This window comes from Oenanthe melanoleuca, chromosome 5, assembly GCF_029582105.1.
Source record: "Oenanthe melanoleuca isolate GR-GAL-2019-014 chromosome 5, OMel1.0, whole genome shotgun sequence".
NCBI classification, from domain to species: domain Eukaryota; kingdom Metazoa; phylum Chordata; class Aves; order Passeriformes; family Muscicapidae; genus Oenanthe; species Oenanthe melanoleuca.
Window position 1 is genome coordinate 41,484,741 of NC_079339.1, and position 72,089 is coordinate 41,556,829.

Here is a 72,089-nt window from a genome sequence, read left to right on the forward strand (position 1 = left end):
ATCAGTATTGAAAATGCAGTAGTAATTCTAAAGTTACTGGTCACTACTTTGACTCAGCAGTTCTGTGTCTACCAGACATGGTACAAATGCAATATACACCTGTCACACACATAGAGACAGAGGGTAAGTTTATAGAATAACTGAAGACAAAATAAATGATTCATTCCCCCTTTTTTTGCCATTTCTAAGGAATGGAAGTAAAAGTATGAGAATCCTTATAGGAAGGGATGCATTGAACAGTGGCATATACCAGTGCATATGACTAGCAATTCACATCTGTTATCATAACCACTGTGAACACTGAGGGTAACCACACAGGTGGTATCTTTATTTCACAAGATTAAAGATACAGTACAAAATGAATCTGTACATCTTTCTATTAACAGAATTTGTTTACACAATTATATTACATTTGACCAGCCTTTATACTGATTTTAAATACAAAATAAATTTACAAAACTCCTACAAGACCCTTTAAAGAACTGTAGCTGATAAAAACAAAGGGTTCCCCCCAATAGTCCCTATTTGCCATATGCATTTGCAGTAGTTCAAATCAAACTAAATCTTTTCAGTTTAATATTCTCTGAAACAAAAATAGAATTTCAGTTCATTGTTGCCTATCTAAAAGGAAAGCAACTTGCAAAGGTGAGTGTAATCCCCTTTTATAGGCCAAAACTAGCATATAATAGGTGGAAATTAGATAATGCATAGTCTTTAAAAGTCCTTTCACAAGCCATATCAATGTTCTTCACTCAAAACATTTGATAGATTTTTGTTTTTTTTAATAAGAGTAGCTGACTTATGGAAGATGATTAAAAAGTGAGTAAACCTATCTCACAAGAGTCTCACTAGGATGTTGGTATCAAAGGCCTTACCTGTCCCATCATGGACAATATAAAGCAAGGAAGTTATTTCAACAGATAGCTCTGGGACAATTTTCACCAGTGATGAACTAAAATCCTGTTTTCTCAACGGTTCAGTATTTCTTTGAACTAGCAAGAACAGCTAATGTCTTTGATTAATAATCTGAGATGCAGAATAATGCATTTCTCCATATTTTCCCACAGTTTTCCTACATATAGAAATCCCACCAATAACACTTACTGCTCTGTAGTTCCATTTTCTGTGCAGGGAAAGAAGAGCACGTGTCTATGAAGGTCAAACAGGCAGACTCTGGCCTATGTTACTACACACAAAGAATACAACTTTTTCATTCAAACCATGCTGAACACACCCAGAAAGGCTTCTCTTAAATCCAGGTTCCCTTCTAAAATACTCCTGCATATAAACTATAAGATAACCTGTGTACTACCAAAAGGGAAAAGTACTTCATAGCAGTAAACTAAACAACTCAGCTTCTTTCGGAAAAAGATGCTTGACTAACTGAGTGCACAACAAGGAACATATTGCTAATAAGAGTTAATTATACTTTCCTCAAAATGCAAGTTTCAGAAGAGAGTAGTAAGGGATTGTCAAAAAAACTTAAGTCATGGTGTAGTTAACTGATTTCGAAAACTTACTCATTTCTTTAATCCCTGAGTTAACTTGCCATTATTTATGGTAAGTACCTTTTTTTCTTCTACCACCACATTCAAATGAATGTCATCTGAAAAGTCAGTGGTAGTAATTTGGTGGAAGGGAAAAAAGCAGGAGAAAGACTTCCTTATTGCTCCTTCAAAAAGCATTTTTTTAAAAATGAAGTAACTTTCTGATCTTCAATTGTTTTCTTCTGCTGATTTCTTGGATGTTAAAAATGCATCAGATTCACTGAAAGTCATCTATAAGACTGTCACATAGCAGCAGTGATGAGAGATTCTCATGCAAGTAGAATAGAGCTTTTAGAATTTAGTTCTAACAGATCAACAAACAAAACATTTTAATAATGCAGTAACAAAATTGTTAAATTGCCTAGGAGGCCAATACCAATGAATCAATGGTATTTAACTGAAAAACATTTTCCATATAATCTTTAATTTACTCATGCCAAGCTAAAAAGAGATATTAAGTGACAGTAGCAAAATATTTCAGAGGGAGTGTTCAGAAATCACAGATATCTTAGAAATGCAGCTGGGGAATGCTGTACATATAAGACACTACATTTAAGTTCAATACTGTTTCATCTGCTAATGATGATTACAACTGAACCACATTCCTCTACCACACACTGCAACCCTCCACACTAAAATTAAAGATTTGTCTTTATACGACCAGCATGAGCATTGTGATGTACTGAGTTCTACCTGTAATACTAGTACCTTTAATACTAGTCATCTGTGACATTTCCATTTACAAAAGAATGGATTGCTAATCCTCTATCCCAAACTAGAGATCTATTGTGCAATGATCTCCTTGCAAATGTACCAAATATGAAACCATACCAAAATCTCAATTCTAAATAAAGGGTATTGATACATTGCTGCCAATACACTGGAAAAACATCTGCATGAAAAGAAGCCCTTAACCCTTTAAACACAACAGCTTTTGTCAGAAAGCAGATAAAGCCTCCTTATTTGCATTCATTCAACTTTATGATAGTATATTCAGAGGGTTTAATGCTAGGACAGAAACCAATATTTAACTACCATTGGTAAGTAAGAACAGATACTTCTGCATTTCCTGCTTCTAAACTATTCTGCCACTTCTTCCCACCCCCCAGCCCCGGAAATTATAGTTCAATGAAAATCATCACTAAGTGAAGATTCCTCTTGCAGTCTTAAGTCATCAGTCCACAGGTCACATTCTTTACTCATTAAAAGGCCTTTACACTGACCTGGTGGCATCAAGAAGCCACTAGTCTTCTTTCTCTTTGGATTTTCTTGTTACAAGGGGTCCTCGAGATGGAATGGCCAGAGACATTACTGTGACTTTCCTCTATGCCAGGTCCAAGAGAGGTTGGTTACAGCCAGAGCACCCCTGTAGCTTTGGAGTAGCATCACTGGCATAAGCCCATGCCCTTTTGTAGAGAGTATGCATTTCTGTGGCTCTTTTTTGTAGATGCATTAAGCAGATGCATGCATGAGATACACACATTTCTTTCTTGCAGTGCAAATCACTAACAGGATGGTTGAAAATTAAGCACAGAACTTCCAACTCTAAAAGCAAGTCAACTAATTCACTGAGATTTCTGGCTCTCTCCATTCTTCAGTGTGCGCAGTAATACTGGTGCTTTCTGAAATCTAGACTCAGCCTCTTTAATTAAGACAAATTTCAATTTAGGAACACTATCAATACGGTTTCATGTCATGAAGAACTGCAAAGTACACAGGTTCCTGAAAAGTTTTTGAAGTATGTAAGATCTGGGCGCTGTGTGGACAGTTTTCAACTGACGAGCTTTACAGAGCCAATCTGTCCCACTCCGCCTCATGGCTACATAATGACTGCTGAAAACTGTCTAAGGGGAATGGAGGAAAACATCCAAAATGAAAAAGCACAAATGGAGAGCAGCATGTTTGCTGGCTTAGTTTTTACAGGGTTTGTCAATAACCTATGTTAAACCATCCAACACAGCCTAAAAGACCAAAGTGTAAGAAATATTAAAAAAAAATATGAAATAAGGACTATAGAATACCTGGGATGCAGGTCAGAATTTAAGTTCCTAACAGCTCTAATCTTTTCAGAATTTGAACATAGTTCAGCTTCTTGGACTTAAATTGGCCATAAATTTATTATTATTACTTTTATAAAGGTCAACTGCTATCAAGCAGGAAAAAACATTTCACTGCTAGACTTCTGTCTCTCTGGGACATGAAAAGGACTCTGAAAAAAGAGGAACTAGATACAGCAGGCAACATTTTTGTAGTAGCACTCTTGTGTTTCCATGAAAAAAGCCATAGTGTTATTCCATTGGCACTGAAATAACATTCAAATCAGTTTCAAAATTATTTTCTTATCCCTGAAAAAAGGCATCATTCTAAGCAGCTTTCAAACATTTTTTTTTTTAAACTTCTTTGTGCCTCTTTTGGGGGAGGGACTGTTGATCCAAAGTCCTAATTCACAATGAAAATTGTTCCTCTTGGAAAAATCCAGTTCTTTCACTGAGGCTCTTGTTGCTATTGTGGTGGTTGATGCTCTGGGGGCGGTTCTTGTTGAGGCACAGCTGGCCGCAGTCCTGCTGGTCTGGGAATTGCTTGGTGTTGCCTTTGTCTGTAAGCTATAATTGTTCCCAGGAGCAAGGCGATGATAGTCATAAGGTAGAGGTCCCACTCAGGCCCCAGAAGCTGGTCCATATCAATATGTGAGAATACCTCTCTTATCTAAGAAAGAAAAAGTCCACATCACATCAAAGAACACAAATGGGAAATTAGCTTGATTTTGACTTGTAACACTTTGCATGTACAAGTACCAGTTTTAAAACTTAGTGGCTCTTTTCCTCTCGGAAAAAATAGTATCACATCAGTGATACTTAGCTTCCAGGAGTTAAAATACAATTAGGATTAAGAGCCATGCTATATAGAATGAGGTACTTATTTTTTTCTATTTTAGAGATGAAAGTTCTCACTGTGGAGTTTTGTGGCTTTCCCATGAATGACAGAGCATTAAGCCTCAGGACACTTATGTGGTATAATGCTGAGATTTGTGCAGGTAATGGATAGGGAAATTGAAGTGACTTAGTGTTAGTTTAGATTGAAGTGTCCTTTTGTAAGACTCCATTTGCATAAGGATTAACCAATACACACTTTGATGCTTCACTGCTGTATCTGATGATACTACACAGTCACTGCCAATTTAAATCTGCAGCAGCAGACTTAAAACTAGGAAAAGCTGTGTTCTGCATTCTAGTTTCTTGAGTGCTATGTGGGTATTTGCCCAACTAACTTACTGACTGTCCTCAGCCTCAAGACTACTATAATTTTTCAAACTTTGCCAAATTGCCTGAAACAGCATTTGCTCTAAGTGGTAATAACTTCCATACTATTTTAATTTATTAACTAATCCAAAAGGCAGTAAGATTTCAGAACACTGAGAAATATTGGAAATATGTCCCTTTAATTCCAGATAATTTTTTTTCCAAGACCATCTCCCAGTAGAAACACTACAAAATAGCTAAACTATCTAATACAAATATATTTTTCACCGAAAGAGATAAAACACAACTTTAATGGGGTTGTTACAGTTGAATATAAAACAGCATGAGAATCAGGGATATATTTTTTTTCTCCTAAGCAATTATGTCAGTTAAATCTGCTTCAATTTGATAGCAGATGGTCATGGATAAGAACAGTCAAGCAGTTTTGAGAAACTGTTTTCAAAGGAAGAGCAGCACAGAAGAGCACTGCCTGTGCACATTTTCAGTTTCAGAGTTGCACAAATAGGAATGAAAGCTTCAGTGACTTTCTTAATATGCAGCAGTAGAAAACAAATTTATCCTAAGTTTGCAGAAGGCTCAAGCAATACTTGTACTTAAGTAAGGTTACAAATTGAGCTTTATTTAAAAGTGAAAAACACATCTGCTGTTTTATTTTAATTCTGCATTACTTACATTGATTTCTCGTATGTACTGCAAGGAATAAATCACTCCAAGCTTGCAAAGTGCTAGGAAGACTGGAACCTGAGCATCTGGGCTTGCTTCAGCTGCCATGTCATAGAATCGTTTTGCAAGATGAATGTCCTAAAGTTAAGAAAATTCAAAGCTCAGTTTTGAAGAACTTGAAAGATTAACCATAGTTTTGTTTTTTTTTCCCCTGAGATATGTTCACCTTTGAATATACAAGTAAATGGAAACTTCAATTTGAGGATGAAACTATTTTACCTGATGCTAGAATTGAAGTTCACAAAAGGTTAGTAATAACATATTCAACCTATTCACTGTAAACCAAGACAAATATTTCAGTAACTCTAGTACTCTGATGTCTCCAACACCACAATAAACATAAGAGACTAAGAAAATCCAAGTTTCAGAGGAATATACAGCAGCATTTCTTCTCAGTTATACTACAGTATGCCTGCTGCGTAGTGCAGCTTCTAACCATTTCTGCATATATACACAAATTAGATTTTACTTCTTGTCCAAAATGCACATAACTGGCATTACTGAGAGCAGCCTGGCAAAAGTATGAGAAAAGCAGTCTACAGCTTACTCACCTGCTTGATGCCCAATCCTTTCTCATGCATGTAGCCCAGATTAAACATTGCTTGAGCACTGTGCTGCTGTTCTGATGCCAGTCGATAGTGAATAAATGCAGTTTCGTAATCAACGTCAGTACCAAACCCATAAAAATGGTAATCTCCAAGTTTAATTCTTGCAACAGTATATCCTATAAATCAAGAAACAACAAAAAGGGATAAAATAGCTAGGCAAAGAAACCATTTTGGCTTCCTATGAAGATGCAGTAGGAGCATTAGTGCTACTTTTCACAGTTTGTACAAACTGTTTATCTTTCACTGCTCCCTCATATAAACAGCTTTTATTTTTTAAATTTGGTTAAGCTAATCAAAACACAACCAAGTTATATTTGCAGGTAAGACCTTTTCCTAGTAATCCTACCAACATTTTTATTGCAATGAAGTGGTATAAACTGAAAACTAGTAACATGTTCATAATCAGTCACTTATTACAGAAAAAAAAAATTCATTTGCTATGTGGCCTTTAAAGGATTTAACTTTTTTTTAAAAGCAGTGACACTGGAAACTAGAAAAATAGTGTCTCATCATCCACATCATCATCTCAATTTCTTAACTTTCAACTAAAAGCCTTGAAAGTCTCAATTTGCATGGTACTGTTACTCTAAAGTCAAAAACTAGTGGATGTATTAGTGCAGATGCATCCATTTGGAAGTTAGATACCTCAAGATATTTAATCATTAAGTTAACTTTTGCTTATTTTAGGATCACAAGAACCAGAGTTTAAATCTGAGTTGTCTGGACATCAAGGCTGCATTCTTCATCACTGGACTTGCTTACTTTGAATAGGAAATTGCATTTCCTATAAATAATGAAAAGTAACAAATTACTAAATTACTCTTAAGGATTTTGGATCTGTTTTTCTAAGGAGACATATTTTTACAAAAGTCAGTGTAAACATTGCTAGTGTTGTTTAACACTGCTCTACAATTCCATATGGAACAGCAAAAGAAAAAATTATTTGTATTTAGTCCTTTTAGTCTTCAGAATCACAGAAAGGCTGAGACCTGCAAGGATATTGTAATGACACTACAGCTAACCATAGAACAAAGAATGCCAACTACCCTACCTGGGATACAACTTCTGTTGAACAGGAGGAGGTAAACTCAGACATTTAATGGCTCTACTAAATTTTAAGGAAATCTTCCTGTCTGACCATGTGGGAGGCACTCTGGCCATCACACTCCCACCACTACAGACTGTTACTGCAGGGACTGAAGCCCCTTCCCCCTTCTCCCAGGGTGGCTGCAAGGGCTGATGGGTGCTTGACTCCCTACTTGTATTCACACAGTCAGACAAGCTTTCCTTACTGTTTTGACCCTGGGTTTCCAAGATCAGAGTCTCAGATGCCCGAATCTTTTGAACAATTTAATATGGTATAGTAATACAAAAACCAGCTTGAGCTTGTATTTCCAAGGAGGAATCCCAAACAAAGGAATCCCTGGGCTTCTATACCCTCACAATCTGTTCATACTTAAGTCTGGGGTCCTTGGTTCCTGCTGTGTCTCCTCACCTGGCTGGGCCACAGGCCCCCTTGCCCTTTGTTATGCAAAACGTCGGCAATTCATGGCCCCCTGCCTCAGGCTCCTCCCACCTGCAGCTCAACCTGCAGCTCACACTGCAGCTGCAAACCTACACTGAATGTATTCCTCAACACAAAAACAGAGTGGAATTGGGAGGTACAGGCATACCTTGAGAAGCTGCTCTGTTCCAATGAAGCAAAGCTCGAGGATAGGTTTCATTTTCTCCTACTATGCTAGCTTCTTCTAAAGAAGAAAATAACCCAGTTAGATAGAACTATGGTATATGCACACATGACCACAAAAAAACCCCTGCTTATCTTCAGTCTGCTGAAATAAGTTAAAAACTTGAAGCAATCTCTGTTATAGAACAAACAAGATTCAACTCATCTGAAACTTATAAAAACCCCTTTCATTCATACGGCCTTTCCATCTATCTGCCCACATAAGAGAGCTAGGAACAAACTATATAATTTCACCCTGAACTATGGCTTACCAAGCATCTCTCCCATTCCAGCTGTAGGAGATTCTGTCATTCCTCAAGTATGCATCAGAAAATACAAGTCTTAGCACTTTGACAAATACAAGGTTGAAGTATAACCTGTTATAGTTGGGTCATCTGAAACCCAGGACTAGTCAGTTAAAACAAAAGCTTAAATTCCTTAACTAGCCAGAGACTGCAGACTCTCTTTTACATGGCCATGCTTCAGCTACTTCAAAAGTTGCTCATGTCACAACTTGAAGGTTCATGAACTATCAGAGTTCAGACAATTCAAAGGATTCATTACGTGAACTTCTACTGTAATTATAGTTTCTGCTGTGCTATCCCACAACTGACACAAAGACTTTCTGTATAAAACAAAGTAATTTTAAATCAATCTCCAGTGGAGATGCAGATAAGCAGGGTTTTAACATAGGGAAAAATGCTGTTTCTTTGCAAGCATGCACTTCCAGCCAAGACTGATTACTGTACCTTATCTAAAGGTTATTCACTCAGACACCTTTGAAAAACATTAACTGGAAATGAAGATGTTAGAATAACCCATCAGCCACCAATAGGTGCTTTCAATACTAAGATATGAAGGTGGCAATGAGACCTGGATATGGTACAGAGAAAAATTAAAATACTGAGTTTTGCAGTTTCTAGAAAGATTTGCCATTGTACTTCCATTGTCTCCCAATGACTTCAAACTCTAATAAATCCAAGTTCTAGCTATCTAGCTCTAGTAAGACATGTGGGACAAATTTTTTTTTCAAATATAAGAGAACCAGCTCCTTAGCCCTGCTTCAAGAGTAGCATCAGTAGAGCTACACAAAGAAGGAGGTGCTGAGAAAATGCATTACAAGAGAAAAAAACAACGGACACTGGGACTTCTATGCATAGTACAGGTCAAAGGTAAACCTAATGCAATTCCTACTTTTACAACTATGCTCATGAAATCCAGGGAAGAAAATTTTTAGCAAGTGTGCAAGTTTCTAAAGACTCTCTGCCTAGGCCATTTTAAAATCTGTAAGTCAGAAATTAAATGCATTTTAACTTTTCGTCTATGATGTCATCCTTAGAAGTGAAAATGAAAACTGATTACTTTCCAACGTGAAGACCAGGAAAGAGGACAAGAGCTTCTAACATGCCACTTCCACAAAAAACCTTTTCAGTACATATTTAGATTCTTACTCTGATCAAGTATGAAAGCAGCATTGCTTTGTGCAACTTCATAGCCTTGTTCTGCCAGAAGAAGATACTGAACCACAGCAGAATTTGAATCACCATCTTTATAGCTGTTGTAGGCAGTCATCAGTCTTTCAGACCAACGCCCCCGCTCACATACATTCTTAAACAACTGCAGAGGAAAAAGGAAGGGGGAGGACACTGGTTGTCAGGAATTTCAATAATTTAGGTTTTACTAGAAGTAACACTTTAACATTCTGATGCCTGTTCAAAATATTTATATTTCACATGAAAAACATGACAAGCAAACTCCACTGTGACAGGCCTACTTTAATACCCAAGTTGCTAAGCAGAGAGATGATTAGCAAGCAGTAAGATTCTTAGTAAGTAAAGATAGTAACTTGTAAGATTCAGATGCTTACTCAGAATTATTTAGTATCTTAGTTTTGTTACACTTAGAGGTATAAAGGAAGATTTTGGTACTTATAAGTTACTGTTGCTTGCTTTGTATTACATTACTTGAATTTCTTAGAAGTTAATAAAGGAAATACAAACCCGACATAACATAAAATCCAAAGATTTTTCTCATGAAATACAAGAAAGTTTGCTAACATATCACTTTTCCTTTTGAAAACAACTCTGCAGTTGCTGCTGGAAATGTCCTATACAAGCTGATGTGATTATAGCCAATCTCTTGCAAGTCAGTATTATTGATCTTTGTAAATGGGTGACCTTACCTCAACAGCAGTATGACAGGACCGCATCACTCCAGTGCCAGTAGCATGCATCTGAGCCAGATTATAAAAAGCGAGAATGTGGCCACCCTGGGAGGCCAAGTTAAAATATTTCAAAGCTTGTTTATAGTCCTTCTTGACTCCAATGCCATCTAAAAGAAAGATTAAATCATTGATATTCATTCCTCTTGAAAAGCAGCATTGTATTAATTACAGTACTCTTTAAAATTACTCTAGAAAAGCATTGTGAAAATGTTAGGAAAAACCAGAATGAAATACAAGTTCAATGTAGCAAGCCCATTCTACAGGCAGTGTGTGTACACTTCTAATGCCACCTAGTGAACAGTGACTGAAAGGGCAGGTGCTTAGACCTGCAAATGTTGATGCCACTTACTGTAATACATGGAACCTAGTTGAAGCTGTCCATCAACCCATCCCTGTTCTGCAGCCTTCTGGAAATACTTCAGTGCTAGCTCATAGTTCTGCAAGAAGATTTGGTCCAGTCATTAGAGCTTTGCAATACACCAAAGTTTAAGAGAGAAAATATGCACGTGCATATGTGAAAGGACAGATCTGTTTTACTGAAAAAAATTACAGCAACATTTTCCAATGAAAATATTCCCTTGTACAAAATCTGGAAGCAAAAAATGAAATAGACTACAATGATATTTAGTCTGTTGTAAACTCTACAGCCGTCTCAAAGCTGGCATCCACATACAGCATTGCTATGAACAGTTATGCTGAACAGAATGGAAGCTCTGTTCTGCTTCTAGAACACTTACTTATTTCCTCAACTTTGGGCTAATTGAACTTTAGAGTATCTCTTTGAACAGCTAAATATATAACATTTGACAAAAAACCTTCCTGTGGGAAAAGCAATATAACAAATGAACTAATTAAAAGTTTTAAAGTGTTCATCCACTCCCACAAGAGACACGAACGGGGACAGTTAGGATTTATTTCACAAGAAAATTGTAGACAAGCTCAAATCTCCTGCTAAAATGCACACTCCTATGCATTTCTAGTAGCTTAAACCACATTTTCAAAATTTTGAGAGCAAAACTAGCAGCTATGAAAGAAACATCCTAATTCCACAGCACATTTTTTTTACATTACAGATTTCCTCAAAGAATTTTCAGTGTAACAGAAATCTTCACAATTAAGCTTTCTACAGTACTTCCCTCCAGAGCAAAAAAAAAAAAATCGGTTGACAACAAAGTCACACAATCACCTATGATTAGAAAGACGACTGTCAAAAGCTTACCACTGGAACACCTCTTCCGTAGAGGTAAGCCATTCCTAATCCACTCTGCCCAACGGGATTACCCTGAAAACACAGAAAAACACTTCTGCAATGAAAGGCAAAACTTACATCTACATCTTTCAAATCTGGTATGCCTTTAACGTCATTAAAACATATAGTACTGAAGAGAGATTAATTTTGTGCCCCTAGTAATTTCCTCCCTCATTTAGGGAAGGAACAGCATTTACATTTATGAAAGTCTACTGTGCATTTTTACAGTGTCATACAAGATGTAGAACCCATAATTCTAGGAAGATGGGACATTAATAGCTTACTTATCTTCAGTTTCTCAACTTCAAAATGTTTTGGGTGCTACAGAAGCTCCCAAAACAACTCCAGGAACTCAAGAACCTGTGTTAAGGGTTGAATGGTGGCTGTCCTGTGGGCTACATGACTAAGCACTGCCCATGCAAAAGCAGGCACTGTGGTACTCCTTCAGTGCCAGGACAGGCAATGCGACAGTGTTTCAGTGAATGCAGGGAATGAGCACGTTGAGAAATCCTCACTTTAGCACAGAGATGTGCAACAGCATTCTGACTGTGGAATATAAGAACCATGTGGAATATAAGAACAAGACTCACAACAGTCCCTTCAGAACTTAATCCACTGTGTTTCACATGCTAAACACCATTCCTGGAGGACTACTCATGCTTTAACTGTACAAACACTACCATAAGGGATAGATCAAAGACAGATACGAGGGATTAACATAATCAAAAAACATCATCCCAAAAAGCACACAGTCTAATAAAATGAGAGGTATAAAACTATTATATATTCACAAAACAAAAGCACTGTAAATTTCTGTGACAACTTCAAATTAACAAACACTAGCAGTTCACAGAACTGCAGACTATTTAGGTGCACAGCATTTCATATTGATGAAATAGTTAGAATGAGAGTTAAGACTCCTTATACTGAACACAGCTTCATGATGCACCATGGCCAGAGCAGTTTTTAACATCTTAGGCAAGCAAGATTATGTGCTAATTAATTTGGAACAGAGAGTGGGAGTAGGTTTGTGCACATGGAAGAACACATGAAGCATTTGCAGCATTTCAGAGCTAATGAACTTCTTAGTGCCCATGCTGTAGTTCTACCTTACAGATAATCATACCATATCAGCAGCTTTCTTGAAATACTGAAGGGCTGTCTCATTGCTCTGAGGTACAACATCACTTCCTTCTGAGTACATCTGAAAGAGAAAGCCATTATTGAAGAACAGCTAAAGTAGCCAGTTTAGCATGAAGACCACGAAGCATCTTCAGTTTACATATTGAGAGGGAGTTATAGTACTTAGATTATTCTGACTATTGCATTACTGAATAATCTTTAAAACAGAAGCAGAAAATACATCTCTCTGCTGCCAAATTCAGAGAAATTTTAACTTTCTAATGGAATATGTACTGCCCATAGAATCAAAAGTTTTTCATGACAATACCTTTCATTTTTAATTTCTACCAGTGTGCAGTGAAAAACAAACAATCAGGGAAAAAATCTTGAGACCAGTAGAAATCAAACTGTATTGACAGTCAAAATACTTCACGAAAACAAAGTAAAAATTGGTTACTAAACACAGTTCACTTCAACAGAGACAGCAGGAACGGCAATTTCTTCTGCCAGGTGCCTTGAACAGCACTTTATGCTGTCTTTTTAGGCCTTAAGGACATGAATTTTGAATCCTCTACTACAATGACAGCCTGAAAAAGATGAGCTAGAGCTGGTGCTTATTGTAGCCTAACCTTAGAAGGTACTCAAATGGAGTAATAAGGATTTAGCTCCTCAGAGGCTGAAGGTAGCCCACAATCCAGATCTCACACAAGTGACCTAAATACTTTCTAAGCAGTAACACATTATCATCACCGCCAGCAGCCTGCCACCCATGTTTTAAATTAAAAATCATAGAACAGATTGAGTTAAAGATCATCTAGATCCAACTACCATGCCATGGGCAGGGATGCTAGCCACTAGACCAGGTAGCTCAGGGCCCAAACCAGCCTGGCCTTGAATACTTCCAGGGATGGAAAACCCACAACTTCTCTGGGCAACCTGTTCCACTGTCATTATCACCCTCTGACTGAAGAACTTTGGCCTAATATCTAATCTTAATCTCTCATCATTTAGTTTAAAACTATTCTCCCTTGTCCTATCACAATCTGTTGTGCAAAATGTTGTTCTGTCTCTTTTTTGTAAGACCCCTTTAGGTTTTGGAAGATTGCAATGAGGTCTCCCTGGCGCCTTCTCTTCTCCAGGCTGAAGAATCCCAGCTGTCTCAGCCTGTCTGCATTGGAAAAGTGCTCCACCCCTCTGACCATCTTGATGGCCCTCCTCTGTATTCACTCCAACAGGTCCATGTCTCTCCTGTGCTGAGGACTGCACACATGCACACAGTACTCCAGTAGGGTCTCATGAGGGCAGAGTAGAGGGGGAGAACTGTCTCCTTTAACCTGTTGGTTCACTCCTCTTTTGATGCAGACCAGGATGCTGTTTGCCTTTTGTGCTGCAAGTGTACACTGCTGGGTCACATCCAGCTTTTTACCCATGAGATCTCTGAAGTCCTTCTTCACAAAGCTGCTCTCAGTGAGTTCATCTCCCAGTCTGCACTGTATTTATACAGGTGCAGCCCTTGCACTTGGACTTACTGAGCTTCATATGAAGCTCTCACAGACCCACTTTCTCAGTTTTGTCCAGGTCCCTTTGGGTGGCATCCCATCCTTCTGTTGCGCCACTGAACTGCTCAGCTTGGTGTCATCTGCACACTTTCTGGGGCTGTGTTCAATCTCACTGTCTGTACCATTGGTAAAGATATCAGAGAGCACTGGTGCCAAGACAGAACCCTGAGGGAACCCATTTGGCACCAGCCTCCACCTGGACATAGAGCCATTAACTATAACTCTCTGGCAATATCCATCCAGCCAATTCCTTATCCCCCAGACATTCCACCCTTCAAATCCATGTCTCTTCAACTTGAAGACAAGGCTGTTGTATGGGACCAAGATTTGCCCCGAGACAAAATGGCCTTAAATCTGAGATAACTGAAACAACAGCCCACCCTGCAGGCAGAGTCAGGTTTTATTGCAAAGTAAGTACAGGCCTACTGGCAATTCTGACTCGGATGCCTCAATTCTCTACACAGAATGAAACTGGAAGAATTTCCTTCCCATTTCCTTTTCTGACTTACTATTTCCTGCTGGGCAAAGTTTTAGAAGCCTAGCTTTTCCCATACATTGTGTGGAAATGAATAGTTGCCTATTTAGAGTTATGAATTCCACCACAGAAAAAGGATATTTCGATATTTAATTATTTGATTTTAAAAAAACCCTCTAGCTCAAGCACTATTTAAAAAAAACCCCAAAAATTCCTGAAGTAAACTTAGACAAGACATAACAGACTACAACACTCAAATCTTGCAGAAAAATTCAAATCAGGAATTCTAGAATTCAAGTTTTAGAGTGCCTGATATCGGAAAGTAGGAGACATTTGCTATTTTTCATTGCAAATGAAAATTTTGAGAGTGTATATCTTACCTTTCCTAGAAAAGCCATAGCATGAGAATTGCCAGCATTAGCTGCTTGATTGAAGTATTCAAATGCTCGCTGTAGAAAAGAAATCAAGTGTTTCAACTACCATCATTAAGATTTGAATAACTTTTCTTGCAAATGGAGTAGAGGCTGGTAGATTTGTTTGCCAAGTTACCAGGGTCTTCTGGGGATAAAAGTTAACAATCTCACCTAATTTAATATATGTGACAGGGCCCTTCACTTATATAATTGCAGTATTAAGTTGCAATCCCTCTAACCAGTGTATTCCAAAAATGAGAAGGAGGAAAAACCAGCAAACTACAACTGTTACTATGCACTAGCTACACAGGTAAATTTTACCTTCTTATTGTACCATCAAACCCTGTTTATAATTGGTGAGATTTGCCAATTCCTATTCTACTTTTACACAGAATTTAACCACAAAGATTAAGCTTTATTGAACAAAGCTATTGAAATTTTTACATACCACAGAATGGTACTTATACACTTTTGCATCACTGTTTTCTCAGCTATACTTTCTCCCCCTCTGCCTAGTGTAACATGCATCAGAGATACAGAGAAAAGATACCTGATGATTTTGCTCTACTCCTCTTCCCCCGTGTAAGTGCAACTGTCCAAGGCCAACCTAAAAATAGATTTTACATTGCAAGTAAGTTACTTTTCCCTTGGAACTTAATTTTTCTAGCAATAGAGACACAGGCGAGTTAATTACATGCACAAAGACAGTCAGTATCAGAGTTAAAGACGCCACAAAGTTTGAAGGCACAGATTTGCTTCAATAACTACAGTACCCTCCTACTCTTTCACACTAGCCTAAATGGAAATCTATCCTAGATAGAAGAAACATACTGTCCTAGATGTAAAGTAACAACTGTTCATTTGAATACTGCCTAAGTCATGCATGACCAAGTTGGCTTGGGACAATTTGCCTCTTTCAGCATCTTCCTCTCCTGCACTATGTGTAGGAGAGGTCCAGCCTGCAGCATGCAGAAGTCATGCAAGAGCAGGAGCAGTTAGAAATTGAAATCTCTCATCAAGGCCAGTTTTTATATCTAGTCTTCCTCCACAACATCTGAAGTTATCCTTGAAATAGTCTGGCTAGTTTCTAGTGAAAGCCAACATCTCATCCCTAGGATTCTAAAGTTGTAACATTTTGGATTTAATTTAAAAAAAAAATAAATTGTATTTTCTGTCCAAGTTCTACCTTAAACACAAATATAAGTCAAAACCATAAAAACCAGTGGGGACATAGCAAACAGGGTGATTCTGGAGGAAGAGAACACTAAAGCTCCAAAGTCTTTCTGTATTTCATAAAGCCGTTCCTGTAATTCTTAAAAATATCTGAATGCCATCAGGTGAACGGAATCTTACCTGGGCTTGTACATCTCCTTTCTCTGCTAAAAACTGGTAATACTGGATCAAGTCTTCTTCTAGCATCCCACTTGCCATTCCTGGATTTTCTACTTCATCTGCTAAGCGAATTCGCTGAACCACTGTGCCACCAGTCAAGGAAATGTCACTAGCAACTGGAAAACAGATGAAATAAATTTTCAGACAGGTTTTTTCAAAGCAGAAGTTGCACTATAACTTAGTAAAACCAGATGTCTACAGAGCTTCAAGCTGTTACTCAAGAGAATTAATTATTTGATACCCTCTAAGACATTTCAATAAAGATAAAAATAGCATATCACAATGGAGAGCCAAATGACTAACTGGTTTAATAGCAGGAATTCTCTATTTATACTACTACTGTGGAATACTTCAGTACGTTCCAGTTGAATGATACAGAAGAACACAGAAAGTCAAGAATGTTACTCTAGTAAAAAGGTTTTACCGTGATTAGCTACAAGTCTGTAGTGAGTGAGAGCAGATTCACAACTCTGAAGGACTCCTATCCCAGCCCAGTACCGGTAACCCTAGAAAGGAAATGATATAAATATGGGACTATCAGTTACTTGAGAACATACTGCTTGCAATGTTACAAACTTTTTTCACATTACTTAATCAAGACTTGACGAGACAATAGGCTGGACAAAGGCCATGAGTGCTTTGTAGCTATATAAAAATTGAATTACTTGCGACAATATTAAAGGTTAAACATGGCCAGTACAGTTCAGATATTACTCAAGAAAAAGAAAATAAGCAGAATGATGCTTAAAGGTGAACATGTAAAGCCTTTTATTTACATATTGCACTTTGTCTTAAATCTCGCAATACTAATTGAAACAGCATTTTCTGTAAAGAGCTCTTTTACAGTTCTCATTAGATTACAAAAATTTTAAGTCTGACAATTCTGATTTAAGTCAAGAGATGCAAACATGGTCCATCTAAATTCATAGCAGCATATAGTTTAAAACGAGTAGACTCATCCTTGAATTAAAAATGACTAATGGGGAAGATACTACTGCCCACTCAATGCATGCAAAATGATCTAGTATTTGGACAGGGTATTCATATGAAAGGAAATCTTGACACTGAAAATGTAGGAGTAAAAAAATACTCTTGTGTGTTTAAAGTTATTAACCATCTTACTTACCAAGATCATATGAGCGATCAGATTTCCTCCTAGAGCTCCAAAAGTGTAATACACCAGGGCCTTAAAAAAAAAATCATTGGTTATTTAACATCAGCTCCCGTGAGAAAGTATAAGTCCACATACTGAAAATTTCTGAATTACCTTAGCTTGACTAGAATTGACTCCTAGGCCAGATGCATATAGAAATCCAAGAGCCTAGAAATAAAATAAAGTTTGTCAGCATACCTTTTAAAAAACGACAGATGAGTATTCCTAGAATACACAGGCATAAAGATTCAAAACTGCAAAGAGTATGCCAAGCTCTACCTTCAGTTTGGTGCTACCTGTATCTATGCTCTTCCCTGTTCCTCTCAAAGTATGAGGTTTCTAAATTGTTCAGTTCCTTAGAATGCTAACGTAAATTAGTGTTTCTCCAGAATTCAGACGAGCAACTAAAATGCAAGGAACAAACGACTACTTATTGAATATCAAGTGTAAATCCAAAGGTCCTAAACAGTGAAAGCATCCCAGTTTAAAGACCCTCAAGTGAAGCTAAGCAGTATCTGTCAGGTTATTCATGTACCCAGTTTCTCTCAGACACCAGCATAAACATCTGTGAACCACAGCCTTGCACAGAACACTTGTACTGTTTGATTCACAGACCCTATGAATTTAGTTTTGCATCTGTTCTGCCACTGGTTACTTGCAACTGGGACTATAAATATAAACAACCAGAATGCACTGAGCTATTTGGCTGAGGTTTTTCAGAACTTATTTTTGTACTTAAGATTTACATAGTTATTGCTGTACCTATCACACCTGTTACAGCTGGTAGCTCAGAATAGAAACTAGTAGCACAGAAGACAGTGTACATGTAAAGATGTCTATATTTCACAATGTTCTAAGACTATTCTAGGCAATCTGAAAGCATACACAAAAATTCTCATGCAGACTACTGAATTCTAGATCAATAAAAGTCAAGGTCATCACTGAGAAATAAAGTCTCTAGAGAAAACATGCTCCTGCTTTCTATGGTAAATCAGTACTCCACCATTAAACAGGGAACAGCTGGAGATTTGGTAGCCAAAGAGAAGAGAAAGTTAATAGCTCCTTAAGAAGCTGACACTTCCAAAACAAGTGAGAGCTAAGCAACTATATGCAGATATCGAGACATTAAAATCAACCCATATTTTATGACATTTTGTAACAGCAAGTATTAATAATTCTGTGTTCAAAGGCATAGGGACAAAGCAAGTCTCAATCCACTAAATATGTCAAGTTTCCTAGGAGTTTTTTATTTCCTATATTATCAATTGGTGTAATCTCAGATAAAATGGAAATGAAAAGCCACAACATTGCCACAACAAAAAAACACTTAAAAAGTACACAGTTTCAGAAAGTTTGTTGGGTGGAGTCATTTATATCTACCTGCTTTTTGACTTATACATCCAATGTTGTCAGTCATATAACAGGAAAGAAATTAAATTAGAAGACCACCACCATCCCGTACTACTGGTAGTTAAATATTTCTTAAAACTCAAACAGAAGATATGTTTGTGTTTACTTTGAGGGTGCAGGTGCCATCTATAAAAGCACCCTAGTGGAAGTACAATCTATAAAACATTTATAAACCTATAGAACCATCTGCAGAATCTAAGGATATACATACCATTTGTCCTTTAGGAGAACCTTCTTCTGTTAGTTTTTCAAATAGTTCTTTTGATGCTTGGATGTTCTGCTTCAGGTAATCTCCAAACAACAAAGCATAAGACACTTTCTCCATGGCCTTGGTATGATTCATGTCAGCTGCTTTCAGAAGATACTGATATGCTCTTAAGAGAAAACAATTTCTTTGTCAACTTAAAGCAAAGTAGCAAATTCCATTCATAAATGTGAAGATTCTGGAGAGGGGTTTTGTTTCTCTGTTTTAGCCTTTATTTTCTAAAAATGCATCTATCTACAGTCATTTGTTCAGGCTACAAATCATCAACATAAGCAATAACTCATGACTTTAGTTAATGGACAAGCGGTTTTTAATGTTTGCTCTACCCCATAAACAAAGGAGTATGCATTTTCTCTCCTCTAAGACATACAAGAAATTTAAGGTCAAATGATCCTATTTCTGTAGCAACAAGTTTTAGTTCTGTACTACATATCCAGTAGAACCACTCCCGTAATAATCTCATATATTGCGGTAAAAAGAAGCAGCCTGAAAAAAAGACTATGGAGTCTTTGAGTACACCATCACTCCAGTGAAAACACCAAGCCTTGGGCCCAAGACAACTGCATACCTGATAAATCTTGTGCTGAAAAAGCCATGCTAACAATCAGGGGAATCTGGAAACTCCTCTTTCTATTTCAGTCTCAGAACATAATTTCACAGCAGCTGGTTTCACAGCAATTAAAATCCCCTCACACATGGTTACACAGTATCAGCAAGCCTGCTTCAGCTTAGCCTCAGGGACCTTTGATAGCACTCCAAGCTTTTCATTTACCTCTCCTCCTTTCTATTCTCAGGCTTGTTCTTGTTCTTTAGGACAGTCTGAGGCATACCTGGCTCCTGACAGCACTTAAATCTTCTAAGAAAGTGTAAGGTGTACAAGAGAACTAACACCTAATATTGTCTTAGAATTCTTACACTACTAAGAACTTTTGAGTTTTATATACAGTTTTTTATACTAAAAAAATTCTGCACAGAATCCAACAGAATGTCTCCCTTTGTCTTTGCTAAGGTGCAGACAATTTTAGCTGTGCCTCACTTTCCCTGATAGTAGAAGTATGCTCTCTTATTTCTGCAAACGAATTTAAAATAGTAATAGTCCTCACATATTAATCAGCAGAAGTCACCACTTACTGAGGAAGTTGCCAACACGAATAGGAGGAAGATCTAAATTAACATAGCAATCCTAAATTATAGTGCTATTCAATCAGTAACTGGATGCACACAGAAGAGAAAGTAGAAACAAGAATGAACAGAACAGTGATTTCTTGTTTTTGGTTTTGTCTACAAGCTTTACCTGCTTCTTTCTAACAACATTCATTATTAGAATTTTAATGATTTGTTGAGCTGAAGTTTAATACTATTTTTATGGTGACCAAAACCATCAGAAAGCAGGAGAAAAAACAGAGTAGGACAAGAAATAACAATTTTTCCACTTCATCTTTGAAGCAGAATGCGAATGAGACTGTCAGAAACATCTGAAAAAGGAAAATTGTATCACATTCTCAGTTTTTTTCCTGGGCAGTTGCCAGGTATAAACTGGAACTAGAGAACTGCAGCATCATCCTGCATTAAGTCAATGTTTTGATGACACCCACTCTTCAGAAATTAATCTTACACAACTTTTACTGCATTCAAAGGAATGCAGGCCTAAATTTGTTTTTCTAAATACCCTGAATTTACTATATATCTTCTATCACTGCATAGTTTGATGTTGAGTCAAAGCTCAAACTCAGGTCAGGTCATTTGAGTTCTTTTTGAGTTAAGCAAAAGTGACCAGCCAAATCATCCTTTTCCTGTGGGGGTGGATGAGGTATACTTACACTTTCTTCTGAGCCTTTTTACTGCTTTCATTAAGGATTTTCATTCCAATCTGATAAACATCCTCAGCTTCTTGCATCTGCCTTCTCTTATTAGATTGCTCTTCAGCTAAAACAAACAAAAAAAGTGTACATTGAGAGTTCAAATTATACCACTCAAGACTATTCTCTCAAAATTCCTATTCATTCCAAAGGGTAAGTACAGCCAGAAACATGGTTCTGAGGACCAATAAACAAAGTGATCACAAAAAGCTGTCTAATGGATGTGTTTGATACATTAATATATGATTTCTTCTTATGTGATGTCTCTCATGTACAAGTTTGCTGATAAAATATTCTTTTCATTCATTGCTCAAAAGCAAGCTTGCAGGTTCCTCCTTCAGAAGGACCATTCTTAGAGAAGGGATGCCTTTGTGCAACAAATCAGTAAGTGCAACACTGTCAAATCCCTATCCTCTTACAGCCTCAGAAACAGTTTTATAAACGCCTTTACTGCAACATTTCCAAATCAGGTCTGGGAACTGGCAGCTTTTAAAATTTCTTTCATCATGAAAACTTTGCCTTTATAACTACTAGTTTATTGTGGTAGAACTGGCCAAGGACTTTTAGATCCTGAAATAAAGTGTTAAGAGGACTGAAAACACTAGCCTATAAAAGCATTCCCAGAACAAGACAAAAGGTTGCTTACATTCACAGAAGCCCCACTTTTGATCTTTCTTGTAATCATAGGTTGTTGCACACCAAAGCCTGCCATCTTCCCTCCCATCAGCAGTGCACTCTGCATATTCCTTCTCCATGAACAAAAATGGAAAGTGGCAGGGTTCACCATCTGCAGTGCCTCCAATAGCTGTCAAAACTGAAAATATACATCCAGCAATTAGATTACTCTCCTTCACTCCCAAATTAAAATCATCTATTACATACAGAAAAGTGCTCCTATCTTGGTTGTAATTTCTATGAACTACAATGAATCAAGTTTTCAGTAAAGCTTCTAATTTACAAGAGCTTGAAAAAGCAGTTTTTCTAAATAACATTTGAAAAATATAATTCTTAGTTTTAACTATGAAACGAAGCAGAAGGTACATAGTTTCTTATATTCTTAGTTCTAAGCAAAGAAAATACCATTTTGATTGGAAAAGGCAAATCTCAGTTACATTTTTATTGCCTAACAAAAGAAACAGTCTTGCACTTTGTCTTCTCTGCAAAAGACCTTGTAATGCATGATTGAAGTGCATTCCAGAGCACATTCATTTTAGCCCCAGGGTTAGACAAAATCATGACAGAACATCACATATCACAAAAAGCTATATTGAAAGTACTGGAGTACCAGCAGGGAGTACACTGGAACACACAACTATAAGAAAAAAATTAAGTGAAATCACAACGATGTAGATTAAATAATTCTCATCACTCTAAGTTCGGTAATCTTCTACTCTTGAAAATACTTAGTTTAAAATCATTATTTAATTTTGCCAATATATATAGTAGCATTCAAAATGGCTTTGAACAGCACAATTTATCATTTCTCATGCACTAAAACTTCAAAGGCTACTGATTCCAATATCACAATATTTTAAAATAAAATCTATCTTCTGCGAAGACTAAGAATTCTCTAGGTTTTGAAGATGGAATTATTTAAACTTCTTTTCAGTAACTGCACTCAAAAATAATGTGTTAATATGCTATCAGTAAGGAATAATTTCAGCCATTTGTTAACTACAGAGTAATATACAAACTCCTGCTAAGAGTTCATGCAACTACAACTTATGGGACATCTTATCATTGTCATTTGAACAAGCTCCAAGTCCAGGATATCAGCACAACTTGAGAACTCATGGTTTTACTTGCATTGCTTTGTAGCTGTCTCCCACGTGAAAGCAGTTTTGCAGAGCTCCTCTGCACGAGATTCAGCTCCATACTGAAGTTTTGAAATTACTCTGCCCCAATGCTCCCCTTTGCATTTTTTCAATTAGAAATTCAACCACAATGCTGTTTTTGCTATCAGATAATGACAAACACTAATCTCAAGAGCAATACAGCAACACAATCACAGGTTAAAATAGTCACGACTGTTATTTATTTACTTAGACATTGATAAATAATATGTGAGGCAAACAATTTACCCAGAGGATAAATCAGTTTTTGTCAAATCAAATGCTCCAGAAGCAATTTACCTCTTTATTACCTCTGAATAAAATACATGGTATTTCATTATATTTTGTCCTAATTTACTTATGTCTCTTTTCATACTTTATGCCACAAGGAAACCACATATAGATTACTTATAACTACTGGCAATACAAGAGTCTTCCAACTAGGAAAATAAATGCAATAGGAACTGCCAGCTCTGTATAAACTTGAGAGCAATTTTCAGCAAAAACTGTCAGTATGGAACTTCAGTGTCATAAAACCCTACAACACAAAATAGCAATACCTAAAAAATATCAATTTCTTTACACACAATCTCCTCACTCATCAGAAAAGAGCAGGACAACTTCATTAGAAAGTTAAAATCTTTACTAGCACTAATTCTAAATTACTGATTTTTTGTTCTATATCCTATAAAGTATATACAGAAATTTGCAGAATATATTTCTGTTCCACACAATGTCATGACCATACACAGTAGCTAACCTGCTTTCAGAAAAGCTTTTATGTCCTTTGATGCAGTCCTGTCACCAGTAGCTCATCTAGAGGTGTAACATCTGTACCTCAGCTAGATGCTCAGTTAAAATGTTTGTAAAGCTGTCCTTTAGCACTCTTTTCTCCTGACAGAAAACATGTACCTTTCATTGAGAATTGCTTTTTTAAAATGAAAAATCCTTCCATTCACACTGCTTGTTAAATTCTTAAGATGTTCCAAGAACTTAAACTTATGATTTTTTAAAGTCACTTGCAGTATGTTGATAGGTATAGTTAAAAACCTTAGCTCCCAAGGATCCAGTCAGCTGGATATATTTTTGTATGAGATTAAAAGTATCTTAAAGTTTACTTTTGAAATAGACTGCACTGACTAAATATGGGGCTTAGCTCACTGTTTTGTGGCAGGAAGATATTTAGTAGATTATATATACTTTTTTTCCTGTACAACACAGCATCAAAAGCAATGGTTAAGCCTATTACTGAGTTTTCACAAACTGATATTAGTTCTGCTCTAATAAGGAAACACTCAGTCATTACATGATAGAACTCATTTAATAACTCCTGCTTTCTTTTGACATTTCAATATGAATTGAGAAGACAAATATCATTAGTACTACATAACTGTATTTTTCAGTAATACTGAAGGCTTACTTTTCATGGACAAGTAAAAAGGAAAAGTCTGCTGCATAGGTTAAGGTACTCAACTGTGACATCCAGTTATCATTGACTACTTACTGCAAATTAAAAAAATCATAAAATTATGTCGTAAAAACCCCATATTAGAATTTCCTGGGAATTTAGGCCCAAGATATAAGGTTTCACCTATATTTAAAAACTTCATGAAGCTTACATGCAATTTAGATACTGCCCTAAGGATCTCAATGCTGTTCCAGGAAGCTTGTCTTTACACTACTATTTGTTCCTTTTCTGTCAATTGACTCACCAGGCAAACAGCCAGGGGATTGAAAAAGACTGATGCAAATTTCTCTTTGTATTGCTGGTGTACATCCACAGAGCACAGGACCTGTAATTGACTTCTATTTGAAGAAATCAGGGCCTTCTCTATTTGATAGTTAAAGCTTTCCAGCAAGATGGAAACAATAAGAAAAATGGAAAATTCTTTCAAATGCATCTGAAAATGCATTTCTCATCTGAAATTGTAACTACTCAAGAGTATTACAATACATTTCAAATAATTTAGATGTTATTTTCTAATGAAAAAGGCAGCAATTATCATTCCATTGCAGAAAGGCTAAGACACTAGTTATTTCATATGTTCAAAATTACTGTTTGTGTTCACCCACATGCTGGAGTTACTCAGACTCATATCTAGCCACTTGTTCAAAAGTCTGTGAGCAGTTACCTGGACTCTGTATTTCTGCTTCTTCCAAATCCTTATTTAATAGATTTGACATTTCTAGAGAGTTCAACTCTTCCAGTGAATTCTCTTTTTCCTCTTCTTGACTGTGAAAGTTCTCTTCATTCTCTGACTGAGAGTCCGATTTCCCAGATTCAAGGAAGATCTGACCTGCTACCACTCGAGTTCCTGTGGAATGATCCTTTACCTGGTCCTCTGCAGATAAAGTCTGAAGGAAAGCAGCCATAAAATTTAAAAGATTAGAAACTGAAAAGCAACAGCTGGCTTAAAATCCATTTAAAAACTTCTTAAAAGATATGGTTAATTAACTTAAACAGTCAAATCAAAAGTAAGCTGGGCTACCTCTTTCAGCTGTCATTGCCTCTATCCCTTTCAGGTCTTCGAAAAAAAAGTTTCAAACTTGTAACACAATATTAATTTCTCTGATGCACAGAAAAAAATAATGAGACAGCAAGAGCTACAGAACAGCTTAAAACCTAAAATCAAATTATTGTTCTCAATTTCAGACCTTTGCACCCACTCCACAGGTAAAGTAGAATGACTAGAAACTTATCTTCTCACCTTTGATTCCAGTGATTCATCTTGATTTCCTTCTTCATCTAGAAGAGACATTTTAAAGTCAGTAAAATGCATTTCCATGAGCAACTATCTCAAAAATAAAACCTTTAGTTACAATATTGTACGACAGTTCTGAAATATTCTAGTGTACTAAGTTGACTAATACACTTCAGAAAAACCTTACCACTTCGAGGAGGAGGAAACAAATGTTTCACAAGTGATCCTCTTCCTTAAATTATGCCAACACAACTTTGTGTTCCATAATGGAAAAAAGTGTGGTTTTTCTAAACTCAAATCACAGTCTGAATGGTTTGAGTAAAATTAAACTACTTTAAAAGTTGTCCTCTATAGAATGCCAATTCCTTCTGCCTGACCAGCACAATCAAACCTTTATATAGAGGTTTCTCTTCAAAACTGTGAGGAATTAGTTTGTCTTTAAGATATTCTTCAAGAGATGCAAGTCTTGTCTAAAAGCTATATGACATTTGATTAGAAAGACTGGAAGGAGAAAAAATGGTAAAGAAGAAAGGCTACTAGGCAGACACCTGAAGAATACAGGTGAAAAGGTGAAGATAATCAGAAAAGCTTATTTATGACAGCTTTACCTTTGTTTTTCAGAATTGCTTCTGCAACGATTGTTCTGTTCCTTTAACTAAATTGGGCTATTCATTGTGCTTCACACAACTTGTTTGTGCTATTGTTTTGAAGGGAAGCCTCTAAAATTAACATCACTGAGATGTGACTGGTTCAGAGTCATCTGTATTTGATACCACCTCATTTCAGCAAACAAACCCTCCTACATTTGAAAGAAGATGCTACAGGCCTCCCTCTCTCTGCCGTACAACTCACATTGAAATAAAAGCTCAAAACATAAACAGACCACTTAGCAAAACTATCACTAACTCCTCCTACATTTAGAAACCCCCCTTGCTGAGGCTCTGGGGTGCACAACACCCTGTAGCAGTGGCAAAGCACTGATGGTCTGGAGGACTGTGCACTGTGGCTGGAAAAGGTTTGTAACCTGATAGAAGTTAATGCCCTGTACATGAGATACATTTAGTATGTTATGGTTAGCCATGAAAGGCTACCTGCACAAACACTTCTAACAGTTTATAAAACTCTGCTGAGTCCTGTAAGCACTTAGCAGCAAACAAAACTTGCACAATTTTCATTCTCGTGCAAGTAACATGACTTACCAAAGATAAACCATCTCTGAAGCGACAAATTACAAACATGACACTTCACTGGGCCATGTTTTGAAGTCTACTACTATAACCCTTGCAATGAAAGGGTTAATCTTGAAAATTGCTTTCTGGAATTTAGATTGAAATACAACCTTTGATTGGAACAAGTAACAAGATGATGGACAATTCTAGTTAAAGCTGCAACAGCATAACAGAAATTAAGAAAAAAATTCAAAGTCTTCTTGTAAGTGAAGCTGCAGAACTACGGTGATGAGATGATTGAGAGTACAACTGAGACATATAAACAACAGCCTTTTGAGGATGGTGAAGAGGGTGTAAAGCTCCAACAGTCTGACTGCCAGCAGACATGGAATTAAAAAGGATCTAGAACAGTTGATGTGGGTAAGCAGCTGTACTCTACAGGTCTGACAATGAAAATCTTTAGAGAATTTCAGAAAAACTTGTGGAGACAGCAAAGAGCACTCCAGATGAAACAGACCCTGCAAGGAGCAACCAAGACAGCATAAGAACAACACCAATTTGGAACAAAACCCAACAACATTATGAAGGCATAAGTAAAAAACAAGGCGGCAGCCTTTTTGGCAGAGACCTCAGGGCTTAGCAGCTTGAGGAATCTAAGAAACAAGGGTGATTGTGATAAGTCATAAGAAGTTCTACCACTGAACTTTGAAACTTCAGATCATGATATGACAATTGGTCTTTAAACTCAGTAAAAATACAGCACATTTAGGATACTTGCTGGTGTTTCTATCCTGAAATTATGAAAGAAGTTGTCACTTACCATTTTCCCCACATATTACATTCTATTATCCTAAATATTTTTGACCTAAGACCAAATGTCGCCTTCAAACTGCAGAGCTTGTGAAGGCATCCAGACATGCTTCTGGAGAGCAGGAAAACTAAGATGGGTAACCCACCCAGTAGCTTCCATGCTCCTTATAATATATACAAAGCACTTAGAAAGCACCTGTTATTGCAGAAGGAAACATCATGTTTGGTTTTTTTTTTAAACAGCTATACCAGCTAGGGTAATTGTTTTTGTCTGCACAAAATCAGCCTATATGCCTGACAGCACTAGAGCTTTCCAACTTTTTGGAAAGGGCTTCACTGATTTCAATCTGTGGTGGTAGGTTCACCTTATGTCAAAAGACCACACAAAAAGAAATATAAAGAGGTTATACCGTCTATGCACATATATATGAATATATATATATGTGAAATATATATATGAAAGGACAACTTTATTGTAACTTCATAAGCAAAGCAAAAGGTTTACCAAACTGAAAGGCAAGAAACACCTGAGCAACGTAAGATAGAGCTCACTAAGTGTTTGCTCCTCTTCCTTGAAAGCAAATAAACCTATTTCCTTTCTATTGCATCATTTAAATTTTCTCTGAAGAAACCAGCTTTGTTACTGAGAAGTTGTACTTGAATGATTGTTTTCAAACAGTGGCTCCAAAAGGCACTAAAGCAAAACCAAAATATTGATTTAACTTTTCTTAGCTTTGAGACTTCTGATATAGGCAGATGAGGTTGTAGAGATAATGAATAGCATGACTAAAGGAGAGATCATTTACAGCACTTACAGCCTTGTTTCGTGGAAGTGCTGACTAATATGCACCCACTACTTATAGAAGTGTGTGTTTACTCCTATGAAAGAGTTAAGAAAACTATTCTGAAAGTGTTAACGAAAGGTCACAGTTGGACCTAGGAACAGATTATTAGTCAAGGCTGAGCTATTGAACAGTCACAGATGTTATGTTTATGCACCTGCTTCAGAGACAGATTAAAGCTGATAATTTAGCTTGCTTTTCCACACTCCAATTTAAAAAAGTAACTGCGGGTTTTTTTTTATTAATTTGGATCTGTTACCAAGGCTGTCCAATCCTATAAACGTCCTCTAAAAAGGCCAAGTGGAAATTAATCTCACAATTTATTAAACAAGCTAGGAAGCACAATGATTTATTGAAAGGAAAAGATAGGCAAAAATACCTGTGGCTCAAGTGGGCAGCTGACAATGTAGTACAGAATGCTTCATTACAAACGGTGCTGAGTTGTAGACTTTGCTGGGTGCTCTTATGCCCAGCTAGGGCTTCAAAGCACTTCACAGAACCAAAATCTTTTTTCAACCATCCACCAGTTCATATATAATTAAAAATCAGATTTAAAAAGTATTCATTTTTCCTCAATTAGAAAGGCCAGTGTTCAAGCATGATATGTAAATATAGCAAAAGTATTCTGGCAGCCTGTGCTAGCAAAAAAGATCCTACCATATGCTGAATAAAGGTCCTACCATTTTGTGAGAATCACTGTTTCCAAGAGAGCACTAAGGAGAGAAGGTAGAAATCAGAAGAGCTATGCAGTGTGATTCAGCAATAATGTCATTAGCTTGAGGGAGTTCAACAGTTTCAAAGTTTTGCTCTTTTAGAAGAACAGATCAACTGACATCCCATAAAGCTAAAGGGCTGCTACTATCAGACAAGAAATACCATTACTTTCAATATTGAAAAGGTCACACACATTCAGGAAGTAGCCAAAAATTGAGTAAGCAAAGCAGTCTCCCACAGCTCTGATGAATCCCTAACTGATTACTGTTGTCAGTTTCCTTCAAGTTTTTGCCAGGCTCTTCAAGCCTCAAACGCAACAAAGCAACTAGTGGGATTCTGCTAAGAGCAGGGATCTCCCATTTGGAGTGTGCACATCTCAGGGAGTATGCTAGGCAATCCATCAGGGCTGCAGGAATGACATACCTTTTGGACTCTTAATACATAAAACTTTTCTTAATACAGTGGTCATTCCACCTTTCTTTCATTCTTTTTTCATTTGTGTGTTTTTTGTGCATGTTTTCTGAAGTACATAATATGTTAGGACAAAAGTAAATCAATGTTTAACTTACAAAAAATACATGTAAAATGCATGCTCAAAAATCGTTCTGGCAGTGACTGCTTTAGAGCATCCATATTTTTGGCAATTTCTTTCAATGTGGTTTTTGTGCAAGTGACTAGATAGACACTGAAATAGAATGCAAACTCTGTTTATCCACTTCTTTCAGGAAAAAAGGAAATCTTAAAAAAATTACCTCAGACTACTTCTCATCAAATTTTCAACGGATATATTCAGCAAAGAAACAGATTCAATAGCATAGATGCTATTCTCATTATATGAAGCTTTAAAACACACAGTGAGCTAAATAAAATCCTTAAGTGGCACCTATTCAGCAAGAATAGTTCCAAAGTATCCTTGGCAGCAAGTGAATTGTTCCCAGCTACAATCTGTGCAACATATTCATTTTAGTTCAACTAGAAGACTGAGATATAGGTCAACCCTCACCCTGCATAAAAATCTTTTTTTCCAGTGTGCTTGCAATTGCTGGCTAACTAGTTACAGAACTTGCTCTAGAGCAGGTCCTCAGCAGGAACTGAGATTCCCAACCAGGCAACAAGGCAAATAGTTTAGGGAGTATTTTTCAATCAGGTAAGTAAAAACAGAAAGGCCAGGGAAAACCACTGAGGTCTTATGGAGGAATAGGCACTGAAGTTCTCTACAGGTACATAAGAGTACTCATTTGTCCCACCAGTCAGTGGGACAGTATAAAAACATCTGCCTATCACTGAAGTTAGCCATGAAACACACAGAAGAGTCAGAGGAAGCATCGCTTCCTCTCTTCAGGCAGAATGAGAACATTTTTACTTCTTAGTCTATGAACATGAGGAAAAAATCCCAGGAATCAAATAATACTGGCAATCACCAAAAAAAATAAGAAAAAAAAAAAGGATTTTTTTCAATATTCTTAATGAGTGATCAGCAGGAGAAGGCCATCACTGCTGCAATGACCAGACAGCCAGTTCTGTCTGGAGAACACACACACTTAGCATTTTTCAGCTGCTTTTGCCAATGCTTTGTAATACCTTTCCCCAGTTTGTTTCCTTCACAACCTGCAGCAATATCATATGTTTAAAAACATACAGTGCCCCTCTCCTTAGGCCTGAATTTTCCTGCATTCAACTCAATTTGATTTCAACAAAGTTTAGGACAAAAGATATTTAAAATGTTCACTACTAAAAAACAGTCCTCATTAAAAGCTCTTCCTAAAGTTAGGAAATATAAGACTTGTACCATTCTTACTCATTCTTCTGAAAATCCCTCCCAGATGACTTTTTCCAGTCCAGACATTAGAAACAAATAAGCATTCAAGGAAGCATTTAATACACAGTCCCAAGGCTCATACCAGTCTCTACTACAGAAAAGTCATACTGTTACTGTGGGAAATCAAAGCACAGCGAGGACAACTTTCAGAATGACTCCTGTCAAAAACTGGAGCAATTCCTCTCATACCTTTCTGCCAAAAGTTGGATTCTGAACTCCCTCTCCTAATTAACTGTGGTAATCAATGAACAGTTTGACCTCACAGTAACAATTTAAGTTTGGAAACAGCTCTTAAGCCTACATTAATATACTGTGCTTTCTTTGGCTTATTAATTGTATTAGTGCAATTGAATCTAAACATTTTGTTAACACAGACCGAATTAAACTTTCAGAACTTCATGCTCACAAACAACTCTGTGATAGTGGACAATGGTCAAGACAGAAGAGCTGCATGGTAGTACAGCCACTGGTGCACACTTGACCAGCCCTTACCACCTAACTTCAATGTACAAAACAGATGGTTCATGTGGCTTTCAGAGCCTCATCTCACCTTAGCTTTTCTCTTTATATACACTATAAATGAAAGCACATAGTTCAAAAGTCTGGCTACATCTCTCTGGTTTCACAGAACTTGTGTGTATCCTTTCTGTAATTTCCAAAGTGCCCTGCTGGCTTATCAAGTGACCTACAAAGCTCACATAATCCGAAGGCCAGTAATATTAAATTTCAACTTCATACTGCATACAGAAAAATGAACCCCAAACTCCTGAACTTACCTCTAGAGAAAACGTTAAGTTACTTTCCTGAAATAGTGTAAAAGCACTGCATATGGCTGTTGTTAATGTAGTGGCTTCTGGCTTTATAAATAAATGCACTGCACATCCCCCCCACCAGCCCGTGGTGGAAAGCAGGGTGTGGGAGGTAGAAACCCCAGAAAAGGAAGTAGATGACAACACATGAGAATCAGACAAAACCCGAGCTGCATAACAACAAAATAGGAATGAGGGAAAAAGTATTATGGGGACATAAAACAGGATGTATAAATATTCCCTACATATCGAGGTGAGGAAACCGTTCTGATAAGGCTGAAATCAGCATTATCAGCGGCTCGGGGGGAAATTGCGTTCCAGCGAGAAAAAACGCCTCATTTCGATTTTAAGCAGTGCAGGCACTAAAAAGTGGGCTCCTAATGAGCTGATTAAAGGCAGGCACCGCACTGAGCAAGGCGTCTACCCCTACCGGGCCTACGGAGCAGCGCCGGTGAAGCAAAGCTCAGGCCAGCCCGGTCCCGCCACCCGAGGCCACGCAGCTGACAGGAGCCCCGCTCCCGCAGCTCCGCGCCGCCGCCTCAGCGAGCTCGGTGCTGCCCGCAGACACCCCGAAGCCTCAGCTTTGACAGCACCGGGTCGCCTCCCCCGCTGTCACCGCCTCCGCGCCCGGTGCAGGCGTCAGGACCCGCACAGACACCTCTGCGCCCCCCTCCCCGGCCGCAGGCCTCGGGGGGCAATGCCGCCGCCGCAGCTCGGGCCCAGGGGGGCGTAAGGAGGCGGAGCCGCGGTACTCACCGGCCGCAGGAAGCGCTCCGACCGCGGGCAGCACGCCGGCCGAGAGCACGGCTAGGCACAGCACCGCGGCCACCCAGCACGCCCGCCGCCCCATCCCGCTGGGCACTGAGGGGCCGCGCCGAGCGCCCCCGACTCCGGCTCTCTCGCCCCGCCCACCGCCCCGCCGCCACCAATCAGCTGCCGCGCTGACAGCCGACTCCGGGCCGTGGCAGCAGCACACGCAACCCCGGGGAACGGCTGGCTCTACATGGCCCGCTCCGATTGGCTCGGCGGAGGCCCGGCTCGCCCGTCACGCCCTCCCGCTAGCGAATAGCGCCGCACTAATCTCAGCGAGGGCCCCTGCGCGAGCAGTTCCTTCCGAAACGGCCCCGTCCATTGGCTCGTGCGCCGTTCCTACAGCACCCACAGTTCCCTGCGAGGGCCGCGGCGCAGCCTGGGAGCGTGTGACCCCGTGGCCCGCGGCGGGGCAGGGACTACGTCACCCACAACTCCCCGCGCCGAACGGCGCAGGGCGCTGGCGTGACGTCATCGCCCGCAACCCCGCCCATTCCAGACCGCAGAATTCCAGGGAATGGGATGGGCTTCGTTGAATACGGAAGCAGCGGTTAATTAAGTGTATACCTAAACCAGCACAGATGGAGTATGTGAAACATAAAGAGTTTAGTGCAACTTTATCTTGAGAAAGGTATCAGTTCTAGAAAAGGGTTTAACGCTGTGAGACGCAACTTTTCAGTTCTCATAGGAATTGCATCTTCCTGTGGGTCAGTTAAAAGGCAAACGAGGAAGGGAACCAGCAACCCAACCTTTAATGGACTGAAACATAGCTGGGTGGTGAATGTCACCGCTTTACAGGTCTATACTGTTACACAGTGCTGTGCTGAATTACAAATTGGGTTTTTCCCACACTGTCTCAGTAGTGTCAAGCCACCCCAGCCTTACAGCCCTGCAGCTGGGATCTCTGCAGGACCAGAGTGGCCACCAGCGGCTGTTTCTGCCATGGGACACAGTGGCAGGAGCTGTGACAAGTGCAGTCCCACCCAGGGCTGGCTGAGGGATTTTCTGCCCGCTAGAGCAGGGTCTGTAGGCCATGGAATGCCTGCACTGCTTCAGACAGGAGGTGTCTAAAGAGCATGTAAGCGCCTTGGATGGAAATAACAGGTGGTTCTGTTTTTAAGTAGGAGAATACTGAAGTGGCAGCCAATTTTTTCTAGCTACAGCATACATGGCTAAACAGTTTGGCAGAACGAAGCTGCACAGGTGTGGGAGTGCCCTTTTGGAACGGGTCTGAAGGGGTTTCACCAGGGCGCTTCTCTGTGCTCAGATCAGCCCTAAGTTTAACCTATGTTTTGGTCAATGGAAAAGCATAAATCCACCTGCCTGTGAATGTCACCCCCTGGAGAGGAGGAGGAGAGCCCAGCCCGTCTGGGAGGTTTTGTGAGCCCCTGTGTGTGGCAGTGACAGCGCTCAGGGCAGCCACAAGGACCAGCCCTGGAGGCAGCAGAGGGCCCTGCGGTGACCTGAAGCCTCAGGACGTGACTCTGGCCTGCCCAGAGGGCATGAGGGCAGGGTGGGTAGGGCAGGTTGGGGTAGTGTATTGATTTGCCCTGATTTTTTTGGTAGCATTAAACAGGGCCAGCGCCACAGCAGCTGCCGCTGCCCTCTCGGTGGCGATGGGGCCGCGTGGCTGGCAGTGGAAACACGGTGAGTGACTCTCCAACGTGCAACCTAGATGAGATCGACCTCTCGGTGCTGCGGGATCCTGCAGGAGTCTTTTATTGTCGACAATGGTACCTACAAACAGTAGTTTTTCTTCTAGTTGGAGAAGAGGAAGAAGTGAGGATGTGAAGGAAAATAACATGGCAACACCAAGGGCACTGGAAAAAAAGAGGGAGAAGAGGTGCTTCAAGCATTGGAGCTGAGATTCCTCTGCAAGCCGTGGAGAGGACTATGGTGAATCAAACTGTTCATCTGTAATGCGTGAAGTCCGTGGAGGATGCAGATATCCACTCGCAGCCCATGGAAGAAGTAGTATCATGTCCAAAATGAGTGGATGTCAGAGAAAGCTCTGATCCAGTGGAAGACCAAAACAGGGAGAGAGGGCTTCTGCTTCCAGACATGGAGAGAGAGGGCTTCCAAACTAGAATAGCCTGTCCTTAGAGGACTGCACCCTGTGAATGAGTGACCCATGCCACAACAGTTTTGGGATGACTTTTGCCCGTGGGAGGCACCCCATGGCATAGCAGAGAAAAAGATTCCTCTCCCTGAGTGAACATAAGAACATCTTGAGTGATTAACTGATCAAAACCCCCATGCCCTGTGTCTCTGTACTGTTAATAAGAAAGAGGAAGGGACTGAGGAGGGAAAAAATGTTTTAAAGGCTTATTTTACTTCTCGTTATCATCCTCTGACTCTGTTAATAAAATAAATTTACCTTATACCTGTAAATTTTAATCTGTTTTGCCCTTTTTCTCCCAGTCCTTATTCAACTCATGAGCCTTTCATTATTTTTTTCCCTCTCCTCTGCTCAAGTATAGCAGAAGAGGGTGAACAAACAACATTTGTAAGTGCCTGGTGTTTGGCCAATATCAAACCATGACAGGTAGCCATGGTGGGGGCTACAGGGCTGTGAGAAGCTGCCAGAAGGTTCCCTAATGTCTGGCAGAGCCAATGCCAGCTGGCTCCAGGGCAGACCTGTCACTGGCCGAGGCCAAGCCTGAGCCCATCACCGATGGTGGCACCTCTTGGGAAGGGGGAAACCTTATTGCACAGTGGCAATGGCTATGAGACAGAATATGTGAGAGAAACAGCTCTGCAAACACCAAGGTCAACGGAGAAAGAAGGGAGGATGTGCGCCAGGTGTGGAAGGTGAGATTCTCCTGCAGTCTCCTGCATGAAGGATGGTGAAAACCATGACGAGGCAGCTATGTCCCTGCAGCCCATGGAGGTAGATGGAGGAGCAGAGAGCTGACTCAGAGCTGGAGTCTTTCCAGATACAGATCTTCTATTTCATTGCTACTCCATCTTAATATTGGCTAGCAAAGTATATGTATGTGTACATGTGGATGTGAATACACACAGCTGTATGCACAGCTAAATTCCCTAGGGAAATACAAACAGTCTGGTGTCTCCAGCTTGCTGGCACTTAAACATATGGGCCCTGTGAACCACAGTCCCTGCTCCAGTTGCTGACATTTAGACCCCACCAATACACACCCTATTCCCAGTGGCCAGTGATATCTTTCCCTGTTGCTTGCACTCGATCTCAGTTGTATTTTAGTCCCTCTGTTGTCACCCTGGATCTACAACCTGGTGACCCGTGGGGTGTTGTCCAGCTGCTGGGAATTGGACATTGTAGCACTCATGTAGGATAGACTGAGGTTACAAAGGTAAAGTCAGTAATAGAATTTATTAAGAAGAAAGGAAGGATAGGCTGTGTTGATCGTGTGTTGATCACATGTTGATCATGTGGCTCAGATGAGTATCCTGTGTTTGTTCCTCTGCTATCAATCCGTCCATCCATCCATCCATCCATCCATCCATCCATCCATCCATCCATCTCTCTATCTTTCCTTACATTTTTCACTTCCTATAAATAATCTATAATTTTTATGTAACCCCCACAAGTTCTTTTTACTTTTCCATGGTTTTAGTACACTCTCACAAAGACCTTCAAATATGCCGTCATGCTCACTGATTTCTTCTCTGTTCACTCCTCTGCTCCCCCTTCCCCCTTGCCCCTGCCTATGTCTAAAGTTCCTTCTAACAGCCCATCAATAAGTGACTGAAAGGTTCTGGTCTTTGTCTACCTTATTACCAGCTCATTAATGTTTGTGTATTCATTTCCTTTATTGCTTTATTGTTTTCCTTGTTACTTGTTACTTCTATTACACTGAATGATCCTTAACTAGGGAGCTTAATGAACCAGATGCTCTTACAGTCTGTGTACTCTTACAGCAGCATAGAGGAAAAACACTCTTGTTTATTTAAGGTCCTGGAATCATTCTGCTTTTTGTATTGGTTCTGGTTTTACCTCTGTTATTGAATTACTGCTATTGTTTGCTTTTTTTCTGTTCATTTTCTCAAGGGAAGAGCTCCAGTTATCTTCAATGAGATTTCCTATAGGAGTTAACAAAACCTGAGTATTACATGCTTGCCATAATTGTGATGTTAGAGTCCCAGAGGCATGACTGAGTTGCTTATATAGATTTCTTCTGTGTACAAATTGTGCTGAGAGCTTCAGCTTGGTGCCTAGTGTGGGAACCCTCCAGCAAGAACAGTTGGTGTACTTGCACTAAAAATGATGTTATCCAGTTGTCTGTGTGCTCAAGGTCCTGTCTTTAGATGACAATGAATAGCAAGCACAAATGAGTTTGCAGGTGTTACAGCAAAACAAATGCTAGCCTACTCTGGAGCTGAAGTATAATGACATCAGGCTGACCCACATTCAAGTCTGTGAAAACATAGTATTTCTAATTTAAAAAACATTTAGATTTTTGTTTTAAGGCTCTGTAAAATCTGTAGAATTGTATTCTAACCCCTAATTTTCAAAAACTGACAAAATGAAGAAAAGAAGAAACAGTCTAACTGTTAAGTGTCTATAATTGGAAATCACAAATGATGGTCTGTTTCCTTTCTGTACTACTGAGCAGAATCACAGAATTGTTCATTTTGGAAGGCACCTCTGGAGATCATCTAGCCCAACCCACCTGCCAAGGCAGGGTCACCTAGAACAGGTGACACAGGAACATGTCCAGGTGGGTTTGGGGTATCTCCAGAGAGAAAACTTGACAACCTCCCGGGCAGCCTGTACCATTGCTCTGTCACACTCATTGTAAAGTTCTTCCTCATGTTGAGGTGGAACTTCATGTGTGTTAGTTTATGGCCATTGCTCCTTTTCCTGTTGCTGGGCAGCACTAAAAAGAAAGTCTGGCACTATCCTCTTGACATCCATGTTTGAGATTTTAATATGCATTGATGAGATCTCTCCTCTCCTCTCCTCTCCTCTCCTCTCCTCTCCTCTCCTCTCCTCTCCTCTCCTCTCCTCTCCTCTCCTCTCCTCTCCTCTCCTCTCCTCTCCTCTCCTCTCCTCTCCTCTCCTCTCCTCTCCTCTCCTCTCCTCTCCTCTCCTCTCCTCTCCTCTCCTCTCCTCTCCTCTCCTCTCCTCTCCTCTCCTCTCCTCTCCTCTCCTCTCCTCTCCTCTCCTCTCCTCTCCTCTCCTCTCCCTCTCCCTCTCCCTCTCCCTCTCCCTCTCCCTCTCCTCTCATATATGTTGCACTTCAGTTGCAGTTATGGATTTAGCAGTGTCAGTTATTTTAGTGGCCATTTCTTGAGTAGCCTGAATTACTTAAAAGTAAGAAAACCTCAACGGGGCTGAAAGCTTTCAAAGGAAAATAGGACAAGATAACAAATATAGCACGGAAATGGTTCAAGGATAAGCGGGACCTAGTTTTGATGTTTTTCTTCCCAGCTTGTGAGCCCTTTTCTTGAAAGTTTTTGCGCAGAGTGCAGGCTCAAGACCAAAGCCAAAGATCTGCTCAGTGATCAGGCAAGGAGCAGGATATTTATTACAGTAATAGGGCTGGGTATTAATTAGTAAACATCTCCAGAGCTATAATTCTGGGAGGTACACAATGTCAGCTGACAAAAAGTGCATCTCTGAAAACATAATATTTTGCTATATTAACTATCTCCTATTTTCTATGAACTTTCAAGTATCTAATTTGTGTTTACAGTATGCCAACACTGTTACTTCTTGGGCTTTTTCAGAGCTAGCTCTTAAATATGGGTACTTAGTATTTGTAATGGTTTGCTTAAAAAATTTGAGTAATTCAGGTGGAATAACCAGTAAACAATCACAAGTTTTAAACTATCAATCATAAAGAAACAATCTTGGCATTAATGCAGAGTGTAATTTATTCAGAGAAATGATTCAACAAACACTTGTAAATAATGAACATGCTTTGGAAAATTTTTTTAGGTTATTTGGGAACAGAGAATGGTAAAAATTATTAATTGCATATATTTAGAAACATATATGTAGAAATAATTCACCTGTAAAATAACCTAATAGTTGATATTAGAATATTCAGAATAGATGTCAGCAAGAGAGAAAAAATGGAAAAGTATCATATTGCTTTGTTGAAAAAGCTTTTTCCACTAAAGCTTTAGCTGCTTCTGTTTATGGTTTATCTATTATTAAAAGTGTAAGCTACTAAGTGAGATGGCTGTATGAATGGAAGAAAATTCTGTAAGAATATCTGGGAAATAAATTGGAATTAATTTTTCTTATTGCTATGTGTCTCATAAATTTTTTACCTTGTTAAAGGACACAGGTGTCACCGACGGCTTCAGAATTACAGTGCTCAGGTTAAGGCATTGCCAGTCAGATGTGATTTAAGGCAGGTTATTCATCTACTGCATTAGGAGTCTGAGCTTCCCAGTGGATTGCTCAGGGCAAGCATCCATCAGTTCACGCAATGGAAGAATAGATGATTGTCACATTGGGAAGGAGTACAAACTGCACTTAAGATGTTTTTTTTTTTCTTCTGGTGTGATTGTGAGTTTTAAATGTTTGGCATATAAGTCTTTTTTGACTTCTTAACCTACCCTCAGGATACTGGTGACCAGTTTACTTCTGTTGTGATCTTGGATTTTGTCTGCTTAGCTGATCTGTAAGCCACTGCACACAAACAGTTTTGATGGAATTCAGTGTTCACGTTGCAAACTTCAGTATCCTCGGCTATAAACTGACTAGATTAGAGATCCAACTATCCATTTGCTGTGCAGGAGGAGTTCTGGCTTAAGAGTACTTTTGACTTGAGCAGAAAGCTGTCTGTACTAGTGCTGCTGCTATACATGTCACATTTGGTTTAGCAATTGGGCATTGTTCCCCAGCAGTGTCTGTCCTAAACACTGCTGGGTATTAACTCAGATACCTCCAAGCTTCTGAAAGCTGCGGCAGCTACAAGCACAAATACAAAATATTTATAAATACATAAACACAATACAAAGTATTTTAAGGTTGTTGTAATACCATATAGGTATATTAGATGTACGCATATCAATATTTTTCCATAGCTAGGTGTGCCTGCTATGCGTGTTTGTTTGGGTATGTTTGTTTGTGTGTGTTTGTTTGGGTATGTTTGTTTGGTATGTTTGTTGGGTGTGTTTGTTTGGTATGTTTGTTTGGTATGTTTGTTTGGGTATGTTTGTTTGGTGTGTTTGTTGGGTATGTTTGTTTGGTATGTTTGTTTGGTATGTTTGTTTGGTATGTTTGTTTGGGTATGTTTGTTTGGTATGTTTGTTTGGGTATGTTTGTTTGGTGTGTTTGTTGGGTATGTTTGTTTGGTATGTTTGTTTGGTATGTTTGTTTGGGTATGTTTGTTTGGTATGTTTGTTTGGTATGTTTGTTTGGTATGTTTGTTTGGGTATGTTTGTTTGGTGTGTTTGTTGGGTATGTTTGTTTGGTATGTTTGTTTGGTATGTTTGTTTGGGTATGTTTGTTTGGTATGTTTGTTTGGTTTGTTTGTGTGACCGTGGCCCGTAGCGCGGGCTCCCCGCCCGCGGTGCCTGCCGGAGCCGCTAGGTGTCGCTGCGGCGCCAGGCTGGGGCCGTGTGAGGCTGCCCGGGGCCGGTGCGGAGTGCGCGGGATCGCGGGCAGTGGCAGAGAAAGCAAGGCTCTGCAGGTAATCTCAGGGGCTTCCCTGCCCTTACACTTACCAAGTGCGTCTCCTTTTGAGTGTCTGAAATCACCGTGATCACTGCTGCGGTTCCAAGGGGCGGAGCGCTGTGCGCTGCGGCGGGGCCGCTGCTGCTGCCTGTCCCAAGGGACGGGGTGCCCAGCGACAAGGGCAGCAAGCACCGCTGGAACAATGGAAGCTCCGTCCTACCTCGAGGAAAAGGTCCTTGGTGGGAGTGTGGCTGAGCTCTGGAAGAGGCTGGGGAGTCTCCTACTCAAAAGCCGCCTGGGTGCGATCCTGGCAGCCTGCTTTGGGTGAGCCTGCTTCAGCAAGGGGTTGTTGTCAAGTTCACTCTCTGGAGAAACCCCAAACCCACCTGGACAAGTTCCTGTGTCACCTGTTCCAGGTGACCCTGCCTTGGCTGGTGGGCTAGATGATCTCCAGAGGTCCCTTGCAAAACGAACAATTCTGCGATTCTGTTCAGTAGTACAGAAAGGAAACAGACCATCATTTGTGATTTCCAATTATGGCTTCCAAAGATCCCTTTCAACCCAATTCTGTCATTCTGTAAAAATAACAGGCAAAGCTTGTCGGGTTCAGAGTCCACTTTTTGAGAAGTCTTGCCTTAATCTCTCAAGACTTACATAGCTCAACTGTGAAATGGCATTAGTAATGCATCCCTTCTCTGCTGAGCAAGAACTTGCTTGTGGAGTGATATTCTGGTATTTTAATAAAAAAGCTTTTTAAATATCTGGGTAAACACTACAAAGAAAGCAAATGCAAGGCAAAATTGACTTCAGTACAGTAAATTACGCGTGGCATCATTGTTCGTAATCTGCGTCACCAAGTTGTAGAATAATAGCTGATTTCTTCATCATGGTAATAAGTGTTCAGAGACTATGACATTTTAATCTCTAATTGTATAAAGTATATATATCCAAAAACATGAGGAACAGTTTATGTTTATATCCTTTTCTTTTTACTTCTGCTTTTGCTTTGGTGTTTCTTAGCTTGTGAGGTATTTTTTTAGGGTTTTTTTTTTTTTGTTTCTATGTTTTCTCTAAATGGGACTGACTAGGTAAATTTGTTTTCACTTTTGAATTTTAAGCAGTTTATCACTCAAAATAATTTCATTTTGAAAAAGCACACTTTTCTGATTTGTGACGGAAAGATGAATGGTGTAATTTTTATATAACACATTCCACATAACTGTTGCTAACTATTGCTGTTTAATTTAAAACTGGTCTTTCAGTATTGCTGGAGATGTAGCTGAAGCTTGATATTACAAGTGCATCCAGTTCCAGTTTTGTAATGATTAATGTTTGTTTTTGTCCCAAATTTTATGTCTTTGTTTCTTTTTGTTTATTGACAGCTGAAATGAACCAGTGTATTGTGAGGGCAGAAATAGGTCAGCATTTAATGTATACTGTACTTGCTGATAAAGACTTGCTAGTGGAGAGGACTGGCAAAAGACACTGAGACTTTAAAGAGAACAAATAAAATTTTTATCAGGATAGCATTGTTATTTTATAAGTGTTTTCCTAGGATTTTTTATTGTGTGGAACAATAAGATAGAGATACTGGTATCTTCTTAATGACTCAGGAGGAGGAGCAGTTAGAAGGTCAGAGTTTCATTGTGCATAAATATTGCAATCATATATTTCAAATAAATTTCAATCATATATATCAAATGAGTATTTAATCATATATTTCAGTTGGAGACAGCCCTAGATATTTAAGGCTGTATGGTTAAGTGGCTGCAACTGCTGCTTTGCAAACATGTCCTACACCTTTCTGGAGGTAATAGACTAGAGCAATTTGAGTTTGTTTCCTCTACCATGCTGAAAATTTGTGACTGAAAAGCAGTGTAGCCTGTTGGTTCCTTGCTTTAAACTCAGATTTCCCCAAAGTTCATGGAGAAAAAATTAGGCTCCAGGATTTGTCAATGAACTGAGCCTTGACTCATGCTTGGATGGAGAGTGGCTTTTCTTCTGTGGTGTGGCTAACTACTCATATGCACAACAGCTATGTTCCAGGGCTCAGTATTATGAGCTAATGAGGAATTTCTTTAGATCAGAGCTCTCCTTTCAGTTGGACCTGCAGACCACCAATCTATTAACTTTATAATCAGACACTAATCAAACTACTGAACAGATACCCATTTCTTCCTAATGATATCTACAGTCTCATCATATTGACCACAATTCCCAGAAATTAACTCCTGCAATTCTTAGCTTAGTCAATGCATAGGTGCCTAAAAAATTGTCTTGACATTCAAAGATCCTGCATCCCTTCAGTTCTCAATGTAAATACAGTAATTTGAATATAGGAGATCTAGTTTGAAAATGTCAGTTATGTCAATTACCCCATCTGTAAAATTAGAAATATTAATTAGGTTAAGATTAGTGTATTTGAAAGATAATTGTAATCCTTGAGTAATCTCTCGGAAATATAATTATTCTAAAACCTCTCATGCATTAAAAATCTCATTATTGCTTTAGAAAAGTAGGTGTTGCAGTCAAACATTTTTCTCCCTTCTTGCTAGTATGTTTATTTGTACTTTTGAACAAGAAAGAAAGAAATAAATAACAGACATTTTGATTCTGTTTATGTGAATTACAAGTAATTCTATAATTAATATTTGGACTGCTAAAAATCTTAGTTTGAAATTAAATGAGACAGGTTTCCCAGGACAAAAAGCATCATGTTAGAAAGCACTTTGATGGTTATCACTGTGCCAGTGAAATCATGTGCCTTAGAGGTTTAGTAATGGGTTTAATCCTACAAAAACTTAATTATCTTGATGTTCTGAAGCAAACTTTGAACGCAGTGCATTCCTTTATGATGTGAATAGTGTCCTACAAATGCATGGTATCACTTGTACCTAAAACCAAAGTGCGGTGAATGCTTTACTGGGTCAGATTTTATGAAAAGAAGCTCATTATGAAGAAAAATTTATTAGAACAGAAGCAAGTGCACAGTACAGTGCTCTCTGATTTTTTTTCCCCCTAGGTCAGGGGTACATGGTGTCTAATGACTGATAACCTTCTAATGCTGAGATAGCACAATCCTTCTTGAACTCTTCCAGATGTCTTCTTTTAATCTTCTACTTGATGTACCTTTTATCTCATCTGTTCTCCTGTGACAGATTACAGATTTTTTTTCTGTTTCAGTACCTAGGATTTCAACAACATTTAAACCTTGTTTTGTATTTTGTACCTTCAGTTTTGTATGTCTTACAGAAAGCAGAGAAGTATAATATAATGAAGCAGTATGTCCAGTTTTATTAGGGAACACTGTGTCTAACACTGGCTTTTAATATATATAGAATCATACTATCCCAAGGAATCACAGTCTTCATGGAAAATGGATGTATTTCCATTGAGATTCATTGTGGGGAAAAACCCATTTATTTTCCATCAGTTTCTTAAAATCCCAGAGCACAATCCTAAATGGTTTTATTTTTTGAAATGTAAGTACTCCAACAGCTGCAGCTTATTACGAATAAAAAGAATATGCATGTGAACTACAGGGAATGTATATAAAGTTACCTGCCTGATATGTGATATCAGCATGCTGTAATTCTGGGAGCTCTATGAGGTCTGTAATCAACTTACATTTAGAAAAGTAGCTGTAAGATTCTCTTGCACTTACACCTGTCTTCTGAAAAGATAAATCTCAGATTTACAGAGAAATGTTTTATGTGTATCCTGGTTAAGCTTTTATGAGATGCTATATCAGCAAACAAGAAATTGAATTTCAAAGGATGGAGAAAAGGGACAGAGCAGATATAACAAAAAGGACTAATTCTACCTGTCTTGTCTCTCAGACTGTCTACTAAATTCTCGTTTTCTCTGTGTGCTTTAAAGCAGAGCTGCAGAAATAAGTAAAGAATTTACTAACCTTGCAATAAAATCCTATGGTGACATTTCTTCACATCCATTGTGAAGTGTATAGAAAGAGCAGGGGTTTTTTATGCTAAGCTTGGGACAAATAACCCTAGACATGTAGATGCTGAGATGCAACTTTGGGAAGTTTTAGTTCTGTATAAAGGAATTTGGCATATGCAGCTAAACTGGAGCAATGGAAATCCCAGCTGACTTTCCTGAGCAGTCACAGTGCTGTCGTGGTGAGTGTTGAATCCTTAAACCAGGACTTGCATTGGTATAGACTAGAAGGAAATACTTGTCTGAATAAGTACAAACAGCAAACATCTATAAAATAACTTGGTCTTTGTGGACAGTTTGAATAGTAAAAGAGCTACATTTAAATTAAATTTATTATGAGTTGCTCTCCCAGCTTCTCTAGTAAATGATCTCATACATCAGTGTTCAGTGCTTTCTCAAATAAAACAAACCAGTTTGGTGCTGTGCCACTGCCTCACTTCCATTCACATGCTCTTATGTTTACCAACAGCATGCATCTTTCTCTCCACAGAAAATAGAAAAACGGGCTCTGCTTGACATTCTTTTGCTTTCCTTTTCCTTCTCTTAGTTTGCGTCAAGCTACCCATGCACTACAGAGATTGTACTTTTTTCTTTTTAGTATAATTGAAAATGCCTTTTACCTTTCTGGAAGAGTTGCATCAAGAAAATCACTTTCTCTATGCTCATTTTTTCTTCAATAATCCTGGTCAAGGCAGTAGTTTATTTTATTTTTGCTTTTTATCTGAATAGACAGTTTAACAGACTAATCATGAGACTGTGGATAGAAATGTTTAAAGTAGCTTCTAGTTTCTGAAAATGTAAGTGACATTGCTGAGGTCACCTGAAGCAATCACACTTGCACTACCATTGTCAAATCGTGGAGTTATTATGGTTTTGCAGAGATGAAAAGCTGAACAGTCAGAAGAGAAGACTGTTCACAGATTGTGATCATATCATAGATCTAACATCCAAGCAAAGATTGTGATCGTGTCATGGATCCAATAGCCCCATGAGCTGCAGGGGAGTAAAGGTTTATGTAGACAGCAATGGCTACATGGACACTTACACTCCTCAGTTTGAACAGGTGACAGCAATCATGTAAAACTTGTATTAATTCTTCATGCTTAGTCTAGTCATCAGCAGATGTCTGAATGGTTTGGGCACATAGGTTGGGCTCATACTAGATTGAAATAGTTCAGCTATGTGTAGTAGTCTTATCTGTGTATTGAATGGAAAACATGAAACATTTTATTCATTGGGACTTTGGGGCATTTAGTTGGGGAAGAATGTGCTTGTAAGTGCTTTGCAAGGTAGGGGCCAATGAAAAGAATTAAGCAGCAATTGACAAAAATAGCTCTGTTAATTTAAATCTTTTCGTATATGCTTCTTTTTATAAGACCTTCTTATGCTCTTTCAAAATAGTAATACACTAGTGAAAGTCTCAGAAATTAGGTGGTTAACTTCTCAGAGAAGGATGCAGGAAAATTCGTTAAGGTTACATGGGCTGTAATTTGTCAGAAGAATTAGACACTTTTTCCTTAATCTGTTCAGAATTTGTGGTCTGTACTGTGGAGTACTGAATCCCAAGTGGATGGTGAAATGTATTAGGCTAGGGAATAGCCTCCCAAAGAGGGGAGAAGTTTGTCCATCAGGGTATTTACAACTGCATAGTGAAAACACTGAGGGGCTAAGCTTGTTATTGTTCTCAAAGGATGGATCAATCTGTGATTTAGACACAAGGAATCTGGCCCTAGGGGGTCACAGAAGGAGGTGGAGGGGAAATAATACAGATTTCTTTAATTTGATTGAAAATATAGTATTTATTTTGTTGAGTCATTTATAAAAGCCTTCCCATTCTCCACTGAAGAGTGGATTTCGTTGAGGCAATCTAATCTCGTTTTTAGTCAGGGTGGTTTACCACATTAATAAGGGAATCAATAAAGAGGTCTCTTGTGTGAGTTGTTTGCATGGTTATGAGAAAAATTACGTGGTAAAAGCCTGGCATGTTCATATCACCAGCTAGGGAACAGAAATGCTCTACCACTGGTTGTGGGGAAGAGAATGCTCAATGTGGAGCAGCAGTTTCCAAGTTTGAGACACTTAAGGGCAATTCTTCTGGGTTCTCTTGGGTCTTACTCTGTAAAATATTTTCATGAGGGATCACAAAGTGTGCTATTCTTTCCCTTCTAATTTGTGAGGATGTAGAAGTTTTAGGATGATACAGGTGTTGATCTTTATAACAAGAACTAAAGTAAAAAAATAGAAATTAAGTCGGTTTTGGGTATTCTTCTGCCTTTGAGCTCGCTGACTAGGAGCTAATTGCCTTTGATGCTTTGACTTTCTAGTTTTGTCCTGTGGTTTGGTATAGGGCATTGATATTGTGCAATAGCATTTTCTTCTCCCATCCAGCCATTATTCCACTCTCTGGTGTGTCCTCTACAAAGGGAAAAAGGAATAATTTCTATCAGGATTATTTTGTCGATCATCTTGATGGATGTGCCAAACACTGGAACCCCCACAGGGAAGGGATTGTCAAAGGCACAAACCCAAAGTGGAAATTAATTGTCCATAAAACAATTCAGGCAGAGTTTGTAAACAGCCCACAGGATTAAATGTTGTTCACTATTTGAATAATTTGGTAAATCCTTATAATGCCAACCTAGTAGATTAATTTACAGTGGATTTCCAAATTGCTACTTGCTCTCTTACTTTTTTATGTAAGCTGTGTGAGTCTTCCTCTTTACCTGCTGGCATGGCAGGCCTGCAAAAATTACAGGTGTATTCATCCGTAGCTGCTTTGGAGTAATGCCACAGAGGGAAGAGTGCTTGCCTTTGAAAATTGATTCCTGTCTCTGATTCCTTGGTCCAAAAAAGAAAAGCAGCATAACTACTTTAGGAAGATTTATGTCTTCCTGTGGCACCTGGTAGTCAGTTTGCAGTTAATCTATCTGGTAGGTGCAGACTTAATTTGAGAGAGTAGTAAAATCTTATTTTCTAGTTGCTGGAAATGAAAAGCTGTACAACTTCTCTAAAGGGGCTTAGTGGGATTTCAGTTAAGGTGAATAACTCTATCAGCTAGAGAGAGAGAATTGTCTGATAAAAAGCAGTCAACCAGTCCCCCAAAAGATTTTTATGGCAGAATGTATTGAAGACATCTGCTAAACGGGACAGTGCCAGCCCCCGGGCCATATGCTTCATGTCCCTGGCATATGCGCAACTGAGCACAACAGCACAGAACATATTGGGAGAGGTATGGATGCCTCTCTGCCATCTCCTCCCACTTCTCAGAGAAACAGAATGGAATAAACTTTTGCTGCATTAAAAAACTCTATTGGAAATTCACCAACCCTTAGGCAATGATCTGATCAAGAGAAGGACTCAGAACATCTCTGTGTCTGTCCAGCTCTGGTGGTCATTTTTTAACTACAGCTCAGAATCTGCTTTTGTTTTCGGATTGAGTTGGGAAAGATCAGGGTTGCAGAGTTTTCTGTCTCTCAACTCCCTGTGTAGTGCTTCAAAACCATGAGATGGAGAGTGTGTGTCAGGGCTGTTGGTATCCAAGGTGAAGTATTTTCTTACAAGTGATTTCTTTCAGCTGTGTTTCTCACAGGTGACAGTTCTATTTTTACATTGTACAACAATTAAGAGTCTTCTAGGTTATGTATTTTCCTGTATCTTGCAAAAATACTAAAAAGTAATTGCCAGCATTCAAAGTCAAGTGAAAAGCATTGAAGTATCAGTTATCTAAACTTTGCTTGCAGTTTTGTTTGATTATTTTCAATGTACATTGTATATTGTTCCATGTACATTGTTACTAAAACAAACTTATTGTACTGTTTTTCCCTCCAGTTATTTCAGTGTAAAACTGATATAAGGACATTTTTGTCTAACTTGATGTGTACTTTGTCCCTATGTTAAGGCAAGCCATGGGTGGGAAAGTGAATACCAAAATCTAACAGTAGTAAGATGGCACTTCTAAGGTATATTATGAAAGTATATTATAAATAAGATATATTATGAATCAGCCTCCAGTTGATAGCTGTACATTAGGTCGAGTTATCTGTTGCTAAATTGAAAGAAAAATTACAAATAGTGATGCAGAAGAGCTAGAAATACTTAGCAGCTGTTTCTGCTCTGTTTTTCAACCCTCCTAGGATAGATAGTATACGTTTATTCATTATAGTCAAAGTGCAGTATGGGGAGCACTGGGTAAAAGTAAGTATGTTATGGCCAGCAGTTCTGAAATCCTACTAGATAAATAAATGTAGCATTTGCGTTCTGAGCCATTTAATAAATACTAAAAAGTGTTGGAGAGTGGAGAAGCTCTGTAACGATGCAGGAATGCGATGGTAATACAAATACTTAGGAGAATTATAAGGGACTGTCCCCCCCTCAACAGAATAGCAACTTTCACAGAAGTCTTGGCAACAGAACAGAACAGTTTGGATGCCATCTAAAAAAGGTTAGAGACGAAGAGCATATTATTGTCAGTCAAGATGGTTTTATGGAAACGTGTTCTGTCAAACAAAACTGTCATCACTTGACAAGATCATAGATCTGTCTGATAAAGAAAGCAGAATGAATATAGTGTACTTGAATTTTTCAAAGGCATTTGTCTTATCACTCTAACATCTTGATGGGGGAAACCAATGAAACTTGGCTCTAAGAGGTTATATATTAGATGGATTAAAATCTGGCTTCATGGCAGATGTAAAAAGTTGCTATTGGCAAGAAAGCAGGATGTCTGTTTTCTAACATACCTCAGGAATCCTGTTTGCTTTATATTATTCAGCATTTTAGCAGTGTTCTGAAATGTTATTTAAATTATTTAATAGCGAATAATACTGTAGTTATAATACTGTGTTATTACAGTGTAATCTAAATTATTAAAATCTTCACATTCTTTGCAGATAAATAAAACATAGTATGTGTAGGAGTAGAGGATACTGGCCATACCTATTCAAAGAAACTCCTGAAAGGAAATAAATTAGAGCAGTAATTAGGAAATTGAGTACCTATTACGATACAGGTTTTTACTGAAGTGATATTCAAAAAGTTTTGGCTATGAACACCGTGACTCTACTGAAAGTTGGAATAGCAGGTATACAAACACATGTAGTTTTACCTCTGTGTGAAATACTGGTAAGAGTGCTACATTCTTACGTCCAATTTAGAACTTTCTTTCCAAAACTGGTGGAACTTCAGAGAAGGGCATAAAAATGAACCTTAGGTGGAGATGGATTTAAATACATAGATATATTTCTCTTCTTTCTCTGGAGTCTCAAAGTTGACTTAATATACACTGATAATCTCAGATGAGAACATGATGCTGTAGTACGGAAAATTTTCAGTCTTCATTGCAATAACACAATGAAATAGATGAGTTTACTCTAAAAAAGGTGCAGTATTTAAGTGAAGGTTGTTTCAAGCAGTTTACTAGGGAATGTGGTGGACTTCTCCTCGTTTCTGTTGTTTTAATATTTTAAGATTTTTCTTGTTAAAAAGCATACTTAGATATAATTCCCAGAAATCTGTATTAAAATTGAAAGAAGTCATGATGGAGTCTGCAGGCATTGAAATCTGTAAATATCTGTGGCTTGCTGGGGCATGCTGGTTTGACTGAGTTTGTCAAGATTTTGTCTAATGAACATCCTAAATATCTCTAAGGAAAAGTGTGAGGTAAAATGTAAAGCCATGATTTGGAGGGAGGAAGATGAAACTGAAGTAACAAGGAGAGAAGGATTAGTGAGGTAGGTGGAAAACACTAAACCCTCAAACTGGAGAAAAGGCAAAGAAGGAAAGAGATGTTAGAGAATGAACCACTCCAAACAGATGCCCCAGTCTTAGCATGTACATATTTCATGCCTATTAGTTATACCTTACTTATTAGTTTCACCTGGTTCTTTTCATTATAGGGAAGAATAAAATGCTTCATTTGGGAGCAAGACCTCACTATGATTGCTGGATATGATCTGTTGGTCATTTCAGTAACTCGCCTTTTAATTTGGTTCATGTGGGCTAAAACAGTTCTTTTCAATTTTGCAGCCGATCATAAGAATTCAGGACTGAATTTTAGCCCACTCCATTTCTGGACTACAGAATAAATATTTTGGAGATTTATGAATTTCTGAATGCTCATTATACAATATCTGACAGCTAGCTTGATTAAAAGATTTTCCACATTTTTAGTCACAGCAAGAGGTGTATTTATCACTAATTTTCTCTTCTACTGCTGAAATGGGAAGGATATCAGGTGTTAAAAATTGAGCAAAAGTTTGCTATTGAAGGCAGCCCCCTGCATACCACCCACACTTTTTTTCTCTCTCCCCCCCCCCCCAAGATTTTTTTTTTTGTCCTGGAAACTGCACCCGCAGTTTAAAACTGTGCTTATCCTGCAGAGCAAATCATAGCAGTCACTACAAGAAAGCTTGAGATGCAAGTATGTTTACTGGCATATACAAGAGTGTCCATTGCATACTTTTACAGTGATGTGAAAAATGATGTTTTGTACCAGTGGGGGTGAAAGGTGCAACCAGACACAAGAAAGATTTGTCAGTTTGTATATTTCATTTACCCTCAGTCCTTCCAATTACTATTTTTTCCTAACAAGTCTTTGTAACAGTGAAGTTGAGAGACAAGCTGAAAATCACATTCATATATGCATTAAAGGCTTTTGAAGCAGAGAATTTTTTTCAAAGTTAAACCATGAAGACTGTAAAAGAAAAAGAAGAGAGCATTTTTCCTCTACTGAACTCCCATTGCTATGCTAAGGTTCTTCATGCATTTGTAACCAGCTACATGCCAGCACCAGCTGCTCTGAAGGGAACCTGGTATGCCAAACTTCCCCTGTAACTTGAACATGTGGAACATCTTCGTGTTTCAGCAAAGGCATGTCTGATAGGCAAAACAATGTGTCTCAGGGAAAAGATGAGGATGTGGCTGGTGTGCTTCAGTCATTCAGCTAAAATATTTTTTGATGGGTGCAAGGCAGTGTCAAAATCAGCGTCTTGAAAAAAACCGTAGTTGCTGACAAAAGCATCTGCACAAGATCTTCTGTGAGCATTTACCTGAGAGTTGTCCAGGTGTAAGGCCTTACTGCTGTACTAGGGCTCTTGCTGCCATTTCCTGCTGCAGTTAGGTTTTGGTATGGTTTGCATCTGCCTACCAGAGCACAGAATCTTGAAAAAGTTGTTTGGAAGGGGTCTCTGAGCATGTTCTTACCCAGCCTCCCTCTGAGAGTACGATTGTTCTTACTGATAGACCAGGTCAGCTGTAGTTTTGTCTGGAAGAAGATCTTTCTGGATTATGACTTCCAATGCTACATTACCCTCTGGTGAGGACACTTTTCTTCATGTTCTTCTCAAGCTACTAAAAGCTGTAACTTTTGTTCCTTGCCAGGTTTCTGAAGTTAATAAAATGTGCTAATTGGTGTCTTTTCTGCAGCAAAATTTCCTACCAGTGCAATATCAGGCAGGGCTTCACCTTTTAAGATGACTCTTTATGAGCATTAATGAGCAGTTTAAGTCTCCTTGATCCATTCCTTGTGCTGTCAAGACTTCTGAGAATGCAACAGTATGGCCACTTTTCATTGTTAAACAATTCTGTAGTATCTATGGGCAATTCTGTAGTATCAATTTGACAGGAGATTATGACTAAAATAAATGGCTGTAATACTCTTGCCATAATCAGAGCTCTTGCACTTCCACTGTAAATTTAGCTCACTTTGCATTAGATATTCACTGAGCTGGTTAAGATAACTTTAGACACTTAATCACTGTATGTTATTAAATAGTTGCATACTAATGTGTTCAGATGACTTGTAAGCTTGATGTGATCAGAGGCCAGTTGAGCCATCATAGCAGGTTAAAAGGAAAAGACAATTCTGTCTTGCTGGCTTTAGCTATTTCATATTAAAGTAAATGAAGCATTTTAATTGTGGTGTGGTATTACTAGATTGTCAGTTCTGGGACTGATGCCCTTTTTTTGGCCACAATATGAAATGAGCCCAAGTATGTTTCTGATGTTTCTGATGTGTTTATTTGCCTCTTTTTTTTTTTTTTTTTTTTTTTTGTTTTTTTTTGTTTTGTTTTGTTTTGTTTTGTTATGTTTTGTTTTGGGAACTTTTTGTTTTGTTTTGGGAATTTTTTGTTCATTTGTTTGTGTGGTTTCTAGTTGGTTTTTGTTTGTTTCTTTAAAAATCTCTTTGTGATGGGGGTTGTTTAGCTGTAAAATCTAGTTATGTCCAAGATGACAGGAGTTTCAAAGAGACAGCCTATGTAGGATTTCCAATCTAATGTTTCTGGTCTGCTGAGAACATAAGAATAATTTTAAAAGAAAAACAGGATTAAATTTCTGTTTTAATTCTGTTTACCTCCGATTTTATTTTTTTATTTACTTTGTGATACTTTCTGAGTGCAACACTTGATCTACACTTGAGAAATACCACACGCTTGGTGGCTTTCAGTGATGAGAGTGAATGATGGTGATGGAAAAGCCGAGCATAAGGAGTTAGAAGTGTTTGTATGTGCTACATCACGGGAGGTTCATATGTTACTTTGGGATAGGACTAACAGTATTCCATCTTGCTTTGTACGGTGGAAGCTTTGACTTACTGTGCATATTAATAAAGAAGTGAAATGCTCAGTCTCCTTCTTCACTGCTACTAATTAAGAAGCAGAATTGCTATAGGAAAGATACTTATCTTTGGGTTGCACACTATTGTCAAATGAGACTTATTTCCTTCAGAAATCTGTTGTATTGCTACAGTTTTTTTCATCATACTGCACCTTTGTCTTCAATACTGTGCTTAGACAGACTAATATGACATTATCAATCAGATGTATGGTCCATATGTCAGCCTGTGCTTGTATACATGCAACATGGAACAGAACTAGCAGGCTGCTTCATGCTCTCAATAAATCCATTTCCAGGGCAAGGAGTGCCTGTGCATTTTTCAAACCTTTTTAAGAGCTGCTCTTAAGAGCACTCCCATACAGTGTTTGGGCTTCTCCCTTTCAGTCACTATGAACTGCCTTCCCAGCTTGTTTCAGAGCAGTGCTGGCAGGGGTTAGGGGATGAAGTGATAATTTTTCCTTTTGACATGCAAGAAGTCTTGACCATTTCAGTTTGTTAGATATTCAATGGCACTTTTCCAGGGAGCGGTGTTTTCTCCAAATGTCTTGTGAAACTTCCCTTGTGTTTTCAAATTAATATAGTTTTTTATTTCCTTACATAATGAAATGTAATTTAATGCTTTCTTTTTCAGTTGTGCTCAGAGATGGCTGGATTTCAATATTAAGTGAACTGCACTCTGCTGCTTATATAAATTATAAAACATGCTGAGATCTCTAGGGAAGGAGAATCATTAAAAAGGGGGACTATTGTTGCTATTACTGAAGTAATTATTACCTATTTATTTTTGGAAATTCTATACAGCATTTTTTCTATAGGAGCTCTCGTTGTCTTGAGGCTTTTCTTGTGGTCTTTAAGCTTAATTTGCAGCCTTAGAAAACCTTTTACATACAGGCTGAGACAGATTTTGTTACCAAAGAAAGCCCTCCTGCTGATGGAGCTCTGTGTTTAATTCTTGGCAGAGCTGGGGAAGCACTTGGCTTGATTTGCCTGCTGTTGATCTTTTTCATGTAGCCTTATGTGAGATCTTGATAATTCTGAATTGCACTTCAAAGGAAAGAGGACCACAGTGTATTTAAAGAATACAGCAAAGAAATTACTCTATTTGATTTGAAAACTTGGTTTGATAAGCTTTTATAGGCACATATAAATGATGCAGTTCCTTTTAACAGCAGGACTAAAATGGTGATAATGTAGTTGGGCATTCAGTGAGGTCAGTGAGGTGCACATCCACACTGTTAAAAATGCATTTTGAAAGAAATGAAGGAAACATTATACCAACATATATAGCACTGACTTATCTCTGGGGTTTGTTTTTTTTTGCATTTGTGTGTTAAAGTTTTTAATTACTTACTGAGTATACCTTATTGTGATACTGCCTGCCTGTTTGTAACAGGAAGTAAATACAACAGCAAACTAGTTCACTAGTTTTGTGTGGTTTTTTCGACAGTTTGGAACTAGTGAGGCTCTACTGATACAAGTATATTTATGTTAACTTATAGATACAAGGATTTGCTCGCTTGTTTGAGTTTGGTGGATCCTTCTGTGCCCTATGCATTATAATCTTGCAAACAATTATTTAAATCAAGCCAGTCTGTTTCAAACACTGGACATCTAAATGTGGATATTTATCTTAGACTAGTTTCTCCAGGTTCCCTAGTGGTAAGGACAATGTTGCTTAAGCTGTAGCTATAAATCATATTTTGAATGCTTGTATTTCTGTCTCTGGATGATATGAGGTTATTAGCCTTCTAATTTAGGCACCCAAAATCAGATTATATGAAACCTGTTTGCTTGTGGTGTTTCTCCCCATATGCTGCAGTATCTGGATACATATCAGATGTTAATGATCCCATGTGCTGCCATCCAGAGATTATTTGCCTTTATGACAGAAATGCAATGTTGTCAAGCAACAATGACTCAGAAGTGTCCCTTTAAGATATTACAGCTTTGTGTGACAACATCAGTTGTAGTCTTCTGGCACAGTCACCAAGCAGGTTCTTGTGACATGATACAACCACACTATCAGATGCTTTTTTGCAGCAATCTCATGATAGGAGAATGGAGCTATGCAGCCACTGGCCAATAACAATGTAGTGTGATGCTAACTGATGAGGCTCTTTATATTGTGGGGCTTGTAATGTTACACTGCTTTGAATCCTTATTTATTCATCTTGTTTGCCTTGTGCAACAAGGTTATGATTCCCAAATGAAGTCTGTGTAATGAGGAGTAAGGATGAAATACAGCACCTGTTACTTATACCTTCCTTTCATTTGAAATAACTTAATTTCTGCAGAGAAGCATTTAATAGACTGCTAAAATAGCTCTGAGTTTGTGACATGACAACACAAGAATACTACAGCAAGCTCCCTGAAAATTAATTTGGTTCCATTTCTAAAGCACTGCCCAGGAGGGTGGGGGAGGAAGCTGGTATGTACAAACATGATAGGTTTGTAATAGGGGACAGCTTATAATGTCCAGAAGATGCATCCTGTATCAAATGGTGGGAAGAGAAAGTGCTTTCCTCTCTGTGTGCATTATTAAGGATAATAACTATCTGGTGGGTGGAAAACTGGAGGAAACTTTACTTAGCAACTCTTTGCTTTAGTACCTTCTCTTTATAACAAATCTAAAAGTTGAAATATTTGAAGTTAAATGAGTAGTATAAAATAGCTGGAAATGGTTTCAACTTGGTTGTAAGTGCACAGTTAATTTCACTGTGGAATTATGGATGGTTTTCCAGTACTTTTTATCACTAGCATACATTCCTATTTAAAAGTGAGGAACAGAAGAATTTACCTTGCTATTACCTTTGGTCCCTGACTGAAGGATCTCAGAGTATGAAGTCTGTCCAAAGGTCTAAGGGGGGAATGCTCTGCTGAAAGGATCACAGACGCCAGAGACTGCAAATGGCTTAGGGACAGGGGCACTTAAATCCAGAGAACCTGAAGGTTCGTCCATGTGTTAGTTCATTAATTTTGCTGCAGAGACAGAAGCAGCTTTAATTTACTGGTACAGTCTGTGGGCTGATCTGCTGGAAAGAAGCTCTGCAGAGAAGGATCTAGGGTTCCTTGTGGACAACAAGTTGTCCATGAGCCAGCAGTGTGCCCTGGGGGCCAGGAAGGCCAGTGGTGTCCTGGGGTGCATCAGGAAGAGCATTGCCAGCAGGTCCAGGGAGGTGATCCTGCCCTTCTACTCAGCCCTGGTGAGGCCACAGCTGGAGTGCTGTGTCCAGTTCTGGGCTCCTCAGGAGAAGAGAGGCATGGAACTCCTGGAGCGGGTCCAGGGGATGGCAACAAAGATGATTGAGGGACTGGAGCATCTCTCTCATGAGGAAAGGCTGAGGGAGGGAACGGGGCCTGCTCAGCCTTGAGAAGAAGTGACTGAGAGGGAACCTTATCAATGTCTGTCAGTATCTGACAGAAGGGTGCCAGAGGAAGGTTTCAGGCTCTTCTCAGTGGTGCACAGCAATAGGACAAGAGGCAACAGTCAGAAACACAGGAAATTGCCCCTGAATGTGAGGAATAGCTTTGCTGTGCGGGTAATGGAGCACTGGAACAGGAGACTGGAGTCTCCCACACTGGAGATATTCAAGAACAGTCTAAATGCAATCCTGAGTCTGAGTGCAGTGTGCTCTAGGACGACCCTACTTGAGCAGGCATGTTGCACCAGATGACCCAACTGTGGTCTCTTCCAACCTTACCCATTCTGTGGTTCTGTGAATTCTATTCAGTTGGAAATTATTGGAAGAAGAGGTGGTATGTCCAAGATTATGTCTCTGTGCTTTAGATCCAGATCTGGATTTTGGACTGGCTGCTCTCTAAACACAAAGTTTAAGTTTATTGGATTTAAGTTGTTAAACATAGAACCTTGCTGAGAAATTCAGAAGTGGGCTGCTTTGGTACAAGTCTGAATAGTAATATGACTGGATATTGGTTTACGCCTGGTATTTTTAATGTGGCCAGTTTATGTTTCCAAACGTATAAAGTTCCCAAGCAATGGACTATCACTGCTGTTTTGGGGTTTGTTCCATTGTCATGATTTCATTCCCATTAAATAATGGTGTCTGCCCTTTCCAAGCTTACCAAGCATTTGCAGTTAAGAGGCAAGACTCTTCCTTGTGTTTTTCTGGCACTGTGACTGGAAATACTTGAACATCCATCACACCCCCAGTGGAACTGCAGGGTAAAGTTATTTGTTGATTCATCTGCCTACCCTCCTTTCTGTGGGGGACTTTTAATGGAGCAATTACTTTTACCAAGAAAAGTAAATTTACTGGTTTTTTTTTTTTCCTTTTGGGACCAGCAATCTCCATGTTTGACTTCTGTAAACTCATTCTTTTTTCTGTCTCCCTCTAGTTTCTGAAGCATAATTTCATCATATTTTGGTCTTTTCTGTTCCAGTGATGCATCTGCTTCCATTTTTCCTTCCAATGCTTTTATGATTTTCCCTGAAATGTCTGTTGATGTTGCATTTGCTCAGTTACCTTTTTCACTGTTCTAGATGTAGGCATTTTAGCTGAGTCTAATTAAAGACAAAGGCAAACAGCAAAAGATGCTAACAATAAACAGCACTGTTATCTTGTCATCACTGGTCTGTTTCTACACCTCCCTCTTACTCAGGCAGTTCTTACAGGCCTTTTTCTTAGCTTATACATTGTTATCTGGTCAAGCAGATAGACTGCGATATTCCTGAGGAGTTAATTGCCATTTTCTGAAAATTCCCCATTTCCCTTACCTACAGTAATGTGAATTTTTGCCTGTCAGCCATCTCTCCTGTTAAAAGAAAAGACAGTCTTCTGGGAGAATCTTTGGATTTCAGCAACTGCAGAATCACATTTTTTTGGGGGAAAAAAAAATAAAAAAAATAAAAAAAGGTTTTATCTATGAGATACCTAGAACCAAAATCACAGTAAATTAACTTGGACTCTAAACTAATGCAATTTTTGGAACAAATAATTATATGGACAAATCCTGACTATGCATATAAGTTCACTGACTAATTTAATAGAAATCAGCCAAGCTAGGTTAGGGCTTACTGTTTGAAAGGCTGGAGATACTCTGTCAATGCAAGGATGTTACTCAAAATGTGTGGCATATCCTTGATTTTCTGTATAGTTTTTTTTTGTATTATCTTAAGTACTGAGCCTGAGAAGGTCATTCCTTTGTCCTCCAAATAGCAAAGGAGATGCACACTCCCTGGTCTGTCACTTGTTAGTTTTCTAGAATCGTGAAAAATGATTCAGGATAAAACCTCACAGTAACTCAGTGTGTTCTTGTACTCAAATCAAAGTGATGAAGATTGAATCAGTCTCTCGCTCTTTGAAATCTGCGGTCAAGCACTGCCCATAACCCACCCAGAGAACCGTGTTTGTCTGGTTATTACCATGGCAGTAGATCCTGAGATACCTGGATCTCAAATTCGTCATGACCCAGAGGATAAGAATGCTTTGATTACTATTGGCAGCTCTCTATGTGTAAAATGAATCATGCCCTTTTGCAATAGCAAATTTGTATTTATGAAAGCACTGACCTCTTAAACCTACCATGCCATCCTAGGACGTAGGCAGGGATTTGCTATCGAGTTAGTGCCTGTTGCTGAGAATGGCAGCCCTCAGCTGCACTACTCCCAGTTTCTGCTTTCACACAGTCTGCAGTCTGCTGCCAAATGCAAACATGTTCCTTTGTGCCTGAGAGTTAATGGAAGAACACTCAGTAACATACAAAACACATTCAGACTCATAAAACATAAATAATACCATTTGGTGGTGACATGCTGTGTTAATGGATAGGTCAGTCATATTTCCATGTCGTTATCTCAAGTCTCTGCCTGAAACTCATTGACTAAAGGCAACTGATGGAATACACTTTTCTTAAAACCCTGTCATAACCTCAAAAGACTTTCTTGTCATGTTTGAGAGTTGGATCTCACTGGAGCTAGAGGACTTCTTTTTCTACCCAGGAAAATCTCTTCTGCTTCCTCTTCAGAGCCAGACGCATTGAACTGTTTGCAGCATCTATATTAGGGTTGGACATTGCAGAGAAAAGAACTCAGCAGCACTTCCAGTTGGCCTTTGACTCTTCTAAAGAGGGACAGAGGATCCTTTCTGGACCTTACTGGATCAACCCTACAAAGGAAATATGGGGTAAATAGAAGCCTTTCACAGGTTCTAAGCTAGAATGGACAGGGCATTCCCAAGTTGATTAAAGCCAGTGGCACAAGGTAAGGCACTAATTTGTTTAGTTGCCTAGAACAGGCCATAGTTTGCCCTTTAGTTAAGTGCATTTGACAGTAAAACTAGACCAACTCAAAGACAGGATACATCCATAAAGTTACATGTGCCCTTTGAGGACTGTGCACTTCTGAATAATTTTAATAATAATTCCCAGTTAGTGATTTATTTTCTGAATGTAAATTTCTCTTTCTCCTAGAAAATGTTTCTGTTCGTGTGGGCTTTCAGATAATTCATATTACAATGTCAGTATCTATGTGGCTTAATTTGTGGTCTGGTCACAGTCTTTTGTGCCTGTGGCAGCTATCTTACTGATACTCAGCCCAAGTCTCCTGGTCTTGTTTCTTTATTATATAGAAACTATATAGCAGTTATCCGTGTAACTGCATGTTACTTTGGAATTGGATCCTAAAATGCTACTATAGGAATTGGGAATTCAGAATTCTTTTATTCTCACTCACTGCTGTGCCTCTGTTCATATACCTTCATGACTATCTTCCTATGAGTTTTCCCCACCAGATGGCAGTACAACAACACTTACAGAAACAGGGAGTGCAGAAAAGCTTGAAGACTTGGACCTCAGCAGTGGTGAAAATGCATCATTCATGGTAACTGCTTACTTAGACTACCATGTGGCTTGTTTAAACTGACTACATCTGTGTAAGTGCTCCGTACAAGGCCCCAGCTGTGAGATTTTAGTAATGTGTATGTCCTGCTTAACTTGGTCTTCCAGAAACTTAACTTTTTAGCTGCTTGTTTATAGTAATATTATTTTATATAACAGGCAAGAATTTTTAACAATAAGATGATGCCCCAGTGTTCTCTAATTTGTGAAAGCAGTGTATGTAAAACAGCACTCATAATTCAGGAAAAACTAGAACTTAATCTCCAAGAAGAAAATGTGGTAATTGAGACTAGACCCATATCAGTGACCAGACTGGCTCACGTCTGGCTCTGTGTGGCAAGCCTTCATGGTACAGACCCAGCTGTCAACTCAGTGCAGAAGAATCTGAGACACCTTGAGAACAGCCTTGTTCTGTTTCTGATGCTTTGATCTTTTGTGCTTAATTGATGCTGACAAGTGCTGGAGAATATCTGAGTGCACTGGCCTCTTTTTCCCATTTAATTTTCTCATTTTAGTTCAAAACTGGCCCTATATAGGATATAAATAGTGAGGCTATTTGCATACTGCGTTCTGCTCCAGAGAATCACCAGGCAATTTTCAACTTCATACGCTTGGCATTACTAAAAAAAAAAAAGCTACTTCTGGCATAGATGTTAGGGCTGCGGTTATAAACAGAAATCTGGACTCTCTAAAAAAGTGCCAGGGGTATTTTTTTATGTTTCAAGAAAGAAGACAAAACCTTTCTTCTAGAGGTTTTTTTTTTTTTTTTTTTTTTTTTTTCTTTCCCAGAAATGGTTCTTGCTGCAAACCATATTGTATAGTACTGGCTACAGCTGCCTTAGAAGAATGAAAGGTTGGGGCAGCCCTGGGAACATTTGACACTGGGTCTGGAAGTCTAATTATGCCAAGCCTGATGATGAGACTCTTAAATCATTCCTTCTAGCATTTTAATTAAAGCAATCAGGCATAAGACTGGCAGCAGAACCACTTACAGAGAGCATTTCCATCTAAGGCTGAAAATTAAAGGAAAAAAGATGGTGCTGAGCATGAGTAAACCAACCTTAACTTGCTTGAGCTCTTGGGATTGAAAGTATTAAAGTCTAAGAGTAATCTGCAAGAATGAGAGGTTGTCTTGCTTTTACTTCATTTTTTTCCCATTTACTGAAATAATACTAACTCTTTCTTTGTAGTACTTAGCAGGTAGGTGTTCAAACCCAAAGTTCAGTCCTGCATTTTTTGTTAGTTATCCTGCAGACATGGAAAGGTGGAGTTAAATGCATGAGTTGCACTCCTTAAAAACAAGAAAATCCAACTCTTTTTTGAGTGGAGTACCCTAGACTGGGTTTATACCCTGCCATGGTATGTATATTTGTACTGGTCCTGGCTGGGATGAAGTACTTGACTTCATAGCAGCTCACAAGGAGCTTTTGCTTAGTGGCTAAAACAGTGTTGGTAACACTGGTGTTTTGACTACTTCTGCATGTTGCTTGCACAGTGTCAAGGCTTCGCCCTGTGAATAGTCTATCAGTGGGCAAGAGATTGAGTGGGGACATAGTTGGGACAATGACCTGAATTACCAAAAGGATATTCCATACTGTATGATGTGCTCAACAGTAAAAGTTCAGGTAAAAGTGGCATTTTTCTTTCCAGGTAACTGTTACATGTGGGGATGCACTGTTTCGCAGAAAGCGGCTCAACATCTGCCTGCTTCCCAACAGCAAGGTGTGAATATCTTCTTTTTGCTTTGCTTACACAGCTTTTGGTTTTCTTATTAAATAGTCGGTATCTCTATCTATAAGCTATTTTCTTTCCTTTGATTTTTTAACATTATTGTCTCACATCACAGTTGAGTGAGCCAAGGAAGTATGAGTGTTCGGTTGCTGGCTGGGGTCAGAACCCCATGCTATTACATCCTTCTCAGGTTTTTTGTCCAGGATTTGTTGGGAATTGTAATCATACTGCCTTTTTCATTCACTTTGCCTAGCCTTTCCTGCTGTCCTTCACTCTCACATAGGTCTGCCTGCAAAACAGGATCAGTTGAAATTGATGAAGTAAAAAAAAGTTCCTTATGGGCAGGATGGTACAAAGGTGATATTCAATGGTTCAAAGGGAGAAGGTATGATGACACTCACTAAGGCCTTCTAAAGATTCCTAGGTATGAGGTATGTATTCTTAAACAGGTTTTGAAAAACATCTGACTAAAAAGCATCAGGATCTAGAGCTTTTTTTGTGGATACTCTGATTTCTGTAGCAGGCTCCACTGAAAAACTGGGTCTGAGCAATAGGGGGAAAAATGGACCTGAATTCAGACTTTACAGCTCATGTTAAAAATTCCCTCAACAGAATTTAGATTAAAAGATGCCAGTGAAATTAGAGTAGGTTACAGAGGTTACAGAAGTTTGTTTGTTATCTCCGTTACATAAAATCCGATTGAACTTGCTTTATGTTTTTGGACCAAGTCAAACCCAAAACCATTACTAGTTGCTTTAAGAATTTAAGAAAAGGATTCAGATTCTCGTAAAGGAAACTAATACCGAGAGCAAAAAAATTATGAAAGATTTGAGACTTTGATTTCTCCTCTTGTTTCCAGACATGTAATGTAACTGCTGCAAAGTCATCTCCTGCACTACTGTCTTTAGAAATATAACTTTTGAAATGCCCACCTTTTCATGGGAATCCGTAATTGGCCAACCTTATTAAAAAAAATAATAAAAACAATAAAGTAGGTAAGATAGGAGAGCAAGAGGACAGAAGTTGATATTACTGAAAATATTAGGCTCTAAGACCTTCTGCTACTGAAATAGCTGAGCCTTGCTCAACTGCATACTTGAGCATTCCAAAGTTATTAGGGGCATTGGCACTGCGAAATTTCTTCTGGGGAATCATTTGAACTTCTAGTTTTAGTAATTTCACATGGTGTTTCATTGCAACAGATAAAAGAAACTGTCCAACCACAAATAATGAATACATTTCTTTTTTATTATTATTTTTATTCTCACTGTAGTGAGGTTAATAGTACACTTTCATGTGGTTCTTTTTAGTAGCATCATTTTGGCTACTAAAAATGAAGCAGCATGCCTTGCAATTTTCCTTCCCTTGCTCTTCTGTTTGTTCTTTTAACATTTTGAATATTTTGAATAATATTTTGAATGTCTTCAGTTCATTAATAGCTGAGTATCTTAGGATCACATTATTAGGACTAGAGGTTTTTCCCTTCTTTATATTCACAGAATCACTTGCTTCCCTTCTTATTCCCAATATGGAGATCATCACTGGTCTGGGAAGGTCATGCAGAAAGTGCTCTCAAGGCTCAAAAGAGCAAGCAGCCCAAAGTTTTCATAGTATGGATTGGGTTGGAAGTCACTTTAAAGATCATCTGGTTTGAAGCCCCTTCTACAGGCAGAGGACCTTCCTCTAGACCAGGTTACCCAGAGCCAAATCCAGCCTGGCCTTGAATACCTCTGTATAGTAACCCTTTTGGTATCAACATAGGTAAGCCCTCTTTGTGGTATCTTGTTTCTTTCTGTCAGCATGCAGCCTTTTGCCTGCCCAAAATAGTACTGACCTCAAGAACAGAATAGGGGTTATTGAAGAACTTTGTATTTCTCAGTCCTTATAACTGCATCCTGGATATAGAATAGAGTCTTTTCAATTATAGGGAATTTGCCTTGATAGCAGGATTTGTGAAGCTAGATTCATTCAAATCTCAGGCAAATAGTTAGTTGATGTGAATTTTGTAGTTTCAGGATTAAGTAGTCTCAGATTGCCCAAGCAAAACATGTTCCAAATCAAAATTGCTTTGTTCTCTCAGCAGAGTGAAGTCACTACCTTTGCATGATAAACAAACTGCAGTTCTTTGGAAGCTGGTTCCAGGCTTGTGGCCCTCTTGATGAATGTGATCAGTCTTGACTTTGAATAAAAAACTCAAGGCATCAGTAAATTCTATGTAATATAGTGTTTTGGAATATATTACACGTGGCATCCGTGAGGCAAGACAGATAATTACTTCCAAGGAGCTATCTGAAGCAGATCTGCCAGTGCCTGTAAATTGTAACAGGTATTGCCCAGTCAACTGTGAATAGAGCTTTAGGTAAAATCCATCTCAGCTGTTAGGCCTGAAACATGATTAATCCACAAAGCTAATCAGGATTTGGTAATGTTAAAACTGTGGGATCAGGGAAAGTGTCAGCTCCTCTGGTGGAGGTTCATTGGCTGTAAAAGTCACAAAAATTGTCCACCTCAGGCAATACTGAATTCTTAAAATGTGTTACGATTAGTGTGGAATGCCAGAATAATGAGAGGTTTGTACAGGTGTTTTCCCATTTGCCAGGTTAGTTTTAATTGCCATATGTAGAAGCCTGCTTGTATTAAAAGGAAAAAGCAACAAGCCAAGTTCAGAAACATAAATAGCATGTAATTTACATACAACTACAGCAGTGTACATGCACAGCAGTCTTATGTGGGCCATGTGCTGGGGGGCACAATGGACAATCTGTAGGCTGGGGATTGTGCCAATAGCTTCTGCAGCCCAGTCCTGCCTTGTTCACAGTTTGAAATAATCCAGTCTGCAGCAATACACCTGAGTAATGCATTTTCACTGGCAATTTTTCCTTAGCTCTGAATTCTCTCTGTCTCCTCCTTGCAGCTTAATTTTTGCCATGTGTATAGTGAAGTCCAAGAGCTGAAGGACAGTGCTGGAATCCCTTCATGATGGCTATGGTCTAGCTGCATCTAGAGACCTGTTTCATGGAAGGGACCTCTTTTTTTTATCTCTGCTGACTAACCTTTGTGATGGAGTAGGCAGAGTATTCTTTCTCCCTTTAAAACATGAGCCTCCAATTTCTAACTTTCACTTGCAAGCTTAATTTTCCAGAGTAGTGAAAATAATGCAAATGAAAGGGAAATCTTTCCTTGTGGGATAACTGGCAAACAGGTCAACATGAACAAGAGCTTATTTATGTTGAGGATGGCAGAGCACTGGCACAGGCTTCTCAGGAAGGTTGTGGAGTCTCCCTGTCTGGAGGCATTCAAAATCCACCTGGAACAGTTTCTGTATAACCTGTTCTAGGTGACCCTGCCTTGGCAGATTGGACTAGGTGATCTCCACAGGTCCCTTCCAATTCCTTCTGTGACTGTGATTTCTGCTCTGTTGTTTGACAGAGGGTCCTATATTCCCAGCTTGGTGGGAGTTGAAACCTTTCCCAGTGTCTTTTAGAAAGAGCTGTTACTTCTTTACAAGCTGATTAGCAAACAGTTTTGTTCCTGAATAATTTTAAGGAGACTCAGAAAAACCTTTTTTCTAGCAAATGAATGCTGTCTGCCAAAACAGAAATAATATATGCTTGAAAGCCACAAGGAAAAGGCCACAATTCTTTCATTGCCACTTGCCTGACAAGTTTAAATATAGGCAAACCTGCAGTTAGTGATGTAATGTCAATGCTCTACTCTGTTTGTGAGCAGTTATTAGTTAATAACCACATAAAACAGGCCTTCATGAATACATACAGCATGCCAAATAATGTTGCCAACTATCAAAGCTGCAGTAGATAACTTCCTACCCTACACTGTGTCTCCTTTTGGAAACACATCATTAAATAGAACAATACCGGCAGTGAGATTGTTTTTACCGTACTGTCCAGTTTTGTACTATCACTTACAAATGTTGAAAATTATGGCAGCGCATCATCAGAACAAAATACTTTGCTGATACTTCTCATAGTTTTTGATGTTTTTATTTTCCCCAGTTTAATCTTAGACATAAGTAGAGTTAGGTCTCAACAGCATCTCCCTAAGATCTTAGTACATCATCTTTCTTGTACTAAAACAACATGATGAACAGTGAAATAATAGTTCAGTGATTCCCCTGCTAATCCTGTGGATTTAATACAACCACAGGACAGTGAGGTAGATGATTTTATATCATGTTTACAAAAGCTGCTCTTACCTAACCATTTTGCTGGAAACCTTTATTCCTAGTGAGAAGAGATGAAAACAGCAGCTTGAATGGTCAAAATTGAGTCAGCAGAAGTTGAGTGACTTCTAATATTGACTTTTGGTCTTGAAATATTTAGAAGCCCCAAAATGTCTTGATAGTTGCTTTCCTGATTGGGGCCAGATTGAGTACTGGACTCGAGTATATTCTAGGTGCTGGCAACAGGGACCTGAGTGGGAAGGAATGGAGGGAGGATTCACTGAGGATCCATTTCCTATATTAATTAAAGATGCTCCACTTTTTCAACCATAAGGGGGAACAAGCACTGAGTGTGTATGTGAGGTGTGTCCTAAAATTTATAGCTGGGAATCTTTCTGTAGCTGACACTGGCATCTATTGGTGACCCCTTGGTTTTATATTTCCTCACCTAAAACTATTTAAGCAGAAAATTGCCTGTAAAACAGCAGCTTGCTCCTTGCTCCAGGCACAAGAGGGAATGGAGAGGGAAACAGGTTGATACTGGGTCAAAACTGATAGCTGGCAAGCCACTGTAAAAGTCACTTTTCCTGTGTCCTTGCTCTTTGCCTGTTTTAAATCACTGACTCTTGAGTTCTCACAGGATCTGTTAATATCTAGTTATAAGCGATGCCAGGGAAGAATTAGCAAATGTGTTGCTGAGGAAAAATGAGATGAAGAGCTTGCTGTGTATCAGCAGAAGTGGTATCACAGCCAGTTTTTGTAAGATCTACTGAGATTTGAGGGTGGACAGGAGAAGGAGGATGAAATTTTAGGAATAGAACACTTTCCACAAGCTCTAAGCAGGTGTTAGTGCCAGAGACATGAGCAGAATGCCAAGAAGCTCAACAAATACGTGCTGGCAACTTATGCCAAAGATTAAAAAACTCATCATAAAGAAAATTATCCCACTTCCTGAGCAACAAAAGGAGATTTTATCCTCCTCCCCTGACTACTTACAGAATGTCAGGTATGGCACTGTTTCACAAAATAAATAACAGAGAAACCCTTTATGCTTATATAATTTGAAAAAGCTGAATTATTTCAGCAGGAAAATCTCATTTGGATCATCCCCAGCAGGTACTGTTGCATGGGGTTGTTCCTTGCTGAGGTGCAGGACATTGTACTGCTCTTGTTGGGCTTCATGAATTGTTAGCCCATTCTTGATTAACTCACCAGCCTGTCAACCTGCCTTCTCTCCCAGCAAGTGGTGTGGCTGATCACACACACCCTTACTTACGCACACACACACACTTACTGGGTGCCCACATCTTATTTTTCAAAATCTTATTGCTAAACTTACCTTGTTTTCTCTAGCCTGTACTAAAATAGTAGTAAATCCTACCCACAGTGAGAAAATCTTGTAATGAGGATGATGGTTAAACACTAGATAATATAAACCTTTTTTTTTGACTGAGGGAGGGGAATGAGATTGGGAATTCTGGGATATGGGTAATACCAGAGGTATTTCTTAACTGGTGGAGCAAAAAACAAGCCCAGATCATTATTATGCAGGAAAGCACTTAGAAGTTTGTCTCTTGACTTTGCCTTTAGTTTCAAGGACTGGCTGCCTGGATTCAAATGTGCACCTGAGTGGGCACCAGAGATACACCAGATATCTGCAGGCGTCCCTGGCACAGGAGTGCTGCCAGAGCTGCTGTCCCTGCTGCCAGCAACACTTCACATCAGCATAGGGCACTGCAGCTTTTTGGCTGGCAGGGCTGCAGTGCCAGCTTAAATTTTTTTGCATTTCAGCAAATTTTGATGAGCACTTCTTTCTAACTTCCATTTAGCCTGACTCCTACTCTCCTCACATGAATGAGTTAATTTACTCACATCTGCAGTGAGGAAGGAATGCAATTTAAAACGGGAGCATTTTGAGTTGTGAGTATGTGTATCTGGTACAAGCAGTATTGCACTTAACCTAAAAGAAAAAGGCAATTAAATAGGGCTAAGGCGGTCAAGTTTTGTCAGAAAAAAGGTAGATGGTGAAAATATGCACTTTGTAACTTGTCTCATAACAACAATTCCAGAGTTCTTTCTGAAATCTGAGTAGGAATAAAGCTTATCTTCTCTGTATACTGAATTTCTGAGCTTTTTACACAGTAATGCCCAATCAGTACAGCACAATTTCTTTGGATTCAGGGATTCATTCTTTATTTTCATTTTAGTGTGTGCATTGTAAATGTGCTTGTGTGAATTGTGTGTAGTGCTTGTGAATGCCTTGGGAAGTGAAAAAGCATAACACTTTAGAAAACCTTCAGTTTGATCTCATATTAAATAAACATCTTCCTGCATAATTTGCAATATCAGGATTAAGAACTTCTTTTTTTGCATTTGAAAGTGATCAGGAGAGGTAACTGTGAACCTATTTGTATTGATATGTATCTAAAGTATGAAAAACAATTACTCATTTGAATAGTATGGGCTTTTTTAAACTCACACTTCAAATAATTAGAGCTCTACTAAAGAAGTAGAGAATATTTTAATTTAAACTTCAGACTAATAATTGCTCTTTCAAGGAATTGGACATACTTTTCTGAATATAAATACTTTTCTCTTTCAATCACCTTCTAAATCAATCAATTCTAAGGAGCAGATGCATTATTTTTTTGTGTGGTTTTTCTTGAAATTCACAATGCTTTCCTGCTTTCCAGACATGTCTTTCTCTGCACGTTGTCCACTTCGTTATTAGGTTTCGAAGACCTTGAAACCTTGAGGCAAAACCATCCTATGCCTAACAAGTAGGGCTGTCTTGTCTTGAAATATATAAATACAGAGGAAACAAAAAACACCAAGAAAGTGCTGGAGCCCAATTTCCCTCCCCCTTTTCCTCTCATGGGTCTCACGGCCTGCAGATCTGGTTACAATTCACACAGTCATTTATCATAAAACAAGATGTAGGTATCTCTTCTATCTTCATTAGGACTATGAAATAATTGCTGGTAAATGCATAGGCATTTTATGTTAAAGTCTATCTACTCCAGGTTTTTTGTCTGATAATTTCCTTTATGTGTTTGCATCATGTTCTTCTGCAAGTCTCTATGTGTCAGTACAAGCTGAAAGGATAAAGTAAAATTAATGCTTGCTGGGATTATATATTCCTAACTGTCAGTACTGGTGTCCTGTGCAGACAAGAGACCCATCTTGTTTTGATGTTACTTACCTGTCAGGAACACAACTAGATCTGATGTTGCTTTGAAGGGTTTGATCCTTGGCCCTTCCCTAATGGTGAGAGATTGGTTAATACATATATCTACCAATTAGGAGAAAAAGGTGCTCACAGGTGTTTTCCACTTTGCTTGAGAGGTTTCTGGCTTTACTTCTGCTGTTACAAAGGTATAAGGAAGGATTAAAAAAGCAAAGAAGTTACTCCTGATGAACTGTAAGGTAGAATTGTTTCTCTCTTGACTTTCTGTGCTTGAACTGCCACATCAGAAGTCTTGTGAGATCTACATATGTAAGAGATACTGTCCTTATGGCTTCTTCCAGTTAGGAGGCATGTTACATAATGTGGTTATATTTATGACTTAATGTCCTCAGCCAACTACTATGCCTTCCTTGTCTTTTAAATTGAAACTTGTGCTTCCAACAATATTCAGAAACAAAGAATGCATGAGAGATCATACAAAAGAGCCTGCTTGTTTGTTGGAGACCCACTGTAATGTCTGGCTCTTGTTTTCTTGACTTTGTTGAATGCATGGAGAGACAGCAACTGCATTTGCAGTCATGCAGAGGGGAAGGTGTTAAACTGTTCAATCCCAAAACCCAACAGAGCTGTTCTGGCACGAAGTGAGCATCTACACAAAAGCTCCATACGAGCTGTAAACAAGTCAGGCCATTTCTTTACTCAATTCCATCTTTTCCATGATAGTCTTTGGTTCCCAAGTGGTTTTTCAGCTCCTACTCAGATTTGTGATTTTGTTCCAAACCTCACCCTGGCCTTCCTGTGTTCCATCTGGTTTGCAGTCTGGTTTCTGTGTCTTTGCTTTGTCCTTTTGGACTGATCCATGCAGATTAGCTGAAAGAGACTGAGACTTAATATTTGTATTTTTCTACTGTTTTGAAATGGTGCCTTCCTGGCTTTGTCTGTTTCCTGTCCATAGCTCTATAGTCCTGTCCCCCAGAAACTTGGCTTTTCTAGAGCTAATTACAGACCTCAAGTTTTCTAATAATAAATAACCATACCAGTCTGTAAAATTTGTCAGGCCTTGCCTAGGTTTAAATGATCTTTGTAGCTTAACTTTAGCTGTATGTATAAAATTACTTAAACTATAGCTAGTTCTGGAATCAAATAACTCATGACTGGCCTGTCTCAACTCTAATAGCATAATTTTTCAGTGGTAAGGTGGCTTTTGCCTATTCTGTTGTTTTGAGCTTGCTTTTTTAGCTATATTATTACCTGATTTTACTTACTTACTTACTTTACACTTACTTACTTGTTTGATTCTTTCCCAGAAATACATGCCCCATTTTATTGTATCGTACCTTATACAGAGAAGGAATGGTGAGTAATGCTAAGAACCATTAGGAGAGGAAAAAATGTAACCTATTTACAAAGTGGAGTATATACACACAAAAGTACTCATAGAATGGATACCAGACCTAGGAAGAAAAAGCTCGCCATCAACATAATTCCTCTGGTTGACAGCTTACTGCACCAAAAGGATGAGAACTTGACACTGGAATACTTCATTTTAGGCATTTGTTACATTAGTGATAATCCACAATAGGAATGGGATCATTTGAATTGAAGAAGTATTTCTTATTTTTACATTAGTCTGCTAGACCATTAATTAAGCTAATAATATGTTATTTTTTCTTTGATTTTCACACAATTTATGTCCTTTTGGTTGACCATAAAAAAAATATGCATGTAAAAGCTCTCACTTGTCTATTGGAGTCTTATTCTGATTTACCTGGAATCTAACTTGATCTATAAATATCCTTGAGACTGTGAGTGGTGGTAAAAGCATTGTGGTAACCAAGCAAGGAAACTCAATCTCCTAATATTGGCCATGTCTGTGTTTGGCCTTCACTGGCTCAGGGATATTAACTAAAAAGATGGAAGAACACAGGAACCACTCTGTAAGTGGTCCTAAGTGACAGGAATGAATATGTACTGCCTAGTCCCTGAAATAAATGACAACAGCTATGCTGCCTGCATCTTGGTTTGGTCAAGCATCTGACCTCATCCCTGGTGGGAAGAGAGACCGTGCAAATATTGGGCCCAGCAGGAAGAATGGTGATGCCCTAAGAGGGATGTCTGAAGACTTTTTGTGCTCCCCAACTTCTACTTCTTCCTGCTTGGCAGCTCTGCATTTTCAGTGTTTCACAAAGCAGGTGTTTTGAGGTTTAGCAGGAACACATTGGGGGCAGAAGCAGATGGCATCCTGCTAGGAGTAGGGAACTTGACATTTGTCTTTGGGAAAGAAGCAGTAATTTTGCTACATAGCATCCTTATTGCTGTGCATATAGAATATAGGAAGACATTGCATTGGAATGGAGTAGAGATCTTGAAGCAGAATATAGCTGACATTATCCTATCCAGCATATTTCCATGGAAAGAAATATTTCCATAAGAGAATCCTGTAAAAAATGAAAGACATAAGTAACTCTTAGTTTCTCATATTCTGTCTCAGTTTTTAGACAGAATTGGAACACAACCAAAACATCTGACAAATGCTTACTGCCTGCATCAGTGGCCTCAGTAAGGTTGCATGTAAGAGCAAGAATGCAGAGTCCTTAGAGACAAACTGTTACTGGAATCCCTACTAGGGGTTGGAGGAATCTCTAATTCAAACACTTCAGAAGTCTAAAGCTGGTATATGGAATCTTCTGACTTACATCAGGACTTCTGTCTCTTAAACTAAAAAAGCTCCTTTTTGCTCAAAGGGATAGAGCACTTTCCTTCACCTCTTGCTTTGACTAGCCATGTGCTGTTGCTGTAGCAGCTTAGCAGATAATACATTCTTTAAAAAAGTGGCTTCACTGAAGTTCTCAGTGATGAAAATTTCTGTTGTGGAAGAAGATTTATGAAGATTTATGAAACTATACCTAAAAACTTCAGCAGAATCCTGATGGTCACTCCAAGTGTAATTATTTTAGCCCTTTGGATCCAGGACCAAAAATACATTTTGTAGGGGTTTTTTGTTTGTTTGTTTTGTTTTGTTGTTTTTTTTCTTGTTTTGTTTTTCCTTTTTTCAACAGAGTTCTCTTTAGCATATGACTGCAAGAAGGCTTTATTAAAGGAAGGATATAATAGCACAACTTTTGAGCTTGTATGCAAAGCGGTCTCTTCTCTGTGTACACTCTTGAAGTCACATAAAGGAAGTAGAGCTATACTTGGTTAGATTATATTTCTGGTGGAATATTTTTAACAGGCCTGTTTCATCACCCTCATCACAAAACAGCTGGGAGCCTAAGATGAAGTTCAGTGTCTTTTCATTAATGCTTTCTTCCTCTGCAAGATCTTGGAACTAATAACTGTGACTAAAATGAATCTGCCCTCCGGCAAGGAATGCTGGACACAGAACCATTCATTCTCACTTAATTCCTTGTGGGAAGGTTGAGACTTAACTAACTTGCTGCTAGAAAAGGATAAATTTGC

General features: G+C 38.8%; 1 protein-coding gene across 1 annotated transcript; it reads right to left on the minus strand.

Annotated features, from left to right (window-relative positions):
* Positions 1 to 307: 307 nt before the first annotated feature.
* SEL1L (SEL1L adaptor subunit of ERAD E3 ubiquitin ligase) lies at positions 308 to 32,645 on the minus strand. The gene is made up of 21 exons (XM_056492496.1): positions 32,439 to 32,645; positions 25,526 to 25,563; positions 24,950 to 25,172; positions 21,632 to 21,799; positions 20,947 to 21,052; positions 19,073 to 19,235; positions 17,566 to 17,619; positions 17,425 to 17,484; positions 16,723 to 16,804; positions 16,260 to 16,414; positions 15,457 to 15,513; positions 14,874 to 14,942; positions 12,464 to 12,541; positions 11,308 to 11,370; positions 10,438 to 10,525; positions 10,047 to 10,195; positions 9,316 to 9,481; positions 7,812 to 7,886; positions 6,082 to 6,254; positions 5,480 to 5,608; positions 308 to 4,253 (listed from the first exon to the last, which is right to left on the minus strand). Exons 1-21 carry the CDS (start codon positions 32,530 to 32,532, stop codon positions 4,050 to 4,052), a joined length of 2,394 nt encoding a protein of 797 aa, XP_056348471.1. The 5' UTR covers positions 32,533 to 32,645; the 3' UTR covers positions 308 to 4,049.
* Between the last annotated feature and the right edge of the window lie 39,444 nt (positions 32,646 to 72,089).

Bases quoted from the DNA above. Each gene is read 5' to 3' on its own strand.
- SEL1L (XM_056492496.1), bottom strand. From the start codon at position 32,532: ATGGGGCGGCGGGCGTGCTGGGTGGCCGCGGTGCTGTGCCTAGCCGTG. The intron at 21,800-24,949 runs GTAACTGCTCAC...GTATATTTTCAG, and splicing joins AGCAGAAATACAGAGTCCAG to TTTTGACAGCTATTGGAGGC. The intron at 7,887-9,315 runs GTAAGAATCTAA...TTTCTTCTTTAG, and splicing joins TGCTTTCATACTTGATCAGA to AAGAAGCTAGCATAGTAGGA.